The 72,089-nt window shown below is 35.9% G+C and overlaps 1 protein-coding gene across 1 annotated transcript; it reads left to right on the forward strand.

Moving 5' to 3' along the window:
• The first annotated feature begins 12,544 nt into the window (after positions 1–12,544).
• LOC145674862 (uncharacterized) lies at positions 12,545–24,901 on the forward strand. The gene is made up of 2 exons (XM_081745099.1): positions 12,545–13,111; positions 21,823–24,901. Exons 1-2 carry the CDS (start codon positions 12,747–12,749, stop codon positions 23,510–23,512), a joined length of 2,055 nt encoding a protein of 684 aa, XP_081601225.1. The 5' UTR covers positions 12,545–12,746; the 3' UTR covers positions 23,513–24,901.
• The last annotated feature ends 47,188 nt before the right edge of the window (positions 24,902–72,089 follow it).

The following is a 72,089-nucleotide window of genomic DNA, read 5'->3' on the forward strand; positions in this document are numbered from 1 at the left end:
GTCTCAGTGAATTTTTATCCAAATATACTTCTGTATAGGGTAAAAGTGGGGCATGATACTGAATTTTTTTCTGGCGGGCCTATTTTTTCACGTAGATGATTGAAATTTTGCACAAACATTCAGTCCACCGAGTAGTATTTATATGAAGTTTTCTTTTCGATTTCTGCGTAAAAACAGGGGGGTCCAGAGGGGAAAAGTTGAGAAAAGGGAAACTTTGCCCAAAAAATCCCTTTTTACAGGAATTTCCCGCCTTAGATACATGATGGAGACATGTAAATGGTACCGCCTGAAAGACAGTTCTATTCTGAAGAGAATGATTGGCGGATTATAGTCCTAGGGTAATTAGAGATGTCTCAGGAATTTTTTCCCTGAGATCATAGTGTTTTATGGTGATTTGGGGCATTGTGGGAATTTTTGATAAAAATTCTCTCTCCCTTACTATTCAAGATAGAAACTTGAAATTTGGCACACACAGTCAGTATGCCAAGTACTATTTCTCAGATTTTTTTAGATGGCTACGATCACACAGGGGGGGTCCAGGGGGGCCAAAGTTCGAGGAAATTTTTTTCCCTCCGAAATTTTCACTTTGACAATTTTTTTCCCGCTTCTGGTAAGACATGGGTATGAGCATGCAAGTGGTACCATTTGAAAGCAAGCTCTATTCTGAAGAGAATGAGGTATATGAACCATGATCCTAGGATAAATAGTGACGATGCAGTAGCTGCTTGACTGAAAGTTTCAAAAATAGCCCAAAAAGCCAAGATCTCCTAAGGGTTAAACGCAAGTGTTGACAAAATGGTGGGGTATCTGTGTTCTGGCAGTTACCCAACCTAATTTGCTTATAACATTTACAAATTTAATCCGCCTTATGCAAAGTCGTTTTGACAAATGATTAGCGTCATGCTAAACGCCCGATATCTGAAGGTAGCATGTATAAGTCGAACGCTTTAGTATGGTACTAAAAACAAACCAGAAGGACTCTGCATATGGCCCAGTTTTCTTTATCATCTCAGACGAGTATGATCATTTCTAATTCATTTTCGTACTCATTGATAATTAAATTGCATCAAAGTGTTGCAAATCACTCATCTCCTGCTCCAACTGATATTTGATTCTTAAATCTGCGCCTTAGTTTGTCTTTTGACAATTCACTTACATGAAGGAGGTTAATGCCAGCAGCCCGCCCCATTTTTTCCACACTGACCTAACACTAATTCGAGCTTACTACGACACACTGGCCGCCAGACTGATCATCACTCAGCACCTATAACGAGGAATTTAACTGCTTGTGTTTCGAAGGATAGTTGGCGTTGTCGGCGGAAAACGAGTTTTACACGGGAATGACTTATCAGTAGTAATGGGGCGACTTGAGGAAACTTTTTGGCCCCTGGGTCCCTGCCTCAGGACCCATGGTCCCTGGCCGGGGTCAATGACCTAGGGGTACATAGGACCACCCCCTCTAAATTTTGGCAGGGGTACCATGGCCCACCCCCTAAATTTTGGCAGGGGTACATAGGACCACCCCCTTAAATTTTGGAAATTGCCAAATCTAAAAATTTGGTATGGTAGCCTAGGACCATAGTATGTACCTCTATTAGTATTGGGTGTCTATGTCGTTCCCTTTCATGGGCAAAAAATTGCCAAAAAGTCAAATTTCGGGGGTTTTTGACCTAATTTATCCCCTTGGATGAGGTGTTATTACCCTATATGGTTATATGGGCGTATACAGGGGTCCATTCCCTTTCATAAGACATGGGTATATTAATGCACCCCTTGAAAAATTTGGGAGGGGTACCTTGGCCCACCCCTTAAATTTTGGAAATTGCCAAATCTAAAAATTTGGTATGGTAGCCTAGGACCACAGTATGTACCTCTATCAGTATTGGGGGTCAATGTCGTTCCCTTTCATGGGTAAAAAAATTGCCTAAAATTCACATTTCGGAGGTTTTTGACCTAATTTATCCCCTTGGATGAGGTGTTATTACCCTATATGGTTATATGGGCGTATACAGGGGTTCATTACCTATCATAAGACATGGGTATATTAATGCACCCCTTGAAATTTTTGGGAGGGGTACCTTGGCCCCCCCCCTTCAATTTTGGAAATTGCCCAATTTCAACATTGGGTATTATAGTACAGGACCCTAATATGTATTATGATAAATTTGGGTGGTCCAACTCATTCCCTTTTAGGGGTAAAAAATTGCCAAAAATTCAAATTTCGGGGGTTTTTGACCTAATTTATCCCCTTGGATGAGGTGTTATTACCCTATATAGTTATATGGGCGTATACAGGGGTCCATTACCTTTCATAAGACATGGGTATATTAATGCACCCCTTGAAAAATTTGGGAGGGGTACCATGGCCCACCCCTTAAATTTTGGAAATTGACCAATTTAAACATTTGGTATTATAGCACAGGACCCTAATATGTATCGTGATAAATTTGGGCGGTCCACCTCGTTTCCTTCTAGGGGTACAAAATTGCCAAAATATAAACGTAAGCAATACGTTATACCACGTGTTTGGTTTTTGATCGATTTTATCCCCTTTGATGAGGTGTTATTATCCTATATAGTTATATGGTCATGTATAGGGGTCCATTACCTTTCATAAGATATGGGTATATTTGTGCACTCCTTTAAAAATTTGGGAGTGGTACTTTGGCCCACCCCTTTAATTTTGGAAATTGCCCCTTTTACATGTTTGGTATTATAGTATAGAACCCTAATATATATTACTATAAATTTGGGTGGTTCACCACGTTTCCTTTGATGGGTACGAAATTGCCAAATTTTAGTACAACCACGTGTTTGGTTTTGGCTCAATTTATCCCCTTGGATGAGGTCCTATTACCTTATATGGTTATATGATCATGTATAGGGGTCCATTCCATATCCCCTTAAATTTTGGAAATTTTCCAATTTAAGCATTCGGTATCATAGTACATGACCTCAACATGTATCATGATAAATTTGGGTGATCCATCTTGTTCCCTTTCATGGGTAAAAATTACTAAAATATAAACATAAGCAATATGTTGTACCATGCGTTTGGTTTTTGGCCCAATTTCTTCCCTTTGATGGGGTTCTATTACCTTATATGGTTATATGGTCATGTATATGGGTTCATTTCCTATCATAAGACATGGGTACATTGACGCACCCCTTGAAAAATTTGGGAGGGGTATTTTGGCTCATCCAGTCGGTTTTAGAAATTGTTTTAATATAAGCATTTGGTATCATAGTACAGGACTTCAATATGTACCACTATAAATTTGGATGGTCCACATCGTTCCCTTTCATGGGTAAAGAACTACCAAAAATCGAATTTCGGAGGTTATTGACACCTATTTAGCACGTTATATGGTTTATTACCTTTATATGTTTATGTTCCCTTTTAAATTTGGGAATTATCAAATAACAAAATTCGGTAAACGTTTTCTAGGACCCATTGGTGTTCCTCTTATGGCCAAATATTCAAAATTTAAATGTTATTGACCGGTTTTATTATTGAATAAGTACAGGATTTATTACTTTTTTTTCATAAGACACAGGTGTATTTGTGTACCAATCTTAAATTTTGGGAGGGGGTACATTTCTTATTGTCGTATCAATAATTGGTAATTGGATAGTATATCATTCATTGGGTAAATCATTGTCAAATATGAGTATGATCACGTGATCAGTTATTAACCTATGATGGGATTAGGAGTCCAGGACATTGGTACATTAAAACTTTGTAGTATAATTTAAGAATTGTCAAATGAAATTACGTCATTGGTTTTGATTATTCACGCCAAATATAAACGTAAGCAAGACGTTGTACCACGTGATTGTCCTTGATGAGGTAGTGTACAGGGATTCATTTCCTTTGTTGTGGTACTTCTTAAGTTTGAGTACACACACTTCTAGAAAACAGTTGGTTCTACTCAGGTAAACAATTGACGGACATTATTGACCTTATTGAACATATAATAATATGATTAACTCTAAGACTTAGGTATATCAGGAGAAGTATTCTTTAAATTTGGGAATGGTGATAAACAGAATTTTAACATAAGGCGCGAAATTAGAAACAATACATTGAACTTTAGTCACAGCTCATAGTCTAAGATCATTGGTGGTGATTGATTTGAAATCTGATAGCTATCCTTATTGAATCTTATGACTCATAGACGAAAGGCAATACATGCTACAACACTGGCAAAGTTATTGTTAATGCAATTTGATTGGTTGATCACTATCTTTCCTGCAATCTGATTGGTTGATCACTATCTTTCGTGCAATCTGATTGGCTGATGATTTTCAAATCTTTGCTGTATTCAGTTTTAAGTTTTGTTTAACATTTAAAAATCTTGGTTTCGTTCAACATTTTGCACTCACTGATAAATATGATCAAAACCGTTTATTTGTTAATCGAATAGTTAAAAACCGGATAAAGTTTGACGGTTAACCGTGAAACGTAAAATTTTTTTAGTTTGAAATTTTTTTGCTTGAAATTTTTTTGTTTGAAAATTTTTTCGTTTCCAAATTTTTTTGTTTCAAAATTTTGTTTGAGATTTTTTCGTTTGAAATTTTTTGTTTGAAAATTTTTTTGTTTGAAATTTTTTGTTTGAAAATTTTTGTTCGAAAAATTTGTTTAAAATTTTTTGTTTAAAATTTTTCGTTTCCAAATTTTTTGTTTGAAATTTTTTGTTTCAAAATTTTGTTTGAAATTTTTTTCGCTTCAAAATTTTGTTTGAATTTTTTTTGGTTTGAAATTTTTTGTTTGAATTTTTTTTTCGTTTCAAAATTTTGTTTCAAAGATTTTTGTTTGAAATTTTTGTTTCAAAGTTTGAGTTGACATTTTTAAAAGTTTGTGCACCTATTAGTAAAGAACCGGAACTGTTTAGAACAAAAACCTTTGACAACATTGTGGTGCAATAGTACACGTCAGAACCTGGGGTTGTACTTGAAATGAAAAAACACAATTCATTGAAATGGATCATTTTATTACACTCCACATACATCCATACCAGATAGTGGTTCTGGATATTGTCGATACAATGTATTTTGAACTTCTTGCACTAGTTTGTCTTTAGCATATAATTTTAATTCCAGTTGAAGTCTTTTAAGGTCTAATGCAATATCAATTGGTGGAAACTCAATGTCCATTTGATCACAAATAAACTGTTTATCAATACAGGTATGCACTAGCCGGAACTGTTTAGAACAAAAACATCTGGCAACGTTGTGGTGCAATAGTACACGTCAGAACATAATAATGCAACGTCATCAGTTTTGCATCATATATAAGTATCGTTCGAGTTAGTATTCATGATAACGTCATCATGGCTACTTGTCTGCAGTTTCTAAACACACGTGATGTGATGAAATCATTTACCAAGATTACTGATTTACAACAGAATGTACCTTATAGAATCTTAGCTAGCCAAATGATCCCTACAAAGTTTGGATTAAGAATCGTAGTGAAGCTTGAAAATGATAAGAATATAATTTTACCAGCAAGATATTTACCCATGGAACCATCAAAACAAGAAGAACTGCTGCGTTTCTTAAATACTGGATCTGTATCTTTATGTTACAAAGGATTCTTGGGTCGAAGTCATCAGTTTGAATTTAGTACACAGCCAGATTCGTCAGCAAAATCATGAATTCAAACGTCAGCACATTTCTTTCCAATGACGTCAGCTGTAGTTGTATGAATGTGGTTGGTCGGCATGACGTCAGCAACTGTGATGAAATCATGAATTCAAACGTCAGCACATTCCTTACCAATGACGTCAGCAATAATTATAAACCAGCAAATACAGTGTCATCCCACGGAATCATTTGAGCAAGTGCTTTTCAGGAGGAAAGATGTGTACTTCTAACGATAAAGAGTTCATCTTCGCAAGCTATTATCCAATAAATATATTTCAAACAAAACATGTGATGATTGGTATCAGTGCTAGAACATTTGAACCTGTGATTCGATTGGGCAAAGCAAAACAATTTGGTGTACAACTGACCTGTGAAGAATGGCAAATATTATGTTCACGAATCGACCAAATGAACGATTATTTTCATGATGAGCTAAATGTGACCATAGTCAAATCATTAGGCTCAAATCATGAAGTGGTGCTGCGTACAGTCCTCGAAGAGAAGATGGTGCTGTTACGTAAAAAGAGTACATTCCATGTCCCTCGTAACATGGTGTATCTAACACAAACTGAATGGAACAAATTCATCAGCGTATTTCAGTGTGTTAAACATGCAGTGGAAGTGTGCAACAAAACTAGTATATTCCTGAAAAAGTACTATTTTGAAAAATGTGTTATGCATATTGTACAACATGTATCTAGATATTGTGATGGTTGTCAACATCGTTCGTGGGTGCATACCTGTATTGATAAACAGTTTATTTGTGATCAAATGGACATTGAGTTTCCACCAATTGATATTGCATTAGACCTTAAAAGACTTCAACTGGAATTAAAATTATATGCTAAAGACAAACTAGTGCAAGAAGTTCAAAATACATTGTATCGACAATATCCAGAACCACTATCTGGTATGGATGTATGTGGAGTGTAATAAAATGATCCATTTCAATGAATTGTGTTTTTTCATTTCAAGTACAACCCCAGGTTCTGACGTGTACTATTGCACCACAATGTTGTCAAAGGTTTTTGTTCTAAACAGTTCCGGTTCTTTACTAATAGGTGCACAAACTTTTAAAAATGTCAACTCAAACTTTGAAACAAAAATTTCAAACAAAAATCTTTGAAACAAAATTTTGAAACGAAAAAAAAATTCAAACAAAAAATTTCAAACCAAAAAAAATTCAAACAAAATTTTGAAGCGAAAAAAATTTCAAACAAAATTTTGAAACAAAAAATTTCAAACAAAAAATTTGGAAACGAAAAATTTTAAACAAAAAATTTTAAACAAAATTTTCGAACAAAAATTTTCAAACAAAAAATTTCAAACAAAAAAATTTTCAAACAAAAAATTTCAAACGAAAAAATCTCAAACAAAATTTTGAAACAAAAAAATTTGGAAACGAAAAAATTTTCAAACAAAAAAATTTCAAACTAAAAAAATTTTACGTTTCACGGTTAACCGTCAAACTTTATCCGGTTTTTAACTATTCGATTAACAAATAAACGGTTTTGATCATATTTATCAGTGAGTGCAAAATGTTGAACGAAACCAAGATTTTTAAATGTTAAACAAAACTTAAAACCGAATACAGCAAAGATTTGAAAATCATCAGCCAATCAGATTGCACGAAAGATAGTGATCAACCAATCAGATTGCAGGAAAGATAGTGATCAACCAATCAAATTGTATTAACAATAACTTTGCCAGTGTTGTAGCATGTATTGCCTTTCGTCTATGAGTCATAAGATTCAATAAGGATAGCTATCAGATTTCAAATCAATCACCACCAATGATCTTAGACTATGAGCTGTGACTAAAGTTCAATGTATTGTTTCTAATTTCGCGCCTTATGTTAAAATTCTGTTTATCACGATTCCCAAATTTAAAGAATACTTCTCCTGATATACCTAAGTCTTAGAGTTAATCATATTATTATATGTTCAATAAGGTCAATAATGTCCGTCAATTGTTTACCTGAGTAGAACCAACTGTTTTCTAGAAGTGTGTGTACTCAAACTTAAGAAGTACCACAACAAAGGAAATGAATCCCTGTACACTACCTCATCAAGGACAATCACGTGGTACAACGTCTTGCTTACGTTTATATTTGGCGTGAATAATCAAAACCAATGACGTAATTTCATTTGACAATTCTTAAATTATACTACAAAGTTTTAATGTACCAATGTCCTGGACTCCTAATCCCATCATAGGTTAATAACTGATCACGTGATCATACTCATATTTGACAATGATTTACCCAATGAATGATATACTATCCAATTACCAATTATTGATACGACAATAAGAAATGTACCCCCTCCCAAAATTTAAGATTGGTACACAAATACACCTGTGTCTTATGAAAAAAAAGTAATAAATCCTGTACTTATTCAATAATAAAACCGGTCAATAACATTTAAATTTTGAATATTTGGCCATAAGAGGAACACCAATGGGTCCTAGAAAACGTTTACCGAATTTTGTTATTTGATAATTCCCAAATTTAAAAGGGAACATAAACATATAAAGGTAATAAACCATATAACGTGCTAAATAGGTGTCAATAACCTCCGAAATTCGATTTTTGGTAGTTCTTTACCCATGAAAGGGAACGATGTGGACCATCCAAATTTATAGTGGTACATATTGAAGTCCTGTACTATGATACCAAATGCTTATATTAAAACAATTTCTAAAACCGACTGGATGAGCCAAAATACCCCTCCCAAATTTTTCAAGGGGTGCGTCAATGTACCCATGTCTTATGATAGGAAATGAACCCATATACATGACCATATAACCATATAAGGTAATAGAACCCCATCAAAGGGAAGAAATTGGGCCAAAAACCAAACGCATGGTACAACATATTGCTTATGTTTATATTTTAGTAATTTTTACCCATGAAAGGGAACAAGATGGATCACCCAAATTTATCATGATACATGTTGAGGTCATGTACTATGATACCGAATGCTTAAATTGGAAAATTTCCAAAATTTAAGGGGATATGGAATGGACCCCTATACATGATCATATAACCATATAAGGTAATAGGACCTCATCCAAGGGGATAAATTGAGCCAAAACCAAACACGTGGTTGTACTAAAATTTGGCAATTTCGTACCCATCAAAGGAAACGTGGTGAACCACCCAAATTTATAGTAATATATATTAGGGTTCTATACTATAATACCAAACATGTAAAAGGGGCAATTTCCAAAATTAAAGGGGTGGGCCAAAGTACCACTCCCAAATTTTTAAAGGAGTGCACAAATATACCCATATCTTATGAAAGGTAATGGACCCCTATACATGACCATATAACTATATAGGATAATAACACCTCATCAAAGGGGATAAAATCGATCAAAAACCAAACACGTGGTATAACGTATTGCTTACGTTTATATTTTGGCAATTTTGTACCCCTAGAAGGAAACGAGGTGGACCGCCCAAATTTATCACGATACATATTAGGGTCCTGTGCTATAATACCAAATGTTTAAATTGGTCAATTTCCAAAATTTAAGGGGTGGGCCATGGTACCCCTCCCAAATTTTTCAAGGGGTGCATTAATATACCCATGTCTTATGAAAGGTAATGGACCCCTGTATACGCCCATATAACTATATAGGGTAATAACACCTCATCCAAGGGGATAAATTAGGTCAAAAACCCCCGAAATTTGAATTTTTGGCAATTTTTTTACCCCTAAAAGGGAATGAGTTGGACCACCCAAATTTATCATAATACATATTAGGGTCCTGTACTATAATACCCAATGTTGAAATTGGGCAATTTCCAAAATTGAAGGGGGGGGGCCAAGGTACCCCTCCCAAAAATTTCAAGGGGTGCATTAATATACCCATGTCTTATGATAGGTAATGAACCCCTGTATACGCCCATGTAACCATATAGGGTAATAACACCTCATCCAAGGGGATAAATTAGGTCAAAAACCTCCGAAATGTGAATTTTAGGCAATTTTTTTACCCATGAAAGGGAACGACATTGACCCCCAATACTGATAGAGGTACATACTGTGGTCCTAGGCTACCATACCAAATTTTTAGATTTGGCAATTTCCAAAATTTAAGGGGTGGGCCAAGGTACCCCTCCCAAATTTTTCAAGGGGTGCATTAATATACCCATGTCTTATGAAAGGGAATGGACCCCTGTATACGCCCATATAACCATATAGGGTAATAACACCTCATCCAAGGGGATAAATTAGGTCAAAAACCCCCGAAATTTGACTTTTTGGCAATTTTTTGCCCATGAAAGGGAACGACATAGACACCCAATACTAATAGAGGTACATACTATGGTCCTAGGCTACCATACCAAATTTTTAGATTTGGCAATTTCCAAAATTTAAGGGGGGTGGTCCTATGTACCCCTGCCAAAATTTAGGGGGTGGGCCATGGTACCCCTGCCAAAATTTAGAGGGGGTGGTCCTATGTACCCCTAGGTCATTGACCCCGGCCAGGGACCATGGGTCCTGAGGCAGGGACCCAGGGGCCAAAAAGTTTCCTCAAATCGCCCCATTACTACTTTATCATACAGTGTTCAGTACTTAGTCCTGTATATGTATACCAAGTTTTATACCGATCATTGCGTTCTAACCGAAACATGTCCCTTGTTAGAAAAAATAATATGACTAGTTATATAAAATACAGTCAACGAATTTTAATTTTTGTAACCTCCAAATTGTTTAAAACCTAGAAGTATATCATAATAAATGAAAATAAAGTAATTTGTCATACTTTTCTTATAATTTAGAAAATAAAATAAAGAAATGGAAATAAATTCCTTCCCGGAAATTGATATGCAAGAGAACAACCCGGGAATATTCCCGTTTTTTATTTTCCTTTCCACCGTAAATATTCCCACTGCCTATCACTATTCTTGAATGAGTTGACATTGGTAAAAGTTAACATTTTACAAATAGAATAAACGAAACAAATAACTAGTGCAATTTAATTTACGGTGGAAAACAATAATGATATCAAAACAAAAGTACAAAGAAAACACACCAACCACTTTTCGTTTATTGTTATGCATACTATTATTATTATTATTATTATTATTATGATTATTATTATTATTATTATTATTATTATTATTATTATTATTATTATTATTATTATTATTATTATTATTAATAATATTATTATTATTAATATATAAAGTCAGTGGTAGCTCATGCCTTCAACATGTATACAACAGTGGTTTCAAACACATTATAAATTTCCAATGGTCTTTGTCAGGTCGGGCTTTATATTTGTGAAGAAGAAGAAGAAGAACTAATTTTTTCAATAAGCAATTATTCTGTATCATATTAAAACCTGATTGTGTATTTGATTGCAAGTACCGTCTATAATTGCTGGGAGAGTATCCATGAAATATCGAGTAAAGTGGCCGTTATGGCGAGTGCATCGTGCTTTGTGTGTCCTGTGATGACGAGAGTTGTGTGGGGTTTTCTATACATATTTACTGAACTTACACACTTTTTCTTTCCTTTACAAGTTCATACATTCCCTCATTTTTCTACACTTTTTCCCAGTCATTTTACACTCCTCAATTTTCTCTACCTCTTGTTCTGTTGAACTTGGCCTTCAGCCCCCTTTATCTGTTCGAAATTCTCTCCTTATTCTGATCTTTTCCTATTGTACCATACTGCTCTCCAAAAAATCACAGAAGAAACAATTAAAGAGAAAGCACAGGAAAAGTGGTATGAAGAAGGTGTCAAGAAGAGCAGTTTGAAAGGAATATAAACATATAAAAAGCGTTATAAGAAAATAAATTATATGAACAATGATTTGCGAAGCATTTTTATTTTCAAAGCCAGGTCAGGGAGCCTTGAAACAAGGGTAAGATTAAAAAATTTAAAGAAGTGAACGAAAAATGTTAATTATGTTTTAAAGAAGACGAAACATTAGAACACTTATTGTTAAAATGTGTAGAAACCTTAAAATCGGGGAAAAATTGAAATGGATCGATTAAATGAAAAAGGAAGGAAATTTGATTGAATAAGCTTGGAGGCTAGGCTTTAATGTAAATGGAAGGGAACTAAGTGAGAAACAAATATATAAGAAAACAAAGAACTTCTTGAATTTTGATGGAAAAAGAAAATGGAAAACTTGAAATGAAAAAAGGGCAGTACTTTATTTCTCTTTTTTTCTTTTTTCAGGAACCAAACTTCCGAAGAGAAGGAAGGAAAATACCTTGAACCTGAACCTGAACCTGAAATTTGACTTTTTCCCGATTGCGACACTTCTTTTATCACGTATTTTCGCTTTATCATACTTACTACTTTCTATCTGTTTTATGACTTTGTACACATCTTGTTACTTTTTTATCATTTTTCAACTATTCTAATATTTACATTTTACACGTTTAATTACCTTTCTAAATTGCCGATATTCTTGTTCAATAGAGTGATAATGATACTATGCAAAAATTTTTGGATATAGTATACGTAAGACCGTCTGAGTTCCAGAAGAAGCTGGACGCTCATACTTTTATGGATTATTCATTGAGTATCTACGAACTTAGAAAGGGGGTAACAAACCCACTTTCATTTACTTATCCACTGATACGAAAATAAAAAAGAACGTACCTATTTGCCCTTGTACTTTATATGCTATAGCGCATTACACTATATACAACAAGGATTTTGGTCTGCATCATGATATAAATTTAAAAATATTTAACATTTTTCGAATCGAAATCAACAAAATTTATTCTAGAAAGTAAAAACAGAATGTTAAGCACATATAATGAGGACAACACAGTGATTTAATTTGGTAACGTATAAATATATAATATGAAGTATCCTCGAGCACGGAAGACAGGGGGTTCTCATCTATACTATTACCAAATTTTTTAATGCTTACTACAAACAAACAATCAATTGCCGAGAGAGGAGTAGTGGTTGATGAAGAAGAATAAGAGGAAGAAGAAGAAGATTGGAAATATAAAGTTGCTCTTGTGAACGTACTTGTAAATCATTTCATTAACACTGGCAGCGTAAAATATAAGGGGAGTATAAGAACAGTATTAAATTCTTATTATATTTCAATTCAAAATGGCTGGTAAGGCGTCTGTTAAGTCGGAATTGATGTGCAAAGAAGAAATTGCTTATGACTTACCTAGTGATGATCCGCTCGAAGGGAGAGGGTGGACATACGAACTAATGAATGACAACAAAGAGTTAATATTATCTACAACGGAAGGAGATGTATCAGTGGACAAGGATAAAGCTAAGTGCTCTTTGGATGTGAAACTAAACGTTGATAGGGTGAAATCAGAATTAGCACTAGAAGAAGATCCTGAATTTGAAAGTAATATAGAAACGCTAAGAAAAATTGTGGTTCAGGAGACTTGCGCGTCGTATTCTAATGACTCCCAACAATTAACAACAAAAAGTTTAAATTCAGTTCGGCCAGAAAGGTAATGTTCAATTTTTCATTAACTAATTGGCTCAGATTGATAATACGATTACATGGTTTCGGAAATTTTGTTGGTTAAAAGCAATACTTCACGAGAAATATTTAGGTATGGGAGATATCATGAACGTTAGTTAGTAGCCTACAATTTGGAAATGACATGGCACACATAGACAAGCTGTATACCAAATAAAAATAATAACAAGATTGATACGATCCATACAATTCTTATGTAGTTCATATCTCGATAAAATAATTATTTCGTTATTATTGGTTACACATTTCTCACTAATTGTTCACATATTTAAAATATGGGTTCTCGACGATATTGTTTTATTTATATAGAGACTTATGTAAAATACCAAATAATAAGAATGGTAATTATTCTAAAATTTTACAAATGTAAACCTGTAATGTATTATATTCGAACATAAACTATGGACGTTTGTGATTTTATTTTGATTTAGCTCAAATGGGTCTAGCTTGATTTTTCCGGCTGGCTTCGAAAGACATAAGTAAAATACAGGATAAAGAATATTTTAACCAACAATGGATGTTCATTAGGTCCATACATCAGTCCATTTCATAGCTTCACACATTTGTTCAAGGAAGTCGACTTTTTACATTCCCAGGAATCTTTTTTAGGGTATGGACCTGCATTTTTCAATATGGGATCACTTTAGAGGCTTGGTGTACGTACATAATATATGAATTATTGTAAAAACAACGCTAATCAGCATGTGCTAGATGGCCGGTAAAAATAAGAGTGCTATGCAGATTAGGGCATTACGCAGAATGTGGGTAAAAAAAGATAGCGCAAAATTCTGTATTTAGGATGACTTACACGTCTTACGTGTTGAATGTGTTCTTGTACGTTCCTAAGTATTTTATAGGTAACATGCTGAAATGCTTTCTTTGCTTGTATATTTGTGTTCCAAAGTAACACAATACATTAGGGACGTAACTTCTTAATTATATGGATCCCTTCATTCCCAAGCATTTTCATAGTTCCGTGTTATGATTTGCCACACTAAATTTTGATACTTCATTTCGCTTACAGTGGTTACTAGCTACCTTGACAAGGGGTTACTTTGCACATCGGGCATTACTTTGCCAAAATATGAAGAGAGTTTCACAGTCCTCCGTCGGTGAAACCATGAACTGTATACGGTACACGAAGTTTCAACTACCCCCTACGATAGAACATGTAACTCTATTTTGGTGTTAATGTTGGGGTCAGCATCAGTTCTAATTACAGAGAGGCTTTGTTGTTGTAGTAGCGTGGAAAACAGTCACTGTAAGGACCGCCAAATTTTAAAAGAATTTCCGTCAATGTTAAGTTAGTTTCGTTATATTATACATTGTAACTTGCATTATACAACGTAACTGATAACCGTTTGAACATTTTAATACAAATAAATTAGTAAAACGGCGGTTAAGCCATACGGAGCGCCATTCTGTGTTTAATTATTTGACAACACAGGTTGTATGTCATTCATTAAAAATACAGATTAATGAATTGGATCCTAAAACCAACGGTTCTGACAATCTCTTACAGTTGAAGCTTGCAGGGTCCCTGACGATTCGAATGAATCGCTTCTACCCTAAGACCTTACATACCACCCTAGTTGCATGCCTTCGGTATTCAAGTCATGACAAATCAGGGTTAATGTCCGAACCCCAATTGGGCTGTCAACATTCAGGCCTTGAGGAGGCATTTTAAGAAAATAAATATAAGGAAGAAGACGACAAGAAATACACCCTGGGAGGAGATTTAATGCTACAGCCTCACATTTCAATTCATCAATTTTTTAATCGTTAGTATTACTTCAGGCCCGCTCGTACCTACAAAATTGGTAGGTTTACAAATGTAACCTTTTAAAGAGCTCTAGCTAATACTTATGTGTGGCTTACTAGCAATTGCACTTATCTTTATCGAGAATAAAGTCACATCCGAGAGCATTTGTCACAATAGTGAAACACAAGATAACAGTAATATTAACTTGTTCATTAAACATTATTGTTGTTCAGTGCCTACTCGTACGTAGCAATCTGAATATGTTCTCATAACATAAACCTTAGTATTACCATATACTGTGTAACTGACGTAGGCACTCCGTACTATCGATACATCATAGTATCCGGTGTTTATCGTAGTAAAGGGTAACGTGGAATCGTAAACGGGCTTCCCTTTTTCTTTTTCTCGAGATCGGTTTATGATTCCCGGCACAAGAATACAAGAGTTATTTTCAAATATCAAAAAGAACAACATTTGATTTACTTTCTCTAAATGCAAATCAAAACTCTAATTATTTTCTATAAATCCAAATCAAAACTAATTATTATATCAAAATCTAAAATCCGAACATCAATCTTATTACCATTATACTTTTCTCTAATTATGCCAAACATTAAAAATTAGAACAAAATTTTGAAATTTTAGTCAATTGCCGAATTTGAACATTAGCTGGAACCCAACCAGGCGTCGGACTGGTTTCATCACTTTAATTTTATAACGAAAGTAGAGATGTTTCTAGGGGATGAACTATATTTTAACCTTCAACTCTTCATAACTTATAATATCGCTTTCTCTGAAGTCAATTAACTTCAGTTATCATTAGTCACATTGAATGCACATTGACTTTTCATAGTGGACTGCATGTATATATTGAACGATGAACAAATCAACGAGCAACTTTATCAAATTCAAGGTTATTGTCAATTACTTTCAATATTATACTAAATTGTGTTTAACTTACAGTATTTTGACGGCGACTTGATCTTACATTACAAATTTCGTATATTTTTTTCAATATACAATCACAATCAGATGAAAAACTTCACTATCTGAAGAGCACATTTTTTAATTACCCAAAATTTTAACTTTATGATTAATTGTAGTTATTACTAGTACTTCTCTAATTATGTTCGTAATTATATCTAATTGCCTAACAAGTCTCTAAATGCTTGATTGTATGGGGACAGTTAATGTTAATATAAACATAAAGGAGAATGATAAAAAACTCAAGCAAAATTTAATAATAAAATTTTATCATGAAATATGGTTCCCAAAACTGGAAAGACCTGAAAAAAAAAGTACAAATCTTAAACATCCTAATAAGAATTCGATACTGAAAGTCCGCATCCAAAACGGGATAGCCATACTTTTCAAAAGTGGTGAGGTATTATTACAATTTCAAAGTCGGAAATCGCGTTCTAAATCAATTACCTGTTTAAAATTTCCAATGCTGTCTTTCCTTTCCTTTCCACATTCATCTTTCACCTCCAAATGCTGTAAGGAAACTGACATCTAAGTAAACGTATCTGATTGTAGGGCGATATTGATGGTTTCTTGGGCTGGTGCGTCAGTGACGGTGGGCACACACTTTGATTCTGAAAAGTAACCTTCGAAATTCGGGGAAATAATCAAATAAATAAACAGTAATACTTTTTTCATAATCTAAAAGTTTAAAAGTTCAAATTCGGTATTTCTGATTTCTCATCTCTTCCCGGGTTTAACCCGAGTTGGGGTGAAGTTCACGCCTTTTTTGTGCTAAGATTTTAATTTTCCATCTGTGCCGGTTACGCTTGTAAGCTGTAATTTAGTACGGTTACATGTACATTTCCAGTTAGTTTGTTTAATTTCGGAACTTTTCTCCTTTTTACAGCGTATTTACTAAATTTCCACGTAATGACAAGCCTTCCTTTACGACGTTTGGATTTACGCTGCATTGCGATACCTGTCATAATTTTTTTTTTTATTTTTGCGCTTACTATTACTATATTTTGAAATGTAGTGTACTATAAAATGTTCGTACGTGTTTTCGCTTAAGCTTTCTGGTGTTCTTCGGAGTCGATGTATACTTCTTCCGCATGTTTGACTCGAAATAACCTCGCCTACAGCTCGACTTTAATTTGCATGTAGTTCGTCTTTGACCGAGTTTAGTGCGTTCCGAATTACGCTTACCAAGGCACTTTCCTTTTATTCTCAACTTATTTCCTTCTGCACGCCTAATGTGTGGTTGTGCGTGCTGAGAGTACGCTGTACGTGGAGGTCGACGCACATTGTTTTCATCATGAGCAATCAACATGTCTACATTTTGTGTAGCACTACACTTAAACTTTCGCTTTTTACAATTTCGCAATAGTGAAGTACTAGCTTGAAAATTCAAACATTTCGGCAACTGAAAATTAATAAATATTGCATCTGATTTACTGATATGATCACGTCTGCTCATTTTAATTCTACTGATTATGCTTCTCGAAATCGAGTTTACGTTAATAATGTATTACGAAAACTCAACTGGGTATCATTGGCCATCTTATTTTTCTTCTTAACTTTTGTGTTACATTTCGGTTCTATAACGGAAATATACTTTCGACTGCGTGTGCTTTATTGGAAGTGTTACGCTTGTTTACGGTAGAGACATTCACTATGTAAAACAGAATTCGCTTGGCGGGTCTATTGTGAATTTGAAGTCGTTTTCTTCTACAATATTCAAAGCTGATAAAGTCGGAATGGATTTGCAGCACTAAAGTGCAACTTACGTTAGACATACACTGTTACAAAGACAAATTTGAATTCTTTAATTCGCGCAAAACCATTTGCCTGCGACACAAAACAGACAACACTGTAACTTCGTTATCACACAAAATCATCAATTCAACTCTCAAGCCTTCCCTGGCTTTTTCAAGAGGGCGGATACGCGCAACCTGAACGCTACCGCTTATCATGTGTGAAACATCGGTATCCCTTGCCGGCAAAAGAATTTCATTAGAAGCAATTTTTTACAGGTACGCGTAACGATTCTTCTTTTTTGCTATCTCTACACTGCATATTTCCTTTTCCTGACTGTAATCGACTTTCTGGTTTATTTGGCACATGTCTTTCACAACTTGGGCTGGCTCGAATTCAAGACGGTTTCTTTTCCGCCTTGCACTCTTTTTTTTGTTGGTTTGCCTACACTCTATCTGTGCCGTTCGCATGTATTCATAGAACACAGTGAGACCTTTCTTTCATTCCGCTACACTTTTTTTAAACTCAGCAGTTACTGAATCAACATGATTGGCCGCGTTAACTAATTCAGAGAGTACTTCAGTTAAGGAATTATTGGATACTTTCATATTAATACGTAAGCTGTCTGCTTTGGCATTCAATTCGCTCTTTCCTACGCTCCCAAATCGTTTCTGTTACAGGCTTTTGAAGATCACCTACTGATTCATGTATTTTTTGTCCTAGGCATCCAATATTCATTACCATTTTTGAGCCATGGTTTCTAATTTTTTCTCTAATTCTTCTGTCAATATTGCTTGAAATTGTTCTAAAACACTAGCCTCCATATTGATATGAGATACGAGCAACTAATTCAAAGTACAAAAATATAAATGTCTGAGTTTAATACGAAAATAAGAAACATGCGCTTAAAACATGAAACACTAAGAATTTTGATATTACGATCATTAACAACCAATCCTTGTTTTTACAACTCAGGTTTCATTTTGCGAAGTGCTTCAATATAAAATTAACACAGATATAAACTAGTACCATATATAAAATATTTTCTATAACTATTCTATCAGGCTTTGATTCCATTTTGTACTAATACACAATAACACATTCAGCAAGGCCATTTGATAATATTTGAAAAACAGTATCACGTGACAGTTTCTACACAATAACTGTGTCTTCATCAGACTTCCACTCCTTCTGGTTGCTGGGAGTTGGTCATCACTTATATACACTGTCCGGAATTCAATTTTAATTAGGTTCCGCCCCTTCTTTAAAAAATAACACTTGTCTAGTTTTCACTTTCACTTTTTAGCTGCACACGTGTCAAATTAAAGGTTTACTTTTTTCCGCTGGATGCGTCCTGTCCTCTAATTATCCTTGTTATTTTGTTTCTCTTTCTTTCTTCTCCCTTTTTATTCCTTCTTCTTTAAGCAGAATCTTCTCTCACTCTTTATTTATCGAGAATCTTGCATTCCAGTTCATCACCTTGCGTCCTGCTTTCATAATCTCTCTGGCTTCCTTCCATTTTCTCACCAAAGTCCTGTTCTCTACTTCTATGACCTCTGCTCCTTCCCACCCTATCCTGTGGTTTGTTCCTTTCTGATGCTTGTGTATCGGATTGTTGTCCATTTTCAGTCTTACAACATCCTGGTGCTGCTTAATCCTTTTTTTGAATTTTTTTTGTTTCTCCTATGAAAATTTTGTTACACTCCTCGCATCCTACTCTATATATTACTCCCCCTTGATCTTTGTTCGCTATTGCTTTTCTCTTTTTTCTTCTGACTAGTTCAATTATTCTGCTTCCTCTTTTCCTGTACGTCCTAATTCCTGCTTTCCGAAACATTCTCTATATGTTCTCTGTTTGTTTGCACAGTTATTGTGTTGAAACTGTCACGTGATACTGTTTTCTTTTTACACATTATCACATAGCCTTGCTCAGTGTGTTATTGTGTATTAGTATTAAAACATTTACTCTTATTCATAAATGCACATGAAGGTGCATAGTGTAAAACATGTATGTATGTGTGTATACTCAATCAGCTGTTTGCTATCCACTCACATCTACATAGAATTAAAAATCAACAAGAAAAAATTTTATGAGCTACATTATTCTCTCTGTTGCTCTCAAGGTCAAAACATATTTACTTAACTTACGTGAAAAATCTACATTACTTAGTTCTTGTTTTTTTCTATCACTCTGCTTTATTTTTAATTAATTGTGTTCGCCGAAGATCTGATAGAAATTGACTGTCGACACTAGGCTTATCAGCTCCAAACTCAACACGTTATCTGTATAATGGTATTGTAAAAGCAGTTGTAGGAAGATTACTATAATTTAACCCGGAAAACGGTCGCCATGTGGTTGAAATCTTGTTTTTTGGTAGTTGTTAGATTCTTGTAATTATAATCGTAACCTTCACATTGATTTTAATCTTTTTCCCAAGATTTGTCACTTGTTTATTGCATTTATCCCAGCTTTGCTACGGCAGTGTGACGTAATATTGAGGTCTCAAATATTCAGTAACAACAACAATAATAATAATAATAATAATATAGGTAACAAATTCCGTATGAGGACACATTGTATTAAAGCCTGTAAAATAACCCGTAGCGTAAGCCATAAGTTACAAAATAGTCGGGATTCGAGAGAAGTGTCAGGACCAACAGCACATACCCTCTCGATACGTTATTACAACTAGCTACATGTTATAACGGAAAGTTTCCCTACAACTAGCTAAATGTTATAAAGAAAAGTTAAATGTTATAACGGAAAGTTTCGAGGTAATTTTGGTGTAAAAAGTAGGGATTCTGAACTCACAAGAGCCGTAATTACAGTTGTTTTTAACTAATGGTTATGCTGGCTAAGATACAGAAGAAGTCGAAGGCGTTTCGAGAAACAGGTTCCGTACCATCATGAGACATTTCTACAGCTACTCTAATTTAAACGAAAGATTTCCGCTAATATTTCGTGTAGAATATATTCTACTGTACGTTTTCAGGAAAAAAACTTAAAAAAAAGAACTGAATATAATTGAAAACTAAAGCTTGTAATAAACTAACTTGTGAAGTTTGCAGATTTAATTAAAAAAGCTTTGCTACAAAAATATATACACAGGCCATAATTCATTGAGCTCTGAAATCTTATCAAAATGATGTATAAGATTCAGTCTACAGAGCAATTGTTGCTTAAAGAGTGGCATACACTATTTCTAGAATCGAGATCAGATGAGATACGATAGTTTTGGTCTCGTCTCGATTCTCATCTCCAAAGCATGACTATAGTGTGAGTTAACCTTGTCCCGTCTAGAATTAAAATGTTTCATCCCGATTTTGTTTGGTTTGTTTTAGAATCGAGATGAGAAATTCGTCTTTTCATGGGCAACATTACACAAAACCGAATTTTTTTTTTTGCCTAATATCACGTTTCTGCTTGTAATGGTACGACCTGAGCGATAATAAGTTTTTAATTTTTAAATATTCTTCGAGATAATTGTTATTATTGTTAGTATTATTCCTGAAAATTTGATAGTTCAAGTGCTGAAACAAAAGTGTATTCAAATATTTGAATGTAATGAAGCGTGTGTTATCGCCGATCTATTTCCATCAAAATTCCTAAAATAAAAAAAAAAAAAAAAATGCTTGACGTGTATTCGATCGAAAAACTTCGAGATTACTGGTCAAGCCCCTAGACCACTGAACCACGATCACAACGCTGTAAATGATTCGTCTTTAGTCTTGTTACTCTAAGTTTCTCTGCCTCAGCTTGGAAAGTTGTATGTAATTTTTTAATTGGTTTCAAAACGTCTTTCGTGTTCCTCTTATGATGATATAAGTGAATTACCTTCGGTACAGTTTCTATTAGTACGTTGAGTTGTTCTTAAACCTTTGGATCGCAAGTTGGTTTTTTCTCCACACGAATCTACACATAAGACAGATTTAATTCTCATACTGTGCATTTGTGTCAAGACAGCCGACAATACATGGTCATAGGCTTATGTCCGCCACGATATAAATGATAGTTTAATTTGATATAGTGAAACAAACTACAGCAACTTATTTTGAGACAATAGTGATATGGTACTCCATTTCATATTTCTACAATATTTAATGTAATAAAACATGTAATATAGCGAATGATTACATGTTTGCTTGCTACTTAATCATTATCTCCATTTACATTTCATTGTTTGTTGAATTTGTTACAGGCGCGATAACATCTTTGCTTTCCACGGAGAAGGGAATACGTTTACTACATTAAATAAATCCATTTCTCATTCTTATGATGAATCTGATACTTCGACGCAGTTTGGCAAAGAATTTCATCGATCACGTTTGACAAAGAATATGGTGACACAGGAAAGTGAAAAAAGTCATACGTCCCAAAATAGTGATAAAGGCTCTACTCAAAGTTCAACTATGTCAAGTGGTGAGTTAGTGCATTCAGGTGAAAAATCTCACATATGTGGAGTATGTGGAAAGGAGTTTAGAGTATGTTCAAGTTTGGCTAGGCACATGGTGATTCACACAGGAGAAAAACCTCACACGTGCCAAGAGTGTGGTAAGGCATTTAATCAACGTTCACATTTGGCTAGACACATGTTAATCCACACAGGAGAAAAACCTCACACGTGCCAAGAGTGTGGTAAATCATTTACTGAAAGTTCAACTTTAACTAAACACATGTTAATCCACACAGGAGAAAAACCTCACATGTGCCAAAAGTGTGGTAAGGCATTTACTCTACGTTCACATTTGGCTAGACACATGTTAATCCACAAAGGAGAAAAATCTCACACGTGCCAAGAGTGTGGTAAGGCATTTAATCAACGTTCACATTTGGCTACACACATGTTAATCCACACAGGGGAAAAACCTCACACGTGCGAAGAGTGTGGTAAGGCATTTACTCATCGTTCACATTTGGCTACACACATGTTAATCCACACAGGAGAAAAACCTCACACGTGCCAAGAGTGTGGTAAATCATTTACTGAACGTTCAACTTTAACTAAACACATGTTAATACACACAGGAGAAAAACCTCACATCTGCCAAAAGTGTGGAAAGGCATTTATTCTACGTTCACATTTGGCTACACACATGTTAATACACAAAGGAGAAAAACCTCACACGTGCCAAGAGTGTGGTAAGGCATTTACTCATCGTTCATATTTGGCTACACACATGTTAATCCACACAGGAGAAAAACCTCACACGTGCCAAGAGTGTGGCAAGGCATTTAATCGACGTTCAAATTTGGCTACACACATGTTAATCCACACAGGAGAAAAACCTCACACGTGCCAAGAGTGTGGCAAGGCATTTAATCGATGTTCGACTTTAGCCAGACACATGTTAATCCACACTGGAGAAAACCCTCACACGTGCCAAGAGTGTTGTAAGGCATTTACTCATTGTTCACATTTAGCTACACCCATGTTAATCCACACAGGAGAAAAACTTCACACATGCCAAGAGTGTGGCAAGGCATTTAGTAGACCTTCACATTTGGCTAGACACACGTTAATACATACAGGAGATAAACCTTACTTGTGCCACGAGTGTGGTAAGGCATTTAATGATCGTTCGACTTTGGCTTCACACATGTTAATGCACACAGGAGAAAAACCTCACGCGTGCCAAGATTGTGGTAAGGCATTTAGTAGACGTTCACATTTGGCTACACACACCTTAATCCACACAGGAGATAAACCTTACTTGTGCCATGAGTGTGGTAAGGCATTTAATAATCGTTCGACTTTGGCTTCACACTTGTTAATGCACACAGGAGAAAAACCTCACACGTGCCAAGAGTGTGGTAAGGCATTTTATCGACGTTCAGAATTGGCTAAACACGTGTTAATCCACACAGGGGAAAAATCTCATACGTGCTAAAAGTGCAGTGAGGCATTTAATAGACGTTCGACTTTGGCTACACAAATGTTAGTCCGCACAGGAGGAAAACCTCACACGTGCCAAGAGTGTGGTCCGGCATTTACTCGTCGTTCATATTTAGTTGTCGAGGTTCCTTGTTAGGCTGCACACATGTTAATCCTCAGAGGAACAAAATGTCACACATGCTACGAGTGTGACGGCGAATTTAAATATCGTTTAAGTTTGGTTACACACATGTTAATCCATACAGGAGAAAGAGGTTAGGTATGCAAAGAGTGTAGTTAGAAGTTTAATCAAAGTTCAACTCTGGCTACACATTAATATGCCCTAAGTGTGGTATGTCATTTGATAAACGTTGAACTTTGGCTAGAGAAATGTTAACCCACACAGGAGTAAAACATCACACATGTCGAGAGTGTGGTAAGGCATTTAATCTACGTTCAAAATTGGCTATACACACGTGAATCCAAACAGTAGCCAAATCTCACCTTGCAAAAATCCTGGAATATAATTCTTTCAACGTTCATACGTGTTCAGCCACACAAGATCAAAACCTCACACGTGAGAGGTGTGGAAGACGATATAGTCTACGCTCAAACATTGAAACGCAGTTGAACACAAGTCAGTCACCAAAGAGATGCAAAGATCTTAGCAAGGCGTTTACTCAAGGTTCACATATTGCAAAGTAAATGATAATCCACAAAGGACAAAAATCTCACACGTGGGGAGAGTTTATATGAGATGTCGCATTCTGTTGGAGGAATAGAGATGATATAATCTACGCTGTTATTTCTACGCGTGCTATGAAAATTGTACTATCCTAAATTGATGTTTGAGTAGAATAGTCGACGAAGGGATGTCATTTGTGTCTGACGTTATCCCACGTTTATTGTAGATCCATATCTAAGCTCAAGTTATAGTCACCAAAATGAGCAACTTTGTCACCTTCTGACAACATCTGGAAATGTTCGTGGCATCTTTCAAGTAAACTTAGAGCACTGTTCCTATATGGTCTGCTGAAACACCCGACGAAGATTGTTTTTGGACAGACTTACCTCTGCTCAAATAGTTTCACACTCACGTACGAGATCATTCTGTGCTCTGCTGCCCCATTAATTTTAATACTACAAACAATCCGCCTGTATGGTCTTGCGGTCTTATTTCTATGTAGAGAATTGGTTGAGAAACGACATTCCACTGTTCCTTATTGATATTTTCAGACATGTTTCGCTCACCACTAAATAGCCATATTTACGGCACAGTCTGTAAAATTGTTTGTTACGCTTTGTACGTTTTTGTAGTGGTTTTAAAGGTGGTTTTCTGTTCACTGCACTTTTGGGCAGTATTCTACTGTACTACTATGAGCAAAATAAATGACGCGTCTCTTTATTTTGAAGTTTTTTGAAAATATCTCCGTTTTCTTTATATGTTGGAAATTTCGGAAGGTTTCCCCAGCAGGACAGGTTAATAACAAACCCGTTTTTAATATTTGTGTTAGATATTAGCTTAAAATAAAGAAATTAGAAGCAAAAAACATTAAATCGACAGAAATCTCGAGAGTTACCAACTCTGCTAAAGTGGGAAATTTTCAAGAACGCGAGGGAATTCTGCAGTTCAACACGAAGCAGCGACATCTATGTCATTGAGAGAAGCGTGGATTAGATCTACAAACGAAAATTTTAACGAAATATTTCTAGTATGTCTTATTATATGCATTATCAGCGAACTCCAAATATATGAATCTATGCTAAGTATTAACGTATAGATAGTGCAAATAGTGGAAATTACCTATGGAAAAAGACGAATTGTTAGCCCAATCGTAATGAAAAATCGTCTTTACTGTAGAACAGGTTCAGCTTACGTAAAAAAGCAAATAGCTCAGTTAGATAAAGCAACGAGTTTATATACCGAAGGTAGACGGTTCGAATCCAGTGGAAGTACTTTTGTCATTTTCATCACTAAGGTTATTTTATTTATTTTTTATTTGGGAAAGAATCAAATTGTAACATATGTGTAAAACTCTTGACGATACCAAAAAAAAAAAAAGAAAAGAAAGAAAAGAAAAAGAAAATATCGTCGCATTTGCTTTAGTGTCTCTAATTTTTGTTTGCAAACAGATTCGTAATTATTTCCCTTGTGCTCACTGATGCATAACGAATGTTTTCCAGTAAATGTTAATTCTAATTTGGAGAATTTTATAGTTTCACAATGTTTCTCACTACATAGTCTTCTATCTACCTGTTTGGATATTTTGATAACAGATTTCCCTATTAAATGTTTAATTTTCTCTATAAATATTTGTCTTAAATTGAAATTGTTTTGAATTTACTACATAAGCAAAGTTGCCCGAAGGAGGAGAGCTCAAGTAATAGATATTCTACGTAAAAGCAACCTATTATAGAATGATGATGTTTCTTACCTTTAGCACATAATCTTAACGTTAGAGAGTCAGAGAGAGAGAGAAAAATCCTGTTTTTCCTCCCCTATGACCACTCATCTTAAAGTTCTACCCATAATGATTCGTGTCACATAATTTCGGCTCTCCAAAGACATTCATATTTATTATTATTATTATTATTATTATTATTATTATTCCTGAATATGCCACCCTTACATAATGTTGTAACTTCAGACATCTTAGTTTAAAGTGCTTTCTTTAGTAATAATTTGAGCAACCACGTCACAAAATTTAAAATGTATAAGGGGGCACGACGTTTTATTTCCCCTCCTCTCTTTTCAGCACCCTCCAACAGAAGGTATATAATTTCTGAGAAGCAGGGCAGACAAAATGAATAAGAAATATATTTAGAGCATCCTTTCCTCCTTCGTGAATGTAATATCACGTAGCATTTTTTATTCTACTGAAGACGACCCTAGGCCGTTATGGTTAGGTAACAAAAGAAATACCTAATATATTTATAGCGCCCCTTAACTGTAATATTACCTCTTCTTTATTTGTTCGAGGCTTCCCTACACAACCAAGGGTGACAAAAAGAATAGGAAAAGTGTCTAAAGATTACAAAAGACTTTATATTTTGTCAGAAACAAGGCAGTATATACTCATTATTGCTTTCGTTAACAAGTGTTTCAACCTTGAGTCGCTTATAAAATTAGGCAGAATAACTTTTGCCGATCATTGTTCTAGAGGGATTTGTCCAGGATGGTTTGGTGTCGAGCTAATAACGATGAGTATGTTTATTTACATCACTGTTAAAGAAATAGCAAACTTTCTGAAAGCAACTTACTTAGGAAACAGATCTTCCTTCTACTTAGCCAGAGCCCACTCTGAAAAATTGCATCTGGCGTTCTGAGTGAAAGTTCTATGGGACTATTAGAAAAATATATTCCCGTTTCCACGCTGATGGTAGAATTTCTTAAACAGTTATTGAATTACGTTCGAAGGGTAGGCGTAAATAGCGCCCCCGCAACAATGTGGCGTGGGGACCGCACAAGCTGCAAGGCCAAAAAATATACAGAAAGTACGCAGGGGCGGAGCAGGCCAAATTTTCACACGGGCAAAGTGACTTTCTGGCGCCCTTCCCCTAGTAGTAGCCTATATTTTACATTTTATCATAGTGTTTTTAATAGTTTAAACCAGGAGCGTCATTTCAGATTTTGCTTTGGGGGGGGGGGGGCAAGACCTCTTGATATAAGTAAAATTTCGCGTTTTTCACTGATTTACTACTATTCTAATGATAAAATCTATATACATCTCAAGCTCAGGGGGGCAAATGCCCCTCCCTGCCCTCCCTAAATGACGCCCCTGTTTTAAATCCATTTTCAAAAAGAAATCCATTACCTAGGACAACTTCGCAAAGAATATGGCCCGCTATAAACAATACCAACTCCACCCCCCCCCCCTGGTCTAGAGGCTAGCACGCCTGCCTTCTGTGGTATCGGGTCCAATTCCCGGTGGATTACTGTTGAACGATAAAAGTGGTTCGGATTCCACTATAATTAGTATCCACATCTCCCTTTCCCATTAAGGCATAACCGTGGAACGCTAAACTCAAGCAAACAAACAAACAATACTTAATTCCCGGCACTCTCTATTCTACATGCCATCTCTCAATTTTTCGATACAGCCCCCTTAGTACTATGAAACTCTCTTCTTCCATAGTGAAATGGAAAAAGATCATATAATTGCCACTACTTTACAAGAATATAAACCAAAAACGTCAGTAGAAAGCACATTATAAAATTTACTTTTTGAGGCTCGTTTTGGTGCCCCTCTTTCTCTGGCGCCCCGGGCAGTCGCCCGGCCCTTAGTCCGCCCTTGAAAGTACGGACGCATAACTAATCACTGCGGAGGAGAGGTTAACCTTCATGTTATGCCACTGGTCTGACGTGTTTGAAATGTTCAGTAAGTGATCGGTTAGTGAAATAATTTCGACGGTTACTGATGTTTAAAGTTTAGCTAAGACAAAGCTACCTAATCAAATACATTTGATATCGCGATGTCACAATTTGATTTTTCCTCACATAAAAAAGATAAAAACAATAGTAATAAAAACCCTTACTCATACTGGGCTCCTAACTAACTAACAACCTAATTCTTACAGACTAGTTGCTCTGACCAACTGAGTTTCGATTTCTTACGCGAAAGAAGTCTGTTATATTAAGAGGCATGCTTTTCATTATCAAAACTGTTCGAAGTAATACGAACATGGCTTAAGAACAGAGACGAAACTGAATTACCACTCGATTGACCTTGAGGGCAAATCACCAAAGCGTAGCTATAAACGTAAGTTCGGCATGCATTTCTCTGGAGTTGTGTTCAGTATTCCTATCTGCCAGTCATGCTTGTTCGTAGGAGTAATATGTTACTAACCTAACCTTTCGATAGAGCACAATGACAGAGAATCAGAGGAAACGAATTCTTGCCCTTGTGAACGTGGGATATCACCATGTGCAATAAAACTGACGCGTCTCCTTGAAGTGATATTTCATCGAAAATAACTCGTTTTCCTTTATATAGTCTATCCGAAGTTTTTGAGGGTTTCAAAATGAGGAAATGTTACTGACAAATAAGGACGCATTTAGGGGTGGGTCCAGGGGGTCCGGACCCCCTCTGAAACCCCAACTTTTCTGTAAATTTAGCCTAATTTTGGGGATTATCTTTTAAAATGTTATTATAATTTATCCTAATATTGAAGTCGGACCCCTCCCGAAATAAACTACTGCATACGTGTCTCTGACAATTTTCAATATATTCGTTAAATAATAAAGTAAAATAACTAAATTAGGAGAAAAATCTACAAGGGGTAGTTTATACTAAGGGGGTGAGTTTTTTCTCAGTGATTTTCTCAAAATGGACTCAAATGTTTTCGTTCATACTTCATAAATAAAGATTTCATTAATAACTTATCAATATGGCATAACTCGTTTGTCCTAAAAAAATGCGAGGGGTAGTTTATTCTTGGTGGAGTGTTGTCTGGGCGATTTTCTCAAAAACGACTCAAAAGAGTTTATTCATATTTCAAAAATAAATATTTCGTTAATAACCGAACAATATGGCAAAACTCGTTTGTCCTGAAAAAATATGCGAGGGGTAGTTTACTATTGGGGGTGTTTTTCCTCCACGGTTTTCTCAAAAATGAGTCAAGCAATTTTGTTCGTACTCAGAAATAAATATTTCATTAAAAACCTAGTAATATGGAATAACTCGCTTACCCTGAAAGAATCCTCAAGAGATAGTTTATTCGGGGAGTTATTTTTCCCTCACGATTTTCTCAAAAATTACTCGGACAATTTTATTGATAATTCATAAATAAGTATTTCATTAATAACCCTATATTTTAGTATAAGTCATTTCTATGAAAAACAATTACAACGGATAGTTTATTTTTGGGGTCAAGGTTATTTCCCCGACAATTTTCTCGAACGACAGGCGATTTTGTTCAAATTTCGCAAATAAATATTTCATTAATAACCAAAAGTATATCTTAACTCATTGTTCGAAACAATTCACAAGATGTAGGTTACTCCTGACGTGTTCTTTTTGAACGACTTTCCCAAAGTGACTCATTTGATTTTTTTTTCATATTTCATAAACAATGATTGCATTAATTGGTCTATTATATGTCTAATGAAAATGTGCTCAAAGTGTGAGTTAGTTTTGTAGTGTGGATTTTCTTCAATCGAAGTTTTTTATTCGATAATCTGACATTCGATGTATTTGAATAATACGAAAATTTTATTCGTATTATCCAAATACACACTTCAGTAACAACTGCGGCCTAACACAGTTAAGAAATTGAATTGAAAAAGTTTAGTGCGGTGGCCCTGTAATTGAATATTTTTTGAGAAACTCCCTAGCTTTTTGTGGTAAACTCAGGCTTTTCTTTTTCGAGCGACAAAAGAGAGAAGAAAATATAGTGATTGTGAAAATAATATCAAATTTAGATTTCAACGGATTTACATGTTTCATGGCGTCTACATACCGAAAATGTGACTTTTCGACACCCGTCCTTCCGGTCCGTCCGTTCGGCACACTTTTATATGCACTCGCCTAGAGGCCATACCGTTCAACTTATCTACACCAAATTTTAAACTTAGGGTTTACTTAGTATTCTTACAGGAGCTTTTCCATTTTTTCCTACCACCTAAAATAAGTGTGGTTTACAAACATCCGAAAATCGAAAAACGCTATTTTCTCAAAAATGGTTTTAACAATTTTGTTTACTTTTCATTAATCAATATTTAATTAACAACCCTATATTGCAGTATCAGATATTTCTCTTAGAAAAATTTACGAGGGGTAGTTTATTCTTGGAGGTGACTTTTTCTCGACGATTTTCTCAGAAAAGACCCTGGCGAATTTTGTACACACTTCATAAATAAATATTTGACCTTACAACATGGTATAAGTCAATTGACCTGAAAAATATATGAGTAGTAGTTTATTCTTGGACTTGAATTTATTCCCAGTGAGTTTCTCAAACACGACCAGTTGGTAACTCTGTATCTTGACAACGAAGCTGAATTCGAAAACTGTAAGAGGACCATTTGTCTCCTTTTGATGTCACGAATCACCTCCCGAAGTTTGTGGACATCTTTCAGGTTCACCCTTAATGAAGCTTCTTTTCGAAAAGTTAACTATTAACTTTAGGCATTGTTTATCTTTTTTTAAATCACAAATGTCGTTATTAATTTTAAGGCAGAGAACTACTTCTGAGAGAATACATCTTGAAAAATAATTTTAAAACTTAGACTTTTGTTTTCGAGACATTCCAGACAAGACGAGACATTTTACAAGCTATCTCGTGTCCAAAACATTTGCCTCGTATTATCTTGGATGTCACAAAGCGCGTCTTGTCTCTTTCTCGAGACATGTCTTATCTCGTGCGCATTCGTTAACACTTGGAAAGGATTATCTTTCTACTCAAAGCATTGTTTTTATAATAGTTGCATATTTATGATAATTGCTGTCCACATAAATTACAGTCCTTTCAGTTGAATTAATTTTTATTATTATTATTGAAATTGCAATATCTAGTTTAACGTTGGACGATTATGCACCTACGCTAAGGGAGAATGATGATGAATGAAATGGTGAAATGAAGAAAGTGGGAGGAAAATGGAAAATCTCAAGAAAACACATACCCATGCACACGGTATTTGTCCACCTCAAATTTCACTTGGCACGAAGTGGAATCGAGCCACGGACCCCCTGCACGAAAGGTCCCTGCAATGCTTTGTTATTATTATTATTATTATTATTAATAATAATAATAATTGAAGCGAGCTTAACGAGTTTCAACCGTACGACTCAACCAACGTTTGGGTGCCTGTTCGTTCGTCTGCTCCTCTCATAAAAGACATTTCATTTTAATGAAACTAGTAAGTGCCTTCTTTTAGCTCTGCGAAGTAACTATTGCTTGGAATATGAATCTGCAAAACATAAGAGGTAAAATTAACCAAATGGTGCAAGTTTCCACTTATATATACAAAACAATTTTGCAATATCAACTACGTGAATCTTATCCCATAAAGAAGCCGAAACCCCTACACCGAAGAGCCCTCCGAGATTTGATCATTGTCCACACGGACTGAAATTGTCATTTGAAGCCAATAATTTCTTTAAAATAGACGGAAAATTCGGCAGTTATAAGCATTTTCATATTTTTGCCTTTTTCCATAAGGGAGCCGTAGCCCCCTATACTGAAGAGCCCCCCCCCCCCCCACAGATTTGATCATTGTCCACTCGGACTGAATTTGTCATTTGGAACCAACATTTTAATACGAAGCAAAATATTTCTTTAAAATAGACGAAAAATTCGAAAGTTATAAACATGTTAATAATTTTGCCTTTTCTTATAAGGGGGCCGTATTAGCCTACACTGAAGAGCCCCACGAGATTTGATCATTGACCACTTGGACTGAAATTCTCATTTGAAACCAAAACTTTAATATGAAGCCAAAAATTAAACTTTTACATCAATTTAAACTGACGGGGTTCCGGTACCCCCCACTATTGTTTAGTTTAGTTAAGTGGTAATTTGTGACAGCTTCACATCATCAAAAGAAAGTTTCACTTCCCCTCCCCTCCCCCAGGAGTTCGTGCTGGATCCACCACTGGAATCAATAGACATTCTTCCTATTCTTTTTGTCACCCTTGATTGTGTAGGGGCTCCCTCGTACAAATAAAGAAGCGGTAATATTACAATCAAGGGGCGCTATATATTAGGTATTTTTTTAGTTACCTACCCCTAACCGCACAGGGCCATCTTTCGTAGAATAAAAAATATTACGTGATATTCCAATAATGAAAGGGGAGAGGATGCTGTAAATATATTTCTTATTAATTTTGTCTGTCCTGCTTATCAAAAATTACTTTCTGTTGGAAGGGTACTGAAATGAGAGGGGAAAAATAAAAAGTCGTACCCCCTCCTACATGGTTGCTCAAATAAGTACTAAAGAAAGCATTTTAAACAAAGATATTTAAGATTTAAACTAGGAAACTAAGATATCCTTACATTATGTAAGGATGGCATATTCAGGATTATTATTTTATTATTATTATTATTATTATTATTATTATTATTATTATTATTATTATTATTATTACTATTATCATTATTATTATTATTATTTGAATGTTTTTGGAGCACCGAAATTTTGTGAGACGAACAATGATATGTAGAGGTTTAAGATGGGTGGTCATAGAGGAGGAAAAACCAGGATTTTTCTCTGTCTGACTCTAACGTAAAGATTATGTGCTGAAGGTAAGAAGCATCATCATTCTACAATAGGTTGCTTTTACGTAGAATATCAATTAGTTGAGTTCTCCTCCTTCGGTCTACTTACCTTATGTAGTAAATTCAAAACAATTTCAATTCAATACAAATACATTGTAAAACTTTTCCGTAATTAAACATCTAGGGAAAATTAAACATTTAATAGGGACATCTGTTATCAAAATATCCAAACACGTAGATAGAAGACTATCTAGTGAGAAATATTGTGAAACTTTATAAAATTCTCCAAATTAGAATTAACATTTACTGGGAAACATTCATTATGCGCCAGCGAGCATATGGTGAGCAGTGAGCACAGGGGAAATAATTACGAAACTGTTTGCAAACATAATTAGGGACGCTAATGCAAGTGCGACAACGGCATTTTTTCTTTTTTTGGTATCGTCATGAGTTTTACACATACGTTACAATTTGATTCTTTCCCACATAAAAAAATAAATAAAATAACCATAGTGTAGTGATAAAAAAGACAACGGCACTTCCATGGGATCGATCCCGCTACCTTCAGCATACTGACTCGTTGCTTTAACTAACAGAGCTATTTGCTTTTTTACGTGAACTGAGCCTGTTCCGGCAAAGACGATATTTCATTACGATCGTCCTACCAATTTGTCCTTTTCCATAGATAATTTCCACTATTTGCTCTATCTTTATGTTAATACTTAGCATATATTCATATATTTGGAGATAGCAGATAATGCATATAATAAGACATACTAGAAATATTCGTTAAAAGTTTAGTTTGTAGATTTAATCCACATTTCTCTCAATGACATAGATGTCGCTGCTTCGTGTTGAAATGCAGAATTCCCTCGTGTTCTTGAAAATTTCCCACTTTAGCAGAGTTGGTAATTCTCGAGATTTCTGTCGATTTAATGTTTTTTGCTTCTAATTTCTTTATTTTAAGCTAATATCTAACACAAATATTAAAAACGGGTTTGTTATTAACCTGTCCTGCTGGGGAAACCTTCCGAAATTTCGAACATATAAAGAAAACGGAGATATTTTCTCACTTCAAAATAAAGAGACGCGTCATTTATTTTGCTCATGGTAGTACATCACCACATTAAACGCAGAATATAAAACATTTGATTTGGCACACTTCTCTAGCGTGGGATCACGTTGCCCAAGTCACTCTCACTCTTTTCTTGCCATCTTAGTTGAACATTGTAAATTATTTTAATTGAGTGTTCTCTACCAATAAATGATAACGATATTTCACTGCATCTCCAACTGTCAAACGCAGACTCTAGCCGTTGCCTTACTACTGGGTTAACAATAGAAATAATAAAACATAGAGATAGCACAAATTTTTTTCCAGAAGCAGTAGCTCGAACTTTAACTTTTCTGCGGTTTGATGCCGTCTTTTTGTATTTTATGCATAGACGATCCTAAGTACATACAAAGATTTGTTACTGCCCAACTTAACATACAGATTTACAGTGTGGATAACTTCATTATTCAAAATCTATAAAAGAAACTGTTGACCTTCTAACCAAAAGTTTTCCACATACCTTTCATTGTCCGGTTACGTAGTCCCACTCTGAAGCTATACCAATGCATAACTTGTCCATATTACACTAATATATCGAAAAAGTAAATATCACCTATATCAACAAACGCTTCCAAACTCAGCACTCTTTATTCATGCAATATATACTACCTCACTTTAGACCCCACACCAAATCGCTATCAGCATACTCCTTGTCCCTAATGTTTACGCTCTGCCAGTACACTACCCTCGTGAGATACATTGTTCTTAACCTTATAGTGGTAAGGTGAAAAAATTTTTTGTGAATGGTAACATTTTGCCTCCTGGACCCAGGAACATTTTTGTCTGATAAGATGTGAACTAGGATTTAAATTTGTATTATATTTATAATATTAAATACAAACACCAGACAGTGGATACGCTTTAAGCGAAACTATACATTTTTATTGAGGCAATCCCTTTCTTGATAAAATTAAGTTCGATAATTATGTGACTATTTTATTGCTTAAATACCGGTACTGAAAATAAAATATTTATTAACTAGAAAGAAGTAAACCAGGATTTCTCCTAATAGCGGTATATTCACGTTTCAATTCTGCAGCAGTCTCCACACATCATTTTTGCGTGACTTAGGCAAATCCACTTACAACACTCTTGGCAAAATATCTGACCTTACTGTGTTTATACATGTAACATCGTCCTCGCTTTCCTACATGATTAGGTACAGAAGCATCTTCTAGAGTTAATCCGAAAAACCTTGCTGTGTTCGCTAAATGTATAACATTACTACTAGTCGGTTCTACATTTTAGAAGTGATAAAACCACGTTATTTGCCATCGTGTAGTATTTCTTTCTTCGTCATATTCAGTAGGTATCTGGTCTACTATGTTCACCCCACCTTTAGTATCGTTGTAAAATGTGACGATCTCTGGCTTCCCTTTTATCTCTGGTACTCTCATCTAATTTGACGTCATTGTGCATACTTGAGATCAGCACTAAACACAGATAATTCTTAGATGCATACGAACCAATGGTGCAGTTCTAATGAAAACCAAATACACTACTGTATCCTTTCCTCCGTTTGGCATTCACAAACGCGGGGGCAACTCTCTTGTTTTTACGAATTGTCCCTATAATAGTTAACTTACTGTCTCATTCCATTTACTTAACCAAATTGCAGCTTGTAAACCGATTATTGTAAAAAGGTCTCTTTGCAAGATGAACCATGAATCTGTTGATACAATCTCTTCACTACTTCTTCAGGTTTGTTATCTATCTGGAACGGGCCTTCTGGTTGTGTCCTCACATACACTTCTATATTTGTTGTGTAGTATAATGTTTCACCAACAAGAATAAAAATTTTAATTCCACATTTTGGATGTCTTTTAGGCATATAAATACGAAATCCACATCTTCCCCGGAAATCGACAAGTGTCTCACCCAAAGTTGCTAACATACCAATTAAGAAAACTGTTGTTGCAGTTGTTTACAAATAATTCAAAAAAAAGTCACGAATTGGGGCTAATCTGGGGCTAAAGGTTATATCTGATTATGTTATTCATTAGCATCTTCCACTCTTTCATCCATCACACCCTGCACAGTAATCACATTCTGCTCAGTTTGGCTTCTCCGGTTCCCATCATCACATAGAGATGACCCTACGCAAAAGACACATTCATTTGTCTGATTAACAATACTGATGTGTTAACTTTTGCTTCGCACCTCCCCTCATTCTCCGTCCTCGTTATTCCTTTACACATTTTTTATTTTCTCTAATTGTAATGTATTTATATTGAATCAATCTGTCTATATTAAGTTGTGTTATATATGTTTACTTACATAATAATGCTAAGAATCAAAGTTCCATACGCCCATTTTTCTTTTTCTTTTTGATTTTTTGTTAGTTTTTATACCGTATAATTGTAAAATTTCGATAGAGCACAGATCTCCACTTACACTTTGTAAATAAATTCTTTTCCATCACTTACGTTACAGAGGGCGTAACCTTTTCGTAGGTTGCTAGTCACTTTGATTTGCCGGTAAAACGTAGTGCATTGACATACTTTCTCAGCTGGCGCACATGTAGTGAGGCGTAGCTGCCAAGTCTAGACTCTATTTATTGCACTCATGTGGGCGCACAGTGATGCTAATTCATTAACAGCCGACAGGTTGCAAGAAATTGAGAGTTTTCACGAGCGTAATTTGGCTGGAGTACACAAGTAGTATAATTTTTAATCATCATTATGATCATTTTCACTCTTATCCTGTTCTCATCACATAGTTTTGAATACTGTTTCAGTTCGGTTATTTTACCGCATATGATAATTGACGATGGAAAGTCTTTCATACATCCTTTGAAGATAAAATTGCCGGGGTGGCTCAGTTGTAAAGCGTTCACCTCTGATGTATGGGGTCTCGGGTCCAAACCCTGCTCCCGCCAAGTTAAATTTGTGGTGGACAAACACCGTGTGCTTGGGTTTCCTCGGAGTTCTCCAGTTTCCTCCCACTTTCATAATTCCACAATTTCATTCATGCTCAGCATACACTGAACCAAGTTTCCAGAGTTCTCGTTCTCCGATCAGTGGCAACCACCAAGCATCATCAACGAGTTCACCACCATTTAAGAAGCATACAAATGCACATAGCATCTCGAGCTCCGACTTTGACTCCAACCAGCTTATCCTCCTCTGCAGCCTGTCTACAGCTTGCTACAGCAAAACTACAATACAAAGTACTTTAGTTCGAAGGTTTTACTTCTTTAACTTTTCCAGTATCGGCAACGCAAAGATATTTCGCAAATGGTAGAAACAAAAAAATGGATTCATCATTAAATCACAGTCGGCCAACTTCGCAAAATAATTCGTGACAATCCAATTTCGAAATGTTCAGGAAAACTGACTTTAACTTCTCTCAACAACATCCGACACTAGCAACCTCAGCCACATACCATGTCAATAGTAGTACGAGGGGTCCGTCTATCTATAACACTTGATATATAGGCTAAACTTCCTGAAGTAGGATACACCTTTAAAAATGCATCCGTATTCGCAACAATCAGGGACCAACGTACATAGTTCGAATTCTTAGAACATCACAGGATACTATAACGACCTTTTGCATAAACAAATCTTAATTTTCAAGAAGAGATGCCGATTTGAACAATCTTGCTCATTACGACCAATTCCTCTCCCAGGTAAACGCTGTCAAGAAAACAAAGTACATCCTACTAACAGGTGCAACCTATGAACCTGTTATCCTACAAAGAGGTGCACACTTTTCCTTTTCCTTTGAAAACTGTCCGAATCTGCAACAAGTTCCAATCTGCAACACTTGGTATCAATTCCCGCCTCCGAGATACAGCTACAAGTGCAAGTTTCGGCTTGCTCCAGAAGAATTCAGGCCGAAACTTGTAGTACCACTATTGACTCATTATGTTCAAAATCGAAATGGTGAGACTTCGAAAGACTAATCAATTTCTTTATATGCATAAACTATTAGCATTTGTCACCCACACTCTTCAAAACGTTCATCTTTTGCACAACCATTAATATTAAAACACGTTCAGCACGCAGCTCGCAACATTCTTCACCTCGATTTTCATGACACTTACAGTGGTTCGTACGTGCACTTTCATGTATCTCCACCCGAAACAACTATTTAACTTCATAGTGATCATGTATCTAGTTATTTGACTATGACTTTTATTTCTATTTCTCAACATTCTCTTGTACTTACCTCATAAACTCATATTTTAACAACTATTACACGAGAAACAATTTGACACATTACTTATCAGTAAAACACATCTCACTCCCAAACTTAATTGCAAATTTATCGGTTATCAACTCATTCCACATGATATGAAGCTTCCGGCTCGATGCGCCACTAGCGGCGTTACAATACTATTTTATCCTTACACATGTAATATTTTCCATAAGTAGAAGCTTTGTTTTATATATACTTAAACTCAAACAAAATATTTGCTGACCAAAACAATATATTCACATAAAAATATTACATACGTGTTACAGTTTCGCCAACTAACATTTTGGCTTCATCAGACATTATGAGATACATGAGAATCCTGCAGTCTTATATACACACAAGAGCTGAGATATCTTGCTTCTGATTGGCTCCTCGCAGCAGCCAATCCACTTTAAGTATTCTAATTCGTATTTCCCTATACCGAGGCTTCCTATCTGTTGTAAATTACCCACACACATAAAAAGGACGATCTTGGCACAACTAATCTAAACTAACAAATAATTGGCATCAATAATTAAATAATATTATAAATATATATAAATACACATAAATATATAAATAAACAGATAAACATACAATTACTCATACGCTTAAAAAGACGACACACACATACAGTATATACTAGTGGTAGGCGCAGAAACCGGTTTTTCTGTTTCCGGTTTCCAAGAAAAACCTAAACCGTTTTTTCAAAATTTTCAAAAAAACTGTTTTCACCGAAACCGGTTTCGGTTTTTAAAAAAAAACGGTATCGGTTTTCTTCAGAACCCGGTTTCGGTTTTCTTCAAAACGGCTTCGGTTGACCGAAACCGGTTTCGGTTTTCTTCAAAGCCGGTTCAGTTTTTCATCAAAACCTGTATCAGTTTTTCCAAAACTGGTTCTATTTCTGACCAGAATATTTTTCGTTGTTCTCCGGAACCTATTTCCTTTCCACAGATAGGTTTCTGTGTTTTCCAGAACAGTTTTGAGTTTTAGTTTTTACTAAAACCATTGCGATGTTTACCGAATCCGGTATTGGTTCCTTGAGAATCTACATATGTCTTAGATCTTCAAATCGGCTTAGTTTTCAATCAAAATTGGCTTCCGTTTTCATCAAGAACTACCTTTGAGCTTCTACTTAAATCCAGTTTGAACTTTCATCAAAACCCAGTTGGGATTTTTGTTATAACGGTACTTTATTATTATTATTATTATTATTATTAGTATTATTATTAGTTACGCTTAAAAACATGTTTTTCCTTCGTTTCAATATTCACTCTTCTGTAAATCTCTAGTTGTTTCGAATACAATTACTTTCCTTATTATCAATAGATTTTCAGAACCTGGATTTATTTTAATTAGACTACCTTAACCTGCACTCTCTACACAGTGCATCATTCACATATGAGCATGAATCTTCTTGTCATTCCTCACAATATCTGTACATGTCCCCTTATAGACACAAATGAAAGACGTCTTGATAAAAATCGGCAAGGGGTACCACAAAGGAGAGATTTTTTCGATTATTTTTTCAATATCTCGCACCGTTTGCAAGATTGAGCCTACTTCTGGTTGGAATTTCTAATTCATGTATGATCAGTGCTTTCTTCCTTCTTGCATGCAGTATGTAATAAGCAAATACATTACATACACAATTTATTAAAACGCCACTGATATCTGGTGTTCATTAGCAAAACATTCTAAATATTAAAGATTCTCCATCACTCGAGAAATAGTTTTCTTCGATTTCCATTATCAATTGATCATGAAACAAACGCCTGAGAAATATACAACCACTGTATACAAACATGTTTTGTTGGAGTGTATAACTTATAGAATGTGTTATTTTTTAAAATGTCAACACTTCCAGTGTACCCTAAAATATGTATTAAAGAAATAATGGCCACGTTTTTTAAATATTCAATTGGAACTGGGCCAATCTACACAAAATTTGGAATCGAACAGCAAAAATGGCACGATTCTAGCACTTGTGGTTTTCGAGATCTCATTGTCAAAAGGATTGGAGACAAACATATAAACTTTTCTTTGCACACAAACATATAAACCTAACATTTTAATATATAGATATTTATAGTCACAAGTGATCAATTTAATGGGGATAATACTGAAATGAAACACTATGCCCTGTATGATAGAATTGCGTAATATTATGTAGTAGATAGAAGAAATGGTAATACTAGTACAAAAATTGCTTGATTTATTGTCTTCACGAATAAAGACAGACGCAGGCATTCCTATGGAGGCTCATCTACCGCTTTTTCAAAAATTACTGTGTATTGTTTCTTAGAAACAGCTCATTCTTAGTACCGTCGTTGAATTAACCTACTAAAGCGAACTTTTTGGCTTGTTTGAGAACTGGATACCGAAAGTCCGGATAACTATTTACCAGTAAGAAATTGAAATGTATGTACGCCTATTGGTGTTCATTTCCTGGACTCAGAGTACAAAATTATTGTGTAAATCAATTTTTTCAAGCCTCATTCACTAGCGGCTTTCGAGCTCGACACAACGTAATATTTGCGTTTAGTTTGCGGTAATGAAAATAAGCATTAATAAATAGCTTTTTTCAGTTTTGTATTGTGCTGATGTACGCACATTTTGCTTTGCATGAACACAAATCTCTACCACGCATTGGTCTCATGCAGTGACACACATCACAAATAGAGTGTTATGTCGAAGCTTCAGATTCTTAAGGATGATCCTATTTCATTCCTGTACAGTTAATGGAGAAATTTTTGTGTCTTCTCTACAGGTCAAGTTGCTATGATCAAAAATACAAGAATTTTAAACCATCTAAAATGTTCTAATTTGGGGGTCATAGAAAGGGGTAAAAGTGGATCTGAAAAGGTAGGAGGACGATAGGTAGCAGCATGACGTTACGCTTGTTCCCCCTTCCTATATTTCTCCATTGTATCTTTTTTAGGAACTGGGCGACGCCTACATGTTTTTTCGAAGTCGGGACGGAGTCCCCCCGCGTTTAGAATCTATACCCTAAGTTGCCGTTTATATATATATATATATATATATATATATATATATATATATATATATATATATATATATATCAACGCACGAAATATAGATTTAGCCTCTCATCGTCAAACAGTTTTGAACAATGGAATAACAAGGCTCCCTCTACGCGGTATGTTCTTCCTCATATAGGTATTATTTTCTCCCTTAGTGTGATTCTAGGAAAGTGAAGTGCATTTGATTTTAAAAATAAGAAAATTAAAAATAATAAATAAGTAAAATAAAAATATTAGGTTCATTGTAGTTCTAAACTGGCTATGATATGCTATACCACCACTTACAGTATCAGATTTAATTTCTTGGGGACACAATCGAAGTGTGGATACATTTTACTTGAGGGGGCTTATACTGAAAAGGTTAATTTCACATTATTTGCGCGATATTAATATATACTACCAGTCTGGGGTGCAGGTATAGCCTACGGGTAGCGCCCGCCTCCTTGGCCCCCTTTGGCAATGTTATTTGTACCGGATTTGAATAACAACTCCAGGTAAGGACAGTTCTATTAATATTTTATTTTGTTTAAGAGATGTTAGCTTAAAACTGTTAGCTTAAAACTAAAATATTGTTGTATTAAAAGATGTTTCGATGTGCACAATAGCTAGCATTGTTAAAATATACTGGTAATCAAATGTACGAAAATGTCATTTTCTGTAATATATAAAACAAAATCCTAAACAACGTTTGGATAACGTATAACGTCCTTAAATGTGCTTTATTCTAATTTGAACGTTTTGGAACCTAAAAGTCTTAAGCCTATAATGTGTTGAGCTTTTGATAGTAAACATTTGCAGGTGCATATGGTGCAACGATTGTCAAGGTCAACTGCGCAAACGCACTGAGCAAGCATTTAATATTCATTTCAATGAACTGCAAGATAAGGGTGAAAGTAGCAATTAAGTGTTAAGCAATTAAGGTGAAGCAAAGCACAATATGTCACGGAGTATTGTATTAATAAAGTGATTGCACGGAACACTCAATCAGAAGATGATGACGATCCTGGAATCTCTGGTTCTACAAAACACATCACGTTAAGGTAAGAAGATTTAAACACTTTTCTTTCTTATGTAATTTGATTCAAGGTATATATACCGTCGTGTGTTTTATCATGTAATATTTCATTTAATATTTAACTTTCGTTATTTTGGACATCCGTTTGGTCTAGTGGCTAACAAGCTTGCCTACGGCACGCGTGGATTCGGTTCCCGGTGGGATACAGTTGAACGGAAAAAGTGGTTCAGATTCCATTATAATCAGTAAGTCCAAGTCTCTTTAGTCATCATGGCATAACCGTGGGGCGGTAAACTGAAACAAACCAAAACTTTCGTTATTTTATTTTACCTTAAAAGTGGCTTTAATAGATAATGGGATGTACAGTAAGAGCAGTGTTTAAATTCGTGATAAAAAAGTACCAGATCCCTTCCTGGCTACCATATATATATATATATATATATATATATATATATATATATATATATATATATATATATATATATATATATATATATATATAAATATATATATATATAATGTGTGTGTGTGTGTGGTTTAGTCAAATCTTGTAAAATTCCAGGCACTTCCATATTAAATATAGTTGGGAAAACTTGTGCAAACACAAATCAAAAAATCTCATGACAACATAGTATTTTAACATAATGTTTATGTGAATAATAATATCAAAATAGCTGAATTTACCTCTTATAAGACAATGAATGCAGTTAAGTCACAGTAGTTTCCATAAAGCTTCCTTCGGTTTGTTTTCTTCTGCCTCGATTTCTTTCCTAGCAACTTGAGAGGGCGGTGTTTCTTCCTTGTGATATCCAGCGCTTAACGTACAGGAGGGGTTGCGGACAATGGCAAACATTAATATTTATTGTCATTAAAGATGACACACTTCCAACCGATAGCGCGTTTCTAGTTGGCGTGACAACATTATTCATTACACTGAAACCCCTCTCACACTCAGCATTGCTGACTGGTATCGTTTGCACACACTGCATTAGTACCTTCATTCTCCCCAAGACCTGCCTGCCTCCACTATCCTTAAAGTCGCGATAAGTTTTAATAGTTTCTCGAAAACACAAAGAAAACAATTCACACAATTCTTTCAAGTCTTGTTCGCTATAATCAACATTAATATTTTCCGGCCAGTACTGAGGGTAAATAATTTTCATCATTTCGGAGTACACAGTGTCCTTCTCAGTCAAGCACCTTCTGTTCATAGAACTGTCCTTTGTTAATTTCCGAAGCGTTGTTTTTACTGCCACTCATTTTCAAGGGAACTTCTTTAAAATATTTCTCTCTTATGGCTCTCTGTACTTCTCTCCAGTATATGCCTCCTCTCTCTTTATGGGCCTTAAACACCTCGATTGATCTGTATATGCGCTTGTTTGCCTTCGGTAGGGCTATAGTCTTTTCTTGCAAGGACTCTGAAAAGCTAGAAAGCTCACACAAGACAGTAGAAGAAAGAACTTCTTAGTTTCTGTCACTATCCGCCCGCTCCTCCCCCAAGGATTTTATAGCTCAGCTATAGCCCCTGTTGAAAAACAAATAGAAAAAAGAAAATTACCAGCAGCGACCGGAGAGAAAAGAACCTTGTTTCTGCTATTTTCTCACTCCCCGGTTGCCTCAATAATGCACTTGAATTTTAAATTAATATGAGCTACCGAAACAGTGACAAAGGAAAGTTAAAGTACGGATTTTATTAACATTATTTCAGATGCGGAGAAAATTTTTAAAAAAGCAACGAGAAAAGATCCGGGGCTGAGCCCCGACAACCAAAACAGTACCGGGGCTGAGTCCCGGGAGGGACACTTCTGGATGCCCCGGGAGGGACACTTATGCCGTAAATTTCCATATGGGTGTACCATTCAGAAGTGTTCCTTACTGTACATAAAAGTTTGAGGCTTCTTATATTGTTATAGCCCTGTGCATACTAACTAGGGTTGCCAACAGCCCGTTATTAAATATTGCGGTTATTTTTATTAAGGTCGGTGACCAGTACACACTATAAACTTCTTACCAGCCTCTTTATGACCACTATTTTGAAATTTATAATCTAGAATAAAACATTAAACATCCTAATTCTTGAACAGTGTCTTATTTGCAAATACAAATTTTCATTGTATTATACATTCGGTGATTTTTTAAAAACCTAGGGCAGTTCTTTTCATGATTTTCATTTTGAGTTTAACATCCCTTTTAGTAGAGGTGCTTATGAGTGTTCTTTTCATTTATTTAACAAGAAATTTGATAATTAAATTTTATTGTGAAACATTGTTTTCGACAATAGATAAAGACAGGGACGGATCCAGAACCGACTTCTGGGGGGCGGTGGGTTGCCATACTGCTACTTTTAAAGGCTCCAAACTTTGGGATGGGTTTTATTTATATATATAAAATAAGAAAGTTTTCTCTTCTGGGGGGCGATCGCCCCCTTCCCTGGATCCGCCCCTGGATACAGAAGTGTTTAATTTGTCATAATTGTGCGGCATAAATATAGCGTGAGGATTTGTCCAAAATTGACACGTACAGATTAAGATACTATTTTTTCATCTCTTGATAATTTTAAAGAAGTAGAAGTTACTGGTAAATAGAAGAAAATGATCGATACGACTTCAGAACACAATGTATATATTACGCTTATAAGTGCATGTATTAAGGATATGCAGAATACGGGTCCTAATGCATTTTGGTGGCCCCGCGCAGCGAAGTTGCTAACGCTTTCGCCTTCGGTGTGAGCGCTCCCGGGTTCGATTCCTGGTGGGGGCACTCGGTCGAAAAAGTGTAAAACGCTTTTTCATGCCAGCCATCCTGAATGAGGTTTTCCTGGGTTTTCCTCAATCACACCAGGCAAATGCCAGGGTGGTACCTAACTTTATGTCCCAGGCCACTTCCTTCCTTTCCCAATCCTTTCTTCCTTCCCTTTTCCCGGATTGTTTGCTCGCCGAGGGACGTCATCCCTCAAAACGTGAAGGGCTAAATGGGCTTAAGTGCCAATAGCCCAGAAATCAAAATCCTAATGCATTTTGTCCAGGATAGTACATTTCCTTCCCATGGATGGGTTCGAAGAGAGAGACTTTTTACTTAGGCCTATATCACAGGAAATTTTGAGCGGGTGCCGGTAATTTTTTTTCAGAGTTGGTAACCATATTACTCACCCATTTTAATTTTACGAAAGAAGAAGCATATATGGGGATGATGGGTAACATTATATGTTTGAAAACAGTTGCGCGTATACCTTACCAAAAAATTATATCCTTACTTTCATGCCCACCTGCAACGGGAGTCAAGGAGGACATTGCCCCCTGGATTATCAAAATTGGTTCGATTCCTTAAAATACATATCAAAACAAATTTGCTTATTCACACACATTACTGTAGTAAACTTACGCCATGAGCGCAAGTAATTGTTTTACATGCAGTAGAACTTATATTGTGTGTTTCAAGGGGCTTGTATTTGCAATTTTGCTTGTTTGTCAGCCTCCCTCCCTGGAAAAACCCCGCGGACGTTACTGCTTAAACTACTAGTGTTTAATATTGTGTGAGCAGTGATTTCATGGTGTGGCCTGAGGATACTGCATCAGAACGACGAAATTTCCGTGGGCATTTCTCTGATTGGGCTTAACCTCTGGGAAACCAGTATTTTAGTAGTACTGTACTACTTACACTCGTTGTTTATTCAGTTTCTCCGGAGAGACTCTTCTTAAATCGTCAATGTGTATGTGTGTGTGTGTTTGGGCATATATCATCAGTTGTGAGAGGAACAAAGACGAGGGTCATTCAAATAGTTACAAGGCTCATTTTATTATAGAACGCTATTCTCACAAAATTTTATTTACACTATGCATGAAACACTCTCATGTGAATGCATTTGTCCCATCTACTTTTGGAAGATAGCATGGAATCAGTTTTCCGAAAGCTTGTTTCAGGTACCCATCGAAGACTTGTTGAGGCTTTGAGGTAGTGTTGGGTATATTACTTGAAAAATGTAACGCGCTATAGGTTACTTTACTTTCCCTTACTGCAGTTAACAGTAAGGGAACGTTACTTCCCCTAGAAAAGTAACTGTTACCCTACTTCGAAAGCAAGACAAGTAACGCGTTACTTTTATGTCAGGAACTTTGAATATAATCATATACAAAAAACATTCTTTTCATTAAATTTTTCCTACTACTATCATTATTATTATTACTATTATTATTATTATTATTATTATTATTATTATTATTATTATTATTATTATTATTATTATTATTATTATTACACATTCTGTTTTTTCCCGATCGTAATAAATGTTTAGAACTGTAGGTTGATAATTGTAGCGCTGCTATACCCCTTCATGCGGACAGTTTAGGCTTGTTCATCAGCGTTAATTATGGCACCGATCAAACATATCTACACTAATAGCAACAATAAACAATGCGCTATTATTGAAATGCTGTACTGCACTGTAAAAAGAATTGTATGCGTAAACTGCAACTTTTGATCACTTCTTTACATTTATATATTTGTGCAACAGAAGGAGTGAGAAGCGTGTACAAAACGTGTGAGAAATTTGCACGACTGCACGACTTGCACCCTTGGAAGTTTCTGCACATTTCCCACACATTTTGTCACAATTGCACTCCTGTTGCACGCATATATATATATATATATATATATATATATATATATATATATATATATATATATATATATATATATATATATGAAAAGAAGTAATTAAAAGTCGTTGCAGTTTACGCGTACATGACGTTTAGGGATTATCCCAAAAAATGATCAAAAGATTGCGATCTTGGGCAAGAACTTTAAGAATGATTAAAAAAATGCATCAAAGGATTGCGATCTTGGCTAATAATTAGTTTTCGGATCAGGGATCACAAAATTTTTGAACGGCCTCTAAATTAAGTTTTCGTATTTTTTACGGAATGAGCACAAGATACTGAGTTTAGAGATAGTTTGTGTTCAATTGGATTCAATTGGCTAAGGATAAAAATCAATGGAGAGCTTTTGTGAACGCGGCATTGAACCTCCGAGTTCCATACGCCATAGAGTTAGTTAATTAGTTATATGTAGTTCTCCAGATGTAAGGCATACAAGAAAATTTTTGATTGAAATATATTGGATCTTTTGGGCTAATTGGATCAGGGCCTACAAAACTTTTGAACGATCCCTAAATCGAGTTTTCGTATTTTTTTACGGAATGAAAAAAATTAAATCTTTGAGTTTTACGTCCCAAGGTTATGCCGGTTAGGCTAAACGAGACGGTGATGATGAGTAATGGATGAAACCGTGGAATGAAGAAAGTGGGAGGAAACAGGAGAACCCCGAGAGAACCCACGCACACGGTGTTTGTCCACCACAAAGTTCGCTTGGCGGGCTCCTGGGATCGAACCCGGGACCCCAAACACCAGAGGTGAACGCTCTACCACTGAGCCACAGCGGCCCCCCTTTTACGGAATGAGCACATTATACTGAGTTAAGAGATAGTTTGGGTATGTCTATACTGCATGTAGTTCTCCAGATATAAGGCATACAAGAAAATTTTCGATTTAAATATATTGGATATTTAGATCAAAAAATTGTGAGATTTTTTTTACATTGTCTGTGTTGCACTATTAGTAGTTGCTATAGCATATTGTAAACATGTTTATTTACAAATAAAAATATTTTGAAAAGTATATATATATATATACACAGTGGCGTATTTAGGGGAGCTTCCAGGCTTAAGCCCCCTGAAATCTTACTTACTATAGTAAAGTATATGTAATATCTTGCAGAATTTTCAAAGCCCCCCGAAACAAAATCGTAAATACGCCACTGTATATATTAACCGCGATTCTTAATTATTAATTTATAAGGATAATCATATAATATAAAACATTTTAGAATATTTTTTACGTCAAAGTTTTTACGTTTCGATGATTAACTTAAAACCTATTTATTCAAGTTGAAAGAGTATATAGTAGAAAATCACTATATTATTGTCACGATAACCAATCGACATATTACTTCACCTACTTCGACACTTCCTACTTCATCTACACTCATTATACATTTCGTTTTTTTTTAATCTCTTGAGAAAATGAAATCTTTTTTCTCCATATCTCTCCATATAAACAAATCTCCAAAAGTATAATCAGAATAGCACTAAACAAGAATGAAGTATTGAAGAAAGTATTAATATAGTATTAGTAAGAGCACGTGTAAAGAAATTATTAACATTTGGACAATAGCTTTATCCGCAATGCTTGTGTGGGTACTGTTTCGGTATACTCTAGAAATAATAATAATAATAATTAAAAAAAAAAAACTTCAGATGTTTCTTGAAATATGTAGACAAACTCCTGCCTATTGATAAATATTTCCCGCCGGTACACTTCAGACATTTTACTTTTAAATTATGTCCTCATCCTCAGCTTTTAAGAAAAAGGAATTTTTTCAAATATTTTCGTTAAGGAAAGCTAGACTATCATTGCACTTGCAGTTCACTCACTGAATGTATTAATTTAGAACTGTAAAAATCTACTACAAAATCATCCAGGTGCTTGGCTTGCAATCAGTACACGTGATTTCCCTGAGGTTATACTCCCCTTCTGAAACCAGCAAGTGGCCCTAAGAGCTTATCTGTTTCTTTGTGTGTCGGTGACTGTTGGTCACTGACAGTTCATGCTCCATTGCTCCATTCTAAGAGATTTACAACAGGAAAGAAAATAAAGATTTGTTTCCGGAAAACCATACATATTATAGTTACTCGTCCGAAATGTAACGCAAAAGAAACTAAAGCAAACTTGGTATATTCCTTAGAAATTTGTAACGCCTTACCGTTACAGTTTCTTTGGAGAAAAGGGCTTAGCGGAATAAGGATGTGAAAGCTTCCCCAAGCATATCTGCACCAAATTTACAGTATCGATTAACATTTATGAGAAACTCGGTTTCCAAAAGTTTCAGCCCCCCAAGCGATTTTGGAGGGGTGTTAGTAGGGGGAAGGAAAATTGAACTTATTTTTTTTCTCTCCTAAACGGCTCAACTGATTTGCATGAAAAAAAGATGTTAGGTGTTCTCAGGAAGAGAAAAGTCGGAATATATTTATTTTTTTTAAATATTTTGAGGTTGAAAATTGGTATTTTTTGAAATTTTCAAAAAAAAAAAAGATTAGTAGAAGACTAACTGGGACACCCACTATTTTTTGCCAGTTTTTTCTTGAGAGGGTCCCTAACAACATATATTGTTTTCATTTTGTTCGCAAGTGTACCTCATAGTGAAAAAAGGCAAATGTACATAGGTCAACATCTATGTGGTATACGTATGATACACACTGTACACCACTAGGATAACCAATACCTTTGAATGGGGGAGGAGATGAAGTTGTTATAACATTGGAATCTTATGATAACAAGTATTTTTTGTCTTAACGGTAATTGGTCTCTGAGGATGAAGGGGATTCTCGACCATGTTCACACCTCCTTTGGCTACACCACTGCTGTACATCAACTGAAATTATACATTCCCGCATTTTTTGGTAATTATGCACATAATCAATGTTCTGTGATACATATAGATCTTTCTTTAGTAATTGTTCTTGTTTTTTTTTTTTTTTTTGTAATAGTTGGTTAATAATATGCCTGTTGTTAATAGCTATTCATGTGTTTAGTTTGTTTCGATGGTATTACTGTATATGTGTGTTTAATATGATCAAATAATGAATGAATAAAAAGAAATTAATCCTCATCACTGTTTCCGTCCAATATTGGAACAATTTCGGTTTTCGTGAACAGAACTGTTGGCTGCTGTTCTCATGTTGCTGCTATTTTGTATTATTTATCATATGCGAGGTACTTATCGAAAATCATTCGACCCGAACGAAAGAAGTTCCACATTCTGACTGTTTGTACTTCTAGTAAGTTATATTGGTTTATCACACACAAGATTTTCTAGACTGATACTTCGGTCAGAATCATAGTGCTTTCTCCAAAGTAGGGTCACGATGGCTTAGTGATAGAGCGCTTACTTCGGGTGCGAGATGGACCTCGTTCGATCCCAGGTTATAAAAGTTCGTGGTGGATACCATCGTACCAGCGAGTCTTCTCGGGATTATCTGAATTCACTTATATTCTCATTTCACGAATTATTTTCCAATAATTAGCTTCCATCTATTACCTGTCTGTATTATTGGATCGGATTTGAGTATAGCATTCCTTCGGTAGCAAAGTTATATGAGCCATGGAGCTACGAATTAACGTGAGATTCAAACCGCTTGCGTTCCTGCCGGGAATCGGAGCCAGGTCTCCTATGCCAAAGTCCTGTATGCTACCCACATAGCCGTGAGTGATTTCTCTGTCTTCATTAGCCTAGAAGGCATAATATTTAAACGTTTTGGATTTCATATAATTTCAGTTCTTCCTCGATAGCCAATTCTGTACTGAGACAAAGTAGATCAATCAAATATACTTATCTTTCCTTTTTCGAATTCTAACGAGGTTCTTGTATTTGGACCACTTCCTAAGACTTTTGTTAGTTGAAACATCGTCTTTAGTTTTAGTTAGTTTAATCGTATGTCATTATACTCAACGTTTAATAAAATATCACAGGATTTCTTCAATTTCTTTGTGGTGACCCTTGCCCCCGCCATGTAACACATCGAGTTGTGTATTAATGGAAACTACGGCTAAAAATAATAAACATTCCCTTTCCCCCAACTTCGATTCCACATTTTGTTCTCGAGTTATGGCTTTTTTTTTTTTTTTTTTTGCATCTTCCGACAGATTTTTGGCTGGTCATAGTACCGAAAGGAAGTATTTGTACAGCCAGGTTGGTCTATACTTTTTGTCTTATCTTGGTGTCAGAAATCTGCTCCCAAACGTTGTCAGTGTTGTTTTGAAACACTGTATATTTCTGTATATTTCTATCCTGTATATTTCAATCCTGTTTCTGATTAGCTCCTGTCTGCTAAGCACCTTCCAGTTTTCCCAAAACCAACCAAAAGTGAGCTACATCCACTTCATCGCCCCCCTCCCCTATGCTTTCTTGTTGTGTAGTACTTATTAAATATTTATATTGTAGTTGACAGAAATTGAAAATATTGATTAAAATATCTGGTTAAAATGCTAGTAGAGGAATTCTCTCTTTAGTGCAGAAATTCCCTCCTTGTATCTTATCGCATTTTAGGCGAGAAGGGATTAGGCAAGATGTGAATTCCCATCTCACCTAATATAGCTGACATTCTTTTCTTGGAGATATTAGTGACTGATAAATCGTTAGGCGAGATGGAATGGAATCTCTTTTTCTATGGAAGATATTTTCCTTGTCTGATAACTTACTACAAGGATGCTGGTGACCAGAACGCCATCCAGTTTCCCACCACCCTAGTTTCAAGACAGCGGAAGTACGAACAAATCTCCTGAGGCAAATATGTCAAAACAACTGTTGCATCCATACCCTCTTAGTGGCTTGATGATTCAAATAGTAATACACTGAAACAAGTTTCAATGCTTATATTCATAATTTCTTTGCCTTTGTCTTTAAAACATGTTTATATTTAAGTTGTTCATAGAATTACATTGTGATTTTTCCTAAACATAATATTGTTTCATTTTCTTTTTTAAGAGTACCTTTGTGGAAGCTTCCTATTCGGATAGTTCTGAAGATTCTCCTGGACTTACAGACTGTGTTGAGGCCACAAATGTATCAGAAGATACTACTGTGAAAGTTTCCTGTGAAACTGTCACCAATGACGAAACGCGTGATGATGTAATTAGAGTTCCTCAAACACACAATAAAAAGCGAACGTATGAACAAAGATCAATAGTAAATTATCTTAAAAATAGCCGGCCGTGCACACCAGAACATGAAGAACAGATTACGAAAAGGATTGCAAACATGATAGTAACAGATCTACTCCCAATTTCATTTATTGAAGGGAAAGGGTTTCGGGAGTTAATGTCCTTTCTTGAACCAAATTATAGCGTACCGTCTAAGCGGACACTATGGAGACGCTTGCAGCTTTTTATTCTGAACTGAAAGAGCAAGTACAACAGAGGCTACAGGAAGCAGAAGTAGTTGCTTTAACGACAGATATATGGACGTCTCGAGCAACATATTCTTACATTACAGTGACATGTCATGCTCTGTATAGGAACTTCTGTACATAAGATTTTGGTCTCAAGACAATTGAACTAGAAGAACGACATACAGCTGAAAATGTAGCTCATGCTATTAAACTGTGTATTGGAGGAATGGTGCATCAAAGACAAAGTAGTTACATTAGTTCACGACAATGCATCGAATATGATTATTGCTGGACGTTTGTTGCCGGTTTACAATGTATCATGTTTGGCACATACATTGCAGCGATCCATACTGACCAGTTTAGAGAAAAGCGAGGTAACAAATATAATTTCAATCTGTAGCAAAGTGGTAGGGCACTTCAAACAAAGCACCACTGCTTCAGTCGCGCTTGAAAAGAAACACAAATTTCTAAAGTTACCAAAGCATCGCCTTATTCAATATACAAACACTCGCTGGAAAAGTGTATATTCGATGATCGAACGGTTGCTGGAACAAAGAGAAGCAATAATTGCAGTGTTCTCTGATAGAAATGTCACTAAACCTATGGATGCAAGGAATTTACAATTAACTGAAGACAAGTGGCAAATCATGGAAGATATCGTTCGCGTACTGAAGCCACTGCAAATGGCTACAACAGTTATGTGTGATCAAAAGTGTTCCATTTCTTTTGATTTACCATTAGGCTATGGTCTTACTTCTAACCACCTGAAGCAATGTCCTTCAGATTCTGAAATTGTTAAGAACTTGAAATCTTCAATATCAGTTGACTTAGGAAAGCGTCTTTAGCTCGATGCATTATCCGATTCTGAATCATCAGACTTTTTGTCAAATAGTGTTCTGAAATGTTACCTCTTAGCAACATTCTTGGACCCAAAGTACAAATCATTACCATTTCTGAATTTTAAAATGCAAACAAATATCCATAGATGGGTTCATGATATTTGCGTAGAATCTGAAGAATAAGGAGATGATTTATCACAGCAATCGTCCGGTGTGTCATCAGCATTAGACTATTTGCTTGTAATATTTCCATCATGTTCAAAAAGTCCTAATGTAACAGATGAGCTTACTCTTTATAAATCAGATCAGTGTCTTTCGCAAAGTTGCAACAGCCTTGAACGGTCGAAACTTAACGAGCATCGGCTTCAAAAATTAGCATGTCTTGCTAAAAGATTCACGGAGATTCCAGCAACTTCAGTCGAATCTGAACGAGTATTTTCACTTGCTGGTAATATCGTTACTGCCAGTAGATCTAGACTTCTCCTTGAAAATGCAGATATATTAATATTTTTGAAGAAAAATCTAAAACCTCTCGCTTGCAAACCGCAATAGGTTGGCACAAGTTGCACTGCTGAATTAAATTTTAAATTAAAAAAACGTTACAAACACTTAAAATGCAATATGCAAACACGATTTCACAATCAAACTCAACTCGTAAAATTTATGTTTAGTGAAAGTTTGATAGTTTTTCTTAAGCTATATCAATCAATACCATTTTAAGTTTCCTTTTGGCATATGTTCTTACGTTTCTTTTCTCGTTTTGAATTGATAGAATTCACTAGTGTGAATCTAATAAAAGTCGTTGTCCTTAGGGTTTATTTTATGTAGGTTATTTACTGGCGTAAGTAAAGTATTCAATTTTAGGTGAATGAATATAATTATTTGATATCTTCCTTCAGTTTTTGATAACATTATATTATTTTCAAATTGAATGTTACTGAAGATTTTTGAACTTGCTTCATTAAAAAAAAAAAAAACTACAACTGTCCGTTAAGTTATAACTTTCGCCAAATATGGAAATTTGAAGCAGTAGTATGATTAATGCTACTTAAGCAGTGTCGGAGATCGAGAAATTTCGTCGATTTCTGCATTGAATTTTAAGTTGACATGGGACAAAGTATGTATAAAATACAGAATGAATACGGTAATTTTCATAAAGTACAAATTAAACCCATAATAAATAATAATATCCATCCATAACTTTTTCTTATTTCAATTAACTGTTTCTAACGCTTTCAATCTCAATGAATCAATGCATATACATGCAGTTTGTATTTGTTTTTGTTTGACTAGTATTGGTGGATGGCAACTGCTTCACCTGCAGATATTAATATAAGTTTAGGGAGCTTATATCTCAGACTTTGGTTTAAGCTCAAGGGGAGACCAGCAGCACCTTTTTTTTTCGCTGCGTAAGTAAACAGAAGTGTAGTCCTTGGTTCTGTTGATGTATGTGATGCATGTCAAATATTTGCATAGGGCTTTATTATTTCGCCGCATATACGGTACGTTAGTGGATTATGAAGTAAGATAAGAGTAATATTAGTAATGTTACATTGTTATTGAAACTTGTAACAGAGGAGAGGCGCTTTTGCTATTTTTGATCTAATGTCGTTAAGAAGAATAAAGGTATGATATATCCATGAATCTGAGAGATGTATTTCAGTTTTCTCTTTTGGTGAATTTTGGCAAGTTTATGTAATTTATACATTATTTCAAATAATGACATTCCCAGGCTTGTGATCATAAATTTGCATGCAAACAAAAACATTTGTATATGTAAAGAAGCAGTTCTTGTTTTCATTATCAGTGCATTTTTAGGACAAAAGCTCAGTTGTCTAAAAATGACTTTCAGAGCTTCATATTGTATCTTCGTGAGTGATTGTAAAATTTATTAAGAAATCTGGTTGCTGGACACTACTTGTGTATAATTATCAATTTCTTGTAGTGTATTTTTTTCTGTGTGAAGTATTTTTGAAAATAAAATAAGTAATTACATAGTACAGCATTAATATTTAGAATGAAACTTTTTCATAAAATGAAATACCAACTTCATTTCTTTGTAATGAAGAAACTTGATTTATTTCGAGTTCTAGAAACTTGATGTATTTCGAGTTCACAAATTTTGTAAATGTCAACGCGTGAGAGGTTCTTTTATCTTGCTTTGATTCTAGATCTAGAAAGTTTGAATTGAAGTATATATATCTATTACGTATGTATCTTCCTAATAAACTTCTAAAGTGTACCAACAGTATATATAAACATTCAAAAACAAAATAATATAACTCTTGTGTCTTTCAACACAAAACTCCACAATTTGCAGACAAATAAAACCGGTTTTGAAGCTTCTAAATAGTTTTGTAATTTATTTCGTACTTTCTTTCTACCTGTTTAAGAGCATGTAGGTTAAGAGATAATATGAGCAGCAAATTTAAACGCACAAAGAGGGATTAAGGTACTAGCAAATGGCTCCACGACACTACGTATGGAGGATATTAGCGAACCATTCTGACATTTTTTTGATCCCTTCTACATAGCTAAAATCAAAGAACGCTGAAATACGTATTCGTTTATTTTAAATGAGAGGTTCAAACTACATGTGTGTAACCTTAAAAGTTTACCTCACATTTAGCGAAACTCACCGTATTTTTTTATTTTATTTATTTATTTATTGGTGAGGTTTACCTGGATCGTTGACGGAACTTGCACAATACAAGATTTTAAGTTTTTGTTTGCAAATAAACCTACATCTGTTTTATTTTCTGGTTATAATCACCATAATTTGCATCGTTGGTTTCTTGAGCAATGAAGAATTCGTATTTTCCATTGAACCGATGTTCAACGTAGTAGGACTTTGCTAGTAGTAGTTTGTAATTCCCATCTAAGCGCTTCACATTGTTTGGACTTAACAGTACAAATTCTCAAGACTGCGTTTCGTTCAGTTTGACGAGCTGTCGTGATTATCTAGTCAAGTTTTCAGCTTTTACTAGAACCTCTAAACGATTGGGTTTATTTATCTTTACAAGCAATTCGTAAGGGGGGAATAGAGTTCTATCCCAAGACCTTTGGCATGCAGTACAACTGCGTTTACTACTCGATCATCTGTCTTATGTGATAAGCAGCCTCTTATTAGGCTTTTATATTTAAAATATCAACTTGGTTCAAATTTGATTACCCGTAGTTCGCTAATGGTATATTTCCACAAGGCGAGTATAGGCTTCTTCTAAAGGTCTTACTAAATACTATTGAAAAATATAATAAAAACTCACACATCGTGTTTTTTTTAAGTAAATTTTTGCATATTTGCGTACTTTTCCCGTAAACGATAAGGTTTATTCCAAATTCAATTTTCGCGCCTCTATTTGCCCATTACCCAAAGTAATATATACAGAATTCGCGACGACAAGAGATATTGATCTGAATAATAACACGAATTCCCTGCTTTTAATCGACATTTAATTTATTCGTGAATATGGTTTACGTCTGTTAATATTGATACCAGATATTTGAAAGTATTCACTTTATCAAAGTATTATTCCATATTTTTACGCATCCATAAGTTGCCGTATTACGATCCTGACCAACTTCCATGTATTTAGTTTTCTCTGCATTTACTTCTAAACCTATGACCCTGTAAGCGTTTAATAAGACCTCTGCATTTCCTTCTACTGTTTTCCTATCATCCCCTATTAAATTTACATCATCATACGGCATAACCTGGTGAATTCCATTTAACTGTATGCCCTGGTTGCTATCTTGCAAAGTTGAATAATAATGGCGACAACGCATCTCCTTGTTTCAGGCCATTCTCGACGTGAAAGCTCATGGATATAAATTTTCCTACCCGGACTTTACTTTGTTATTCATTTAAACATATCTTAATTAATCTAATTAGCTTCTTCGGTATTTCAAATTATGTAAGAATGTCGTACAATGCTTCTCTTCTAACCGGGTCGTAAGCCTTTCTAAAATCAATATAGAGATGATGTACCGGAATATTTACAGTGAGCTTATGTCCGGTTAACTTTTGTCCGCTTTTGCATTAATATAGGTGAACTTATGTTCGGTGAGGTTATGTCCGCGACCCGCCACTACATGCAAGAAGAAAATAAGGATGGAAAACTTGCTAACTTAATTTCAAATATCTATATGTTAATTATAAAAGATCACTTTGGAAGAACTGGGAAATAACGAAACAACCCCTTCCCCCCCTCAATTCTGCCTTCCAGATGGTGGTGTGCAACGAACAAGCGCAAATGTGTCGCCTGGGGCAGAATTCAAGAAATAGGTGTCTCCTTAGGAGAAAGCGAACTTTTTTGAATGTACAGCTGCCGACTTGCCAGACGAACAACAAACACAGTCCCAAAACTCTAGTATTAGTGATCATCTCATAGGTGACCTTCCCTCCTCTCCCTCCATTTATTCATAAGCTCTGTGAGTGAAATCCTCGTAGTGTTGATAGAACAACAGCGAAAGGCAAAAATTCATCCCTCTCCCAGCACTCAACCATGCGTCAGTCTTCGGCAACAAATTTCCAAGAAAAAGCGATGTACTTGCCAAAATGAAACATCTCATTCCAGTAGAAATGTTGATGACAAACAATGCAAGCAACGCTTGCATTAGGAAAGAATGTGCGGAAACAAGTAAAGGCGGTGGTCACAGTATTGACGTATATATATAATTATATATATATATATATATATATATATATATATATATATATATATATATATATATATATATATATATATATAAAGACAGAGAGAGAGAGAGAAGGCTATTTACATCAGCAGTGGATTTTGTTTCGAGAGAGGCTTGAGGAACGGGTAAAAATATTTGTGTTGTAAGTGTAATGCGAAGAAATTATCACAAATTTTCTTCGGGAGGGGGTTGAGTCCGATAACCACTCCTAAATACCCTACTGTACATGAGTCAACGGTTCCCATATTATCTAGCAGCAACGAAACAAATTTTGAGTAAAAGCAATTTTAATAGATATCAATATTCGAGACGAGACCGATTTTCCAAGACTGACCTAAGTCTCGTCTCGATTTACAGAGGTCTATCTCGGTCTCTGTTTCGTCTCGGTATATAAAAGTCTTGGTCTCGGTACCATCACTACTTTATTTGCCATAGCATCTGCAAAGCGAGTATAATTACGTTTCCTGCCTACTAGCTACTACGAAAATGTCATCTTTGGTGAAATACTTTTTTGGTGTTTCTTCTAAATATATAGGGTGTTTCAAAACAACATCGATAACGGTTGGGAGGTGATTCCTGACACAAAGATGAGACGAAAAGTATAGATCAACCTGGGTGGACAAATGCATCCTTTCGGAGATATTGGCTACCGAAAACATGAAAAAATGAACTTTAAAGGTCCATAGGTCCTAAACTATGGGACGTACCGTTGTCGGGTCAAGACTTTACTTAGGCACTAATATGTGCCCTATGCAAAAATGCACGTTTCAGAATCCTAAGGTACTCAACCAATAATATTTATAGAGGAGTTTGCCTACAGGCATATAAGTTCAAGTACTCACCAATTACCTCTATTAAAATTGTTGCGGAAATGTCCCAGAATTCTGAAACATGGATATTTGGATAGGCCACATATTAGTTCCTAAGTGAAGTCTTGACCCGACTACAGGACGTCCCATAGTTTAGGAACTATGGATTTTAAGGTCATTTTTTTCATGTTGTCGGCAACCTATAGCTCCGAAAGGAAGCATTTGTGCACCCAGGTTGGTCTACTATTCGTCTCATCTTGGTGTCAGGAGTCATCCCCCAAACGTGGTCGGTGTTGGTTTGAAAACCCTGTAGAAGTTGGTGAAAGGAAATATCTCTGTCAAACTTCCTTCAAACTGTACTTGCCTCCGTCATTTCAACTCTTAGTGCAAGACATTCTTCTATTTTTTTTTTAATGATTTACTTGGCGGAAGCCAACTCAAACCAACATATACTGCATTTTATTTTTCTCTTTACCCGATAACTTGAAGTAACATATTCATGTATGTGCTGTCTAATAAATTAATTTATATATATATATATATTGTTACGGTGTAACATTAGGCTGGCCTAGGAACCATAATCAAGCCGTCACTGATTTATTTCGGCCACTACTGACGTGAGGAGAGCCTAATCTTGGGGAGAATCGGTAGAAGATCGTTATTGAAATTTGGTTCTTGTAGGCACCATGCCAACGTGATTGTTATTTTTTTTATTGTTTTTTAATTCTCCCACGCCTTTGGAAAAGATAACAGGGCAAGCCCCGATGAAAGGATTGACGTAAGTATGGAGCCGATGATAAACACGTATTAAATTATCAACAAACAATTCCCTGAAGCACGTGACGAACAAAAGTCAGAGCGTTTCTGAGATCTCTATTCTACGCAATTAAGAAAATTACGGAATTGAGTTCTCCTGAAGTATGACGCTCAGAATCATTCTAAATTCGTCAGTGTCCATGCACATCCTAGAAGTCTTGGGTTGCGTTATTTTTCCAAAGGAAGGGAATGACAGTGTTTGATAAAATTGTGCAGCTTTATCTCAAAACCAAGAACTAAGAACGGCTTCTGCCGACTCAGTTCCTGATTGGGTGATCTTACGTCAGAGGGCGCATTTAAAAATAAGAAAAGGAAATTCTCGGGGTGATTTTGGGGGCTAGTATTGTGTTGTGTTCGCTTGTGCGGGTCTTGGTTCAACGTCGACGCGCGGAGTGTCAGTCAACACTTCGTGTAGAAGTTACTTCAGGTATGTAAGAAATGAATCTTTAATATTTTCTACTAAACGGCAAAGACGGTGCAGATATGAAGGTTGGGAGGCTGAAACTTTGGACTTTAACAACTTTCCGTCATTCAGATCATTAACTCTAGCTAAGTAAATTATTTTTGCAACACTTTCATTTTCGGACGTAGGTAGACTACCTTACAGTCGTGAGACAGCCAATGAAATAAAGGGTATTCAATTTTGTGTTTAATATTATGAAAATAAACTACATAAATGGTTAAAATATAATATTGAATAGGACTCTTGTAAATCTTGATGAAATGCTGAGTTACTCTGGAATTCTTATTTTGTAATTTTATTGTATACATTATTTTAACTAGTCTGGTAATAAATTTACTAGCTTAAAGAATTATTTAATTTTTAATGGATTACTGTTCTAGAGTTAATGACTATTATCAGCTGTTGGGAGGATTAGTCGATAGACATATTATGCTACTCGATCCCGTTAGTGTATTGTAGCTAACGTCCCCGTTTTCTTTATAAGTATCCTGTGAACTTGGCGCTGATGACAGAAGGTTTTCTCGAGGCAGTATAGATAGCTGACTACTCACTATCTTATCCAAGGGACATGATACTGGGAGTTGCTTAAGCAAGTACTGAATTAGAGTGTGAGACGCCGTCGTAAACGAAAGGTGTGTCGGAATCGAGCCTTCTCTATGAGTCTCACTCTCCTTCAATCTTACTCTTCCGACACCTACTCAGTGTGCATTCACAACGATGTAAGACTTGCTTAAGGAAGATTCGCCTAGAGGAACGGTCTGGGACCAACTTCGATAATGGCATGCATGGGAATCTAATACCCATATTTGGTAAAGTAAGTATGTTTCTTTTTCAGGATCCTTCTAGGGACCCCATAACTAGTGTTTTACATACTTACGTAGTAACTAAATTAGGGTCGCCACTTGACCCTTGCCAACTCCCTCAGATTTTAGTGTAAAATGCAGTGTGTTCATACACACACAAATATATATCGTAATAATATATATATATATATATATATATATATATATATATATATATATATATATATATATATATAATATTAATTGTATATTTATTTTAGGTAGTGCAACTAATATTCCTGATCAGTGAACTGAAGGCTAAAGCTAGCATACATAACGTCTATCTGTAGCCGCGGGTTGGATTCTACTCGTAGTAACACTGATTTCAAACTTCATGCCTTTTTGAGGCATGGCTTTTTAACATAACTTGAAGAACACTGAAAAAGCTTAAAAACCAATATCTTTAAAAACAAACTGCTTTTGTTGTAAACGGATCCGGTTCACGGAGAACAACGAAACTCCACTCTGGTGAGAAACGAAACTGGGTTTGAAGAAACTTGAGACCAGTTTCGCTTAAATCCGAACCGTTTTTTTTTAGAAATCCGAACCGCTTTTGGAGAAAACAGAAACCGGGCTTGGAGAAAAAACCGAACCGTTTTTTGAAAAAAAAACGAAACAGATTCCTGAAAAAACCGAAACCGGTTTCGGCAAAACACCGAACCGGTTTTGGCAAAAAAACCGAACCGGTTCCGGTGAAAACCTAACCGGGTTTTGAAGAAAGCCGAAACTGGTTTCGGCGAAAAAACGAACCGGTTTCGGTGAAAAACCGAAATGTCGGTTTTGGAAAAAAACGAAACCGGTTCCGGTGAAAAACCGAAATGTCGGTTTTTCGAATTTCTGTTTTTTAAGAAGCCGGTTTCCGGTTTTTATAAAAATCGGTTTTGCCTATCCCTAGTATATACTCGTATACTATACAACCACATATATATCTATATATAAATATATATTCTATAACATATATACATATATACACACACCTATATAGAGATAACTAATATGGACTAATAAAGACATAAACACGTGTGGGACAATCAATATATATACCACATTATAATAGATATATGTATTCATATCTTATACTTTAAGTTTTTTCAACAACCTATTCCACTGTTGGTCGATGATCAGTCCTGAGTTCCAGTTCGTAGCTTTATTACCCTCCATTTCTATAAACCGTGCCTCCTTCCATTTCCTAACTATGCTTCTTTCTTCTTGGCCTAAAATTTTACTTCATTCCAATTAACTGAATATCCCGTGGCCTTAGGTGTTTGTAGACCACATTTTTGTTCCTTTCTAGCCTAACGTCATCCTTATGTTGTCTTATACGCTCTCTTAGTCTCTTTCCAGTTTCCCCAATATAACACATATCACACTCGCCGCACTGAATTTTAAAAATTAGTCCTTTTTTCTCCATCATTTCCCCTTGTTCTTCTTCTGTCTTCTTCCTTCTTTTTTCAGTTATTGCATTCAGAAGCCTCTTGCTCCCTTTTCTGTAAGTTGAGATGCCCCCATCTTCTTAAGCATTCTTTTAATGATTTCTGTTTCTTCTCCCAAACTTTCTATCCCCCCACATTTTTCTTCTTTCTTCTATTCCTCCTTCACTTTGCTCTCCTTCTCGGCTCATTTCTTTTTCTTCGTTTATATTCTCCCATCTGCTTCTGTATTTTAGCCTCTTTCTATCGTATCCATTATTCTCCACCTGCTTATGGAATGACTGTATACTCTGTTCAGCCTTGTCTCCTTCACTGGTTATTTGTTTAATTCTATTCTCCATGTTAATGATGAAATTCCTCTTGGTCGAGTAATCTACATAACTTCGGGCGTGGCAATAGTTTCCCGACGCGCAACTTTTTTGATACCATTCTGTGTATATCACTCCTTGTTTCCTTCTTATTCTCATATCCAGGAAAAGTATAGCCTCTTCCTTTTCTACTTCTAGCTCCAGTTGTATGCCTTTCTCTATATCCTCAATTTCTCTACAAACTATACCAATTGCCTTACAGTTCCTTTCCAAATCCCCAAGCAATCGTCAACAGATCTAGCAAAAAACACTAATCTGTCACTTCCTTTCATCCTTACTTTCTTCTCCCAGTCGTTCATAGTAATTTTTGCTAGCACTGGACTCAACCTTAGTCCTTCATTGATTTTCAATAAATTATCACCTATAACACAATAACTGTTATTCCATATAGTCTTCAGGGCCTCCTTCAGTCCTTCTCCACTCTAACCATTGATCTTCCTTATCCTTCATGAATTTAGTGATGACTTTAACAATGTTGTTTCTTCTTAGACTTGAAAACAGCCTTCACATCGACACTGAAAATGATATTTTTAGCTTTGCTCTGTCCTACTTCCTCCAACCTTCTTCTTAACTCAACTGAGTTTTTCACACTGCTACTGTCTTGTTGCCTCCTTAACATTTCCACAACCTTCTTTAACTCCTCCTCCAATGGTTCAAATATATTTCCTCGGCAATCTAATACTGGTCTCAGTTTTACATCCTCCTTATGAACTTTTGGAAAACCTTTCATTACCGGTATCCTACCTTCTTTATTAAGACCTCTTTCAAAACCTGCTTTTGTTAGTGATTAAACTTTTTCTTTAATTTCCTCACACACAGATCTTTCACCTATCACCTCGTAAGTATCATCACAGATATCATTCAATGTTTCTTTGTATCATTGTTTTTCCATCACCACAATGGCACCACCTTTGTCCGCTTGTTGCACACATATGTCTTTTCGCTTCTTTATATCCTTCAATACACTGTACTCGTGTTTTGAAAGGTTCCCCTTTGGCTTCTTTATGTTCCTTTCCACAATCACCTTAGCCTTTCTCCTTATCTTATCCCTTATCTCCTTGTCTTGAACTGAACTTGAACTATGGCTTGCTCTACCGAGTATATAACCTCTTCTGCGTCCAATCTTTGTTCTTTCACTTTAAACTTATAGCCTAAACTTAACACTTTCTTCTCATCATCCGACAACGTCACATCACCTATTACTACCACCTTTTTGTCAATGTCCTCCTCCTGATTTGACTTCCACCCTAACCTCCTTTTCTTTTCCATTAATCTTTTCTTCACTTTCATATTAAATTTCTCTTCCCACACTTCCAGTCTCTTCATAACTATATCCCTAGTAAATATCAACAAACTATCACTAATGTCACTTTTTAACTGGTATACACATGGTATAGTATTGACTCTCCATCTAATATTCCAGAACATCTAATCATAACTATTTATTACAAATCTTTATGTGTCACAATGACATTCATGTATGTTCTACCAGGTCGTCCTATTCCCCTCCCATTTCAATATATTTCTAATAATTTCCGACATTACCTGATCTCTTCCAATATTAACATTCAAAGCCGCTCAGACAGAAATTGCTTTTAACAATTGTATCACTGCCTCCACTACAGGCTTCATTCACCCATTACCAAAACCAATCCGTTCCTGATCTAACACTACTCCTGACATAGTGATCACATGATTTCTCGCCCACAGTATTTTCATCTACATGCTAGATCCTCTGGAATGTAGATCGCTACTAAACTTACTAAACTCATACAATGTCAGCGACCTATCCTCCTTTAACTGCAAATGAATTTAACCCTTCGAATACCAAGACTGGATCAATTTGGCCCAGATGATGTTTTATAAAGAAATGCTACAATATCAAAGAGAGGTAGTGGGCTAATGTTTTAGGTATTCCTCCATTAACCATTCCGCAAGCCACGTGATTCTTTACTCCTCAAAGATATGTAATCTGTCACATGCTTGCTTTCAAAGCGCACTGCACCAGCAAACCGCTCTGCAAGGACCAGTGTTGGGCAAAATCAATTGAAATCAATTGCAATTGATCAATCAATTGAAAGTAATTGCTCTGAAAATCAATTGCAATTGATTTCAATTGCAATTGATTTCAATTTATAATTGACAATTAATTTCAATTGCAATTGGATTCAATGATAACATTTGCAATTAATTTTTCGTCAATTGTTAATTGTTAATTGGTCACCAGGCAATTGAAACTTTTAATTGTTAATTGCCAATCGGAAAGAGTGAAATTGAAACATTTAATTGTTAATTGCAATTGACAATTGAAACTTGTAATTGTTTATTGTAATTAATAATTGCAACTGAAATCAGCAATTAAAACTGAAAATAAGAAGATATGTGTATATTGTGTTGTCCATTTGTTACTGTTTTCATATATTTAAAAAAAAGGTACTTATAAGAAATGCTGGATAACTACCATCCCTTCGTCCCTTCTGGGAAGAAAGACGTAAAACTAATTATTTTTTAAATATATTATGTTTATGATTCTATCACCCTCGAAAGAACACTATATGCCCGTCATGTATACAATAGGAATGAGCACAAGCGAGTTCGAGCGAGTTTTCTTTAAAACTCGACTCGACTCGAAGCAGACATCTTTGAGCTCGACTCGAGAACTCGGCTCGAAAAATTTCCCCCAACTCGACTCAATTCGGATCGAGTTTCCAGTCGAGTCGAGCCAAAACGAGCCAATTCGAGCTAAATCCTTTGTGTAGTTCCAAGTACTACTCTCTTCAAGTATCCTACATGGACAATATAATTATCCATGATACTACTACTACTACTATAAATAATTATTATTATAACACCGTGTATGAACATGGAATATAGGCGGTTTGTAACTGAATATAAAAATTAGTTGACTGTCGATCTCGGTCGTCAAGAAATCTTCAGGAGGCAAGGACATCGGTCACGAGGTTCTAGGTTTGAGTTCAGGAGGAGCAAGTACTCGGGCTCGAGCCAAAAATTGTTAAAAGTTATAGGACTCCAGGCAAACATGTTCAAAACTGCTCGACCCGGGTTTAGGGTTGTTAACGACTCAAGCGGCTCTCTCACAGCTCATTAACTTATCGAGCCGAACAGAGAAGTGAGCCGAACCAACAGCTCATCCAACCGAGCCAGCTCGAGCCGGTTGCTCACACGAGCTGAACCGAACCGACCTGATTGCTTACCCCAACCGAGCCGGTTCGGGCCATCGGCTCAGTTGAGCTGATTCGAACCCAGTCTATGGACTCGTTTCAACGGAGCTGGTTCGAGCCATGGCTCCAATCGAGCAGAGTCGATGACTCGTCCCTACCGAGCCGGCTCAAGCCATTAGCTCAATAGAGCCCAGTCGATGGGTCATCTCAAACAAGCCAGCTCAAGCTGTTCGCTCAGTTGAACCGAGTCGAGCCGGACATCACTATCCCGGTTGGGCTTCTACTTTGGCTAAAAATATTAGACCGTGCAGTTCTCAGCCTTGATGGTATACTTATATTGGTGCTCACGGCGTAATTAACTTGTTCCGCCACCAACGAATTTCGAGGTATTTTGTTTTGCATTTTTGTGCGTGTTTGTGTCGCTTTGTGACCCTACTCCTACATTTTGTGCGTCACCGGAAGTGGGTCAAAATGGGCCTATCAATATGGCGGAACAAGTTATTGCTGTTCCGCCACCAATGAATTTCGAGGTCGTTGCCTTCACTTCGTTTTGTGCCGTTTTGTGTGTCTACTTCAACGTTTTATGTGTCATGGGAAGTGGGTTATAATGGGTCCCCAAGGTGGGACGAAAATGAATCACTGTTTCGTCACTAACGAATTTCAAGGTTGCTTCTTTCGCATCGTTTAGTGCCAGTTTCGTGCCGTTTTGAGCGCGTATTTTCCCGTTTTGTGCGTTACCGGAAGTGGGTCAAAATGGGCTTCCAAGATGGGATGAAAATGACCGAGAATTCCGTTACTATCGAATTTCGAGGTCGTTAATTTCACATCTCGTACCCTTTTGTGCGCCTATTTCGACGTTTTATGCGTCACTTGAAGAGGGTCAAAATGGACCTCGAAGGTGGGATGAAAATGACCACTGCATCGCCACTACCGAATTTCGAAGTCCTTCCTTTCTCATCGACTAGTGAATTTTCGTGCCGTTTCGTGCCCCTATTTCAACGTTTTGTGCGTCACCGGAAGTGGGTCAAAATGGGCTTCCAAGATGGGATGAAAATGACTAAGAATTCCGCCACTATCGAATTTCGAGGTCGTTAATTTCCACATCGCTTTCTCTTTTGTGCGCCTATTTCGACGTTTTGTGCTTCACTGGAAGAGGGTCAAAATGGGCCTCGAAGGTGGGACGAAAATAACCCACTGCTCCGCCACTACCTAATTTCGAGGTCCTTCTTTTCGCATCGACTAGTGAATGTTTCGTGCCGTTTCGTGCCTCTGTTTCCTCGTTTTGTGTGTCACCGGAAGTGGGTCAAAATGGATCTATGAATATAACGAAACAGGTTAATGCTGTTCCGCCACCAACGAATTTGGAGGACGATTCCTTCACATCATTTAGTGTGTATTTTGTACCGTTCGGTTCGCCTTTTTCCATGTTTTGAGCATCACCAGAAATGCGTCAAAGTGGTCCATCAAAGTGTGAGGAAAAAGAGACATTGTTCCGCCACTATCGAATTTAAAGGTCGTTTCTTTCGCATCGTACAGTGCCTGTTTTGTGCCGTTTTGTGCTCCTATTTCCACTTTAGTGCGACAAGAAAAATGGGTCAAAATGGCCTACAAGTATAGCGGAATAACTTAATGCTGTTCCGTCACCATCGAATGTCGATGTCGTTTCCTTCACATTTTTTATGCATGATTTGTGTTGCATTGTGCATCAATGGAACTGGGTCAAAATGGTCCTTGAATGTGGGATGAATATGTCTTTTTCTGCCATATTTGTAGGTCCTCTTTGACCCACTTTCGGTGGCGTACAAAACGTGAAAATATGCGCAGAAATGGTACAAAACATGCACTAAACAATGCGAAAAAGCGACTGTGGGATACTGGTGGAATAGTGGGTCATTTTTCTTCCCACATTGAATGCCTATTTTGACCCACTACCATTGATTCACAAAACGTGGAAATAGGCGTAGAAAACGGTAGCGAGGAAATAATTATCAATGATAATTATAATAATTACCTATATATTCGAATTCATTGTAATTTGTGCATGACAAACACTTTACCATTTCGCAGTAGCTTTTATGCCCGTTCTTCGCACGGATCAGATAAAATATCAATGCAAACAAACTGAACAACGGGAGAACAATTAAAAAACTTTTCTAAATTTGGATATATTTTGTGTGAATATATATCCACCAACGTACATGTGTTTTCATTGGGATGGCCGATGGGGGCTGAATTTGAACGTAAACACTATCGGGGGTATCATTATACATCTGAGCAACCCCGATAAATATGTTTTCGACACAAATATTGGTCATTTTCTACGACTTTTACATGTCCCGGTGAGCGCCCCCTCAGACCCCCTTGGTTCAAATTGTGAAAAAATCTCCTTTGGCCCCCAGCCGATACTGCGAAAACTATAAATGTGACACTAACATCTGTCATTTTCTACTACCTTTTACATATCCCGGTAAAAGCCCCTATGATCCTCTGGTTCCAATTTTAAAAAAAACAAAGCCTTTGGCCCGCAGCCGATGGGGCTGCATTTAGAAGTCAATGCCTGTGGAAGTATCACCATTCATCTCAGCGACAGTGAAAACTATGGATTTGACACTAATATCGGTCAATTTCCATTATTTTTATATGTTTCGCAACTCTCCACCCCCGGTGACTCCCAGCCATCATACAATGGTGGCTAAATTTGAAAATCATCGCTAATGAAAGTATCACCATTGAGCTCAGCGACCCCTAAAACTATGAATTTGACATTAATATCGGTCATTTTCGATTATTTTTACATGTCTCGGAATTCCCCCCTCTGGTGACCTAAGGCCCGCATACAACGGTGGAAGAATTTGAAAGTCATCGCTAATGGTAGTGTCACCATTGATCTCAGCGACTGTGAAAACTATGGATTTCACACTAATATCGGTAATTTTGGATTACTTTTACGTTTCGGTATCCCTTCCCCGTTGACCCCCGGCCCGCAGCCGAATAGGGTGAATTTGGAAGTTAATGCGATCGGAGTTTCACCATTGATTTCAGCCACTGCGAAAACTATAAAATCGAAACTAATATCGGTCATTTTCTACTACTTTTACATGTCTCTCTAAACGCCCCCCTGATACCCCCTGGTTCGAATTTTGTCAAAAACGCTTTTTCTTGGTGTGGGAGCTGGACCAAGGTACCCGTGACCAAAATTTGGTTACTCTCGGTCAACTTGTCTGGTCCCTAGACCGTTCCCGGAAAACGTCCCCCTGAGACCCCCTTAATTCGAAATTTTTAAAAAACTCTCCGTCTTGATCTGGGCCCTAGACCAAGCTACCCGTGACCAAATTTTGAAAAGATTCGGTACACTCATCTGGTCCACAGGCCACACAAAGATAGACAGACAGACGCAAACAAACTCATTATTTTATTTATATTAGAAAGGTCAGATCCGCCGTTATTGTAATAGAGCGGTACTTGAGCGATTGATTGTAGAAATACAAACTCTGATGAGTGATAATTTCATAGGCTTGTTTTATTACAAGTTTAAACTCTTTAGTCAGTAGAGAAGAGGGCGTGAATCATGGGTCAGAGTTGATGACAATAAGTTTTGGTGGGTCTGTGGGGCACAGTGGGTGAGAGTGGTTCATGGTGAGTGGTGGGTCAGAGTGGGTCACGGTGGGTCATGGGTCACGACGGGTAGTGAGTCAATTGGTCGTGGCCAAAGTTTTCATTGTCCCACGCCCTCTCTGAACTACAGTGTTGAAAATTAATCAGTGAAAATCAATTGCAATTGATCAATCAATTGAAAGTAATTGCTGTGGAAATCAATTGCAATTGAATTATTGCCAATTGATTTCAATTGCAATTGAATGACTGAATTCAATTGCAATTACTTTCCACTGCAATTACTTTCAATCAATTGATTAATTGCAATTGATTCTCCATTATTAATGGCCAACTGCAAATAACAATTAACCATTATCTACTTACTTCAATTGTCAATTGCAATTAACAATTAATTTACAGATTAATTTTTAATTGTTAATTGAATTGAAATTTTCCCAACACTGGCAAGGACTGTCAGGTGTAATCAAAATACAATGTGTGACAGAATTTATTCCTAACAAAGACAGCGTATTTCTATGTATAAATTTCTAATGTTACCGTACTATAATTCAAGTATTGTTTGAAAGAATCACGAGCCGCCACTGACAGTGTATATTTCGTATAATATGTACTGTAATATAAAGAACGATCAGGTACATTGCCCTTTTCATTGTACGTTAGAAATTTTAACTCCCTGAATGAAACTTGATATATATACTTTTTACAAGAAGCAGGAATGGGTCAAAATAACTCACTTTACCTAACATTGTAAGCTTGGTATTCTAAGGGTTAATCCACTCTTATCTTTACCACCAATCATTCAACTCGCAATTGAGCAGTTCATCTCTCAAACCGCATATATATCACCTCACCATCCTAAAATTCCTCCACGCTACTTTCCTCTAGTTAAACACTCACATCAAATCTATACAGAATATGTTTGCACTGGAAACCACGAAGCTCTTTAGCATCATAGAGCCCTCCACCGAACAGTGTTTAATTATCTTAACGTATATTAATTACGACAATGGATTAAAATTTGAAACACAATTTCTGCCATATCACACCCTTCGCAATATTAGATGCGTTTCAACGCATTAGCTGGTAAATTTAACCAAACCTCTTATCCTCTCTTACATCACGATCAGGAATTGCACAGAGACCAAGAAGAAGCTAAAACCTTTGCTTCCTAATTATAGGAGATTTTCACAATTCTATCATTCACTTAGCATTTTTATTATCATGCTGTAGACCATTTCAACTTCAATTCACCACATATTCATCTTCAACCCAACATTTCTAATCACAAAGAAATCACTACCTTCATTTCTACCACGCAAATCACTAATGTCATCTATCATAAATGTTATAATGACCCTGAAATCAATAACATCTATTGATATGTAAGACAAAGTATACCAATACTGCTCAATCTTAGAAATCATCCAGATTTCTCTTCTTTTTTAAAATCAAGAATACCCTCCGGTACAGCTCAACAGAATCTTCACCAAAATCCTAGGAAAAAAATATCCTCAAATGACTTCATGTTCATCTTTGTCATTACCATTTTTACAATACCATCAAGCAGGCTCCCGCCCACAAATTAGCATCAGCGATCAGTTTCTGCGTCTCCTCAACTGTATCCATAAGCAGTATAATACCACGAAGCCATCCTGTCTGGTAATCTTTAATTTAGAGAAGGCATTTATTGACGTGTAGCGTTAGGCCAGTTTTAGACGAAAGCATTTATCGTAGCATTTCTCGTAGCAGATGTGCTGCCAAAAATCTCGTATAATGTTCTATGGCATCAAAAGTATATTGTGGTTTTACACAGTAGCATTTTGATAAGCATTTTGTTGTGACGTAGCAAACAAATCACTGGAGAACAGCGCAATTATGGCTCCAAAACAAAAAACAGATATTTCAGTCACTATTTCTTCTAAAGCCCTTTTTCGCATAAGCTTATTATGATACAAAGGACTTTTAATGGTGCAGTTATACTATACAGATCCATAGATTTTAAAATTTACAGAAGAAATTTCTAATATTTTAATAGAGTAGTGTATAAGTAATGGAAATATGGTGTGCACTTACATCTGAGATGCGTATTTACGTGGAAATATAGAAATTAAAGTCGAACCTGAAATGCACGTAATCTTCAATAAGCTGCCATAAAATTTTGGAAAGTCCCCATTTTGTATCGAGAACAGAACCCAACAAACCCCTTCGGGGCTTCTAACCCGTCCCACTACTACTACTACTATTACTTACTCCAGCAACTACTAATACACCTACTACTACTTACTCCTCCTCCTCCTACTACTACTACCACTACTACTACTTATACTATGGATCCGTATAGTAAAACTACACGTTGCCACCTGTTAAAGTGAACCTGCACAGGATAATGCAAGAGCACACCTCAGAAATGATTGCTGAAGGTACAATAAATGAAACGATAATGTTTTTTTTTTTTTAATGAATTTCTGTGTGGATCCGTAAAGTGAAACTGCTCGCTTTTAACTTTGAACAAAATAGGATGTTCCTCATATTTTTTAATCAACATAATAATAGTATCCCTACTCCAACTCATTTTTCTTTACTACCGGTACAATTCAATTTCCCACACAAAACAAAGAGCATGGATATTTGACATAAAATAAAAAATATATCGCTTCCTTTTAACACACCACGGCGCTGCAATCGGAGCTGAAATGCTGGCGAAAATGCTACGAAATAGAGCACGTTCTATCGACAAGAAATGCCATAGGATATGCCATGGCATGGGAAATGCTATAGCATTTGCTACTTTACATGGTACGGTATCGATGATAGGATTTTTGCTACGAGAAATGCTACGATAAATGCTTCCGTCTAAAACTAGCCTTAGGATTTGCTTCCAAAACTGCTACATTTTCGCCTTCTTATCGCATATATCCGTTATATTTACAATTTCTTATTTGGCCACTGTACTTACGAAT

Source organism: Thermobia domestica, chromosome 18 (assembly GCF_964235325.1).
Source record: "Thermobia domestica chromosome 18, izTheDome1.hap1.1, whole genome shotgun sequence".
In the NCBI taxonomy this organism is placed as follows: domain Eukaryota; kingdom Metazoa; phylum Arthropoda; class Insecta; order Zygentoma; family Lepismatidae; genus Thermobia; species Thermobia domestica.

Excerpts from the sequence above, each read along its gene's own strand:
- LOC145674862 (XM_081745099.1), top strand. The coding sequence starts at position 12,747 with ATGGCTGGTAAGGCGTCTGTTAAGTCGGAATTGATGTGCAAAGAAGAA. Across the intron at positions 13,112-21,822 it reads AATTCAGTTCGGCCAGAAAG|GCGCGATAACATCTTTGCTT; the intron begins GTAATGTTCAAT and ends AATTTGTTACAG.